The following is a 71,276-nucleotide window of genomic DNA, read 5'->3' on the forward strand; positions in this document are numbered from 1 at the left end:
CAGGAGATGGCAGTATTTGGGCACATACAGCCGACATGGGGGGGCTTAGTATAAAGGCCAGGAGATGGCAGTATTTGGGCACATACAGCCGACATGGGGGGGGCTTAGTATAAAGGCCAGGAGATGGCAGTATTTGGGCACATACAGCCGACATGGGGGGGCTTAGTATAAAAGCCAGGAGATGGCAGTATTTGGGCACGTACAGCCGACATGGGGGGGCTTAGTATAAAGGCCAGGAGATGGCAGTATTTGGGCACATACAGCCGACATGGGGGGGCTTAGTATAAAGGCCAGGAGATGGCAGTATTTGGGCACATACAGCCGACATGGGGGGCTTAGTATAAAGGCCAGGAGATGGCAGTATTTGGGCACATACAGCCGACATGGGGGGGCTTAGTATAAAGGCCAGGAGATGGCAGTATTTGGGCACATACAGCCGACATGGGGGGGGCTTAGTATAAAGGCCAGGAGATGGCAGTATTTGGGCACATACAGCCGACATGGGGGGGCTTAGTATAAAAGCCAGGAGATGGCAGTATTTGGGCACGTACAGCCGACATGGGGGGGCTTAGTATAAAGGCCAGGAGATGGCAGTATTTGGGCACATACAGCCGACATGGGGGGGCTTAGTATAAAGGCCAGGAGATGGCAGTATTTGGGCACGTACAGCCAACATGGGGGGCTTAGTATAAAGGCCAGGAGATGGCAGTATTTGGGCACATACAGCCGACATGGGGGGGCTTAGTATAAAGGCCAGGAGATGGCAGTATTTGGGCACATACAGCCGACATGGGGGGGCTTAGTATAAAGGCCAGGAGATGGCAGTATTTGGGCACATACAGCCGACATGGGGGGGCTTAGTATAAAGGCCAGGAGATGGCAGTATTTGGGTACATACAGCCGACATGGGGGGGCTTAGTATAAAGGCCAGGAGATGGCAGTATTTGGGCACATACAGCCGACATGGGGGGGCTTAGTATAAAGGCCAGGAGATGGCAGTATTGTGGTGCCACACAGCTCGGTATGGTGCCAAACAGCTTGGTATGGTGCCACACAGCTCGGTATGGTGCCAAACAGCTTGGTATGGTGCCACACAGCTTGGTATGGTGCCACACAGCTGGGTATGGTGCCGCACAGCTCGGTATGGTGCCACACAGCTGGGTATGGTGCCACACAGCTGGGTATGGTGCCAAACAGCTTGGTATGGTGCCGCACAGCTTGGTATGGTGCCGCACAGCTCGGTATGGTGCCGCACAGCTGGGTATGGTGCCACACAGGTTGGTATGGTGCCACACAGCTGGGTATGGTGCCACACAGCTGGGTATGGTGCCACACAGCTGGGTACGGTGCCACACAGCTGGGTATGGTGCCACACAGCTGGGTACGGTGCCACACAGCTCGGTATGGTGCCACACAGCTGGGTACGGTGCCACACAGCTGGGTATGGTGCCACACAGCTCGGTATGGTGCCACACAGCTCGGTATGGTGCCACACAGCTCGGTATGGTGCCACACAGCTGGGTATGGTGCCACACAGCTGGGTATGGTGCCACACAGCTCGGTATGGTGCCACACAGCTTGGTATGGTGCCAGTAGCTTACGGGCCAGTAACTGATCCCCGAGGGCTGTGCCCCAGCTCTGTGCCAGGGAGTCGGATGCGGAGAGGCCAGCAGCTGCCTCTGGGCTTACTGGGCGCATAGTTTGGCCGGAATTCCCCCAAGTCCTGCGGTTCCTCGGATTTCTCCAGGCCGAGTTCCCTTTAGCTCTGCCCGCGGTTCTGCCCGACTGAGACCTAATCCCGGGCCCGTTTGGGTTTCTATTTCACACAGAAGGAGCCCGACAGCTGCCAGTGCGGATGGATTCCTATAGATGCGCATGGAGGTGTCTATAAAATGCAGTGTAATGTACCCCCCCAAAGTGCCCCCCCCCAAGCTGCACACCAACTCAAGCCTTGTGTTAGGGAACCGGCGGGTACAAAGGGAGGCAGGAAATCTGACCCGGCATTATGGGTGGGATTCTACAGACATACTCAAAGTGTCATTTGGTTGCTAGAGTGGCTCACCATAGCAACCAGTCGGTGGTTAGATGAACGTATCAGTGCATTCAGCCCCAGAGAGGCACCGGCAGTAGCTGTAGGTACGTTTGTTGGCACCGCTGGGTTTGTTTGCCTTTAATCACCCTGCCTGCCATGTGCAGACCCTGGGGCAATACTGGCGCGGGGTGGAGACGTCTGTTCATCAATGCCAGGGCAGGAGACTGGCAGCCCCAATGGTATGTAACATTCTCCTGCATCTGACAGAGGATCACCAGCGGCCCCCCAGCCCTTCCACTAACGGGTCCCCTGGGTTCTAAGCACCTGAGTAGCAGAAACTGTACCACCTGAAGCATTGGCACACTGGCATGCTGGCATGCTGGCACGCGGGCACACCTTGCCATACACAGCACGTACCTCCTCCATCGAACAGAGGGGCCCCAATGGTTTATACACATGAGCCACATTCAAAAGGAAAAGGTGTTGGGGAGCAACACAGGCATGGAAAAAGTTCTGGGGGTGCCAAATAAGGGCTGTGATTGGCTATTGGTAGCCCCTATGGGGACTGGCAGCCTACAGGGGGCTCTGTTTGGCTTTACACTGGGTTTTTATTCAACCAAAACTTGCCCCCAAGTCAGGAATTCAAAAATAACTCCCTGGTTTGGGGGCACTGAGAGCAACATCCAAGGGGTTGGGGAGCAACATGTTGCCCCCGAGCTACTGGTTGGGGGGGGGGTCACTGCACTAACATAAACGGTTGGTCCAACTCCGACAACTGGGTTTTAGGCCTTGTACCCATGTGGGACTTAACCCACGGCTGGAGGGTAACTCCTTATATATAGAGTCACTGATTGGCTAGAGGCGCCACAGGTTGGGGACCCGTGGGTGGTGGTGCAGGGGGGGCGGTGAGATTAGATTGGTCATTGCCTCCACCGCTAATGACAAGCAGCAGGGACAGTGACAAAGTAGCACTAGGGGTAGGCAGGAGAGCCCCTCAATCGTTGTGCCCTAGGCAGCTGCCTCTTCTGCCCACCCCTAGTTCCGGCCCTGCACACACAGATACAACGTGCCCAAGTTATTATGCTTGGGGCACATTCAAGCGCCCCCCCCCCCCGTGGCACAACCGGCACAGAGGCTTTCCCTGCAAACAGACCATCATTCTAGGTGTCTTGTGGCCCCAGGGAACCAACACCATAAGGAGGGCGTCACCTCTGTTTTCCTACTGAGTGCCAGCTCTTACTGAGTGCCAGCTCTTCCACTCCCTCCAACTGGCAGGGGCGCCAGACGCATGAGTAACTGGTGTGTTCCGCAACCGAGAAACCCAGAGATCAACAATGAGACAATGAAGTGCCCCCGGCGTGATCAGCGAGGGGTGAGAATAGGACTCAGGTGTCACGTTTAGCAGCACCTTTACTGACTGGGCTGATAATGGTTTATTAATGGGATAGAGACTTTAGACTGTAAGCTCACTGGGGCAGGGGCTGATGGGAATGGGATAGGGACCTTAGATTGTAAGCTCACTGGGGCAGGGGCTGATGGGAATGTGATAGGGACCTTAGATTGTAAGCTCACTGGGGCAGGGGCTGATGGGAATGTGATAGGGACCTTAGATTGTAAGCTCACTGGGGCAGGGACTGATGGGAATGGGATAGGGACCTTAGATTGTAAGCTCACTGGGGCAGGGGCTGATGGGAATGTGATAGGGACCTTAGATTGTAAGCTCACTGGGGCAGGGGCTGATGGGAATGGGATAGGGACCTTAGATTGTAAGCTCACTGGGGCAGGGGCTGATGGGAATGTGATAGGGACCTTAGATTGTAAGCTCACTGGGGCAGGGACTGATGGGAATGGGATAGGGACCTTAGATTGTAAACTCCCTGGGGCATGGGCTGATGGGAATGTGATAGGGACCTTAGATTGTAAGCTCACTGGGGCAGGGACTGATGGGAATGGGATAGGGAGCTTAGATTGTAAACTCCCTGGGGCAGGGACTGATGGGAATGGGATAGGGACCTTAGATTGTAAGCTCCACTGGGGCAGGGGCTGATGGGAATGTGATAGGCACCTTAGATTGTAAGCTCACTGGGGCAGGGACTGATGGGAATGTGATAGGGACCTTAGATTGTAAGCTCACTGGGGCAGGGGCTGATGGGAATGGGATAGGGACCTTAGATTGTAAGCTCACTGGGGCAGGGACTGATGGGAATGTGATAGGGACCTTAGAGTGTAAGCTCACTGGGGCAGGGACTGATGGGAATGTGATAGGGACCTTAGATTGTAAGCTCACTGGGGCAGGGACTGATGGGAATGTGATAGGGACCTTAGATTGTAAGCTCCCTGGGGCAGGGGCTGATGGGAATGTGATAGGGACATTAGATTGTAAGCTCACTGGGGCAGGGACTGATGGGAATGGGATAGGGACCTTAGATTGTAAGCTCACTGGGGCAGGGGCTGATGGGAATGTGATAGGGACATTAGATTGTAAGCTCCCTGGGGCAGGGGCTGATGGGAATGTGATAGGGACATTAGATTGTAAGCTCACTGGGGCAGGGACTGATGGGAATGGGATAGGGACCTTAGACTGTAAGCTCACTGGGGCAGGGGCTGATGGGAATGTGATAGGGACCTTAGATTGTAAGCTCACTGGGGCAGGGGCTGATGGGAATGGGATAGGGACCTTAGATTGTAAGCTCACTGGGGCAGGGACTGATGGGAATGTGATAGGGACCTTAGATTGTAAGCTCACTGGGGCAGGGACTGATGGGAATGTGATAGGGACCTTAGATTGTAAGCTCAGTGGGGCAGGGGCTGATGGAAATGGTGAGTGTTATTTGTGCCCTGGGTACCCCTGGAACTATAGCGGGGTGACTGTTACCCCAATGTTTCTATATATCTGTAACCTTGTTATGGGCTAAGGGGGCCCAGCCTGAAGGCCAGTTAGGGGGGGATTTGGGGGCTTATTTGTGCCCTGGGTACCCCTGGAACTATAGCGGGGTGACTGTTACCCCAATGTTTCTATATATCTGTAACCTTGTTATGGGCTAAGGGGGCCCAGCCTGAAGGCCAGTTAGGGGGGGATTTGGGGTGAGTGCTTATTTGTGCCCTGGGTACCCCTGGAACTATAGCGGGGTGACTGTTACCCCAATGTTTCTATATATCTGTAACCTTGTTATGGGCTAAGGGGGCCCAGCCTGAAGGCCAGTTAGGGGGGGATTCGGGGTGAGTGCTTATTTCCATAAAAGATTAGTAACTGTAACTGATACTGACACAGTTTAGGAATAACTGTTACTGTTACTTTAAGTAATAACTACAACTAAATAAAAACAGACCAACTGCAAATTGTCTCAGAATATCACTCTCTACATCATACTAAAAGTTAACTCAAAGGTGACCAACCCTTTAACCCCTGGCTGACCAGACTAGAATACAACAACTCTATGAATGATATTAACCTCACACAAACCAATGTCTAAAGGGGTAGTTCTTTATGTCACCCTCACTAACTTGTACCCAGCAGCACCCAGGCACCTTGGGGTTTAGCAGCGCTAGAGTGCAAGCTCTTGAGCACAGATATCTGTTACACTTGTTGCAAGGGGCTTCAGGATTTGTGCAACTGCAGAAACTTTTTCCCGACCCCTAACCCCCAAATTTTCCTAATGAAGATATTCCAGCCCCCACCCCAACATAAACAGGTCACTGAGGCCCAGCAGGGGGCGCCTCCCAGAGCCATTACTGTATCAGACTGGAATAAGGATTGTGGCACCAAATCAGTCCGTACTTGGCTGCCCGAATCTTCTGGGCTCCATTTTCCCTGCTAGGCCGGGCTGCCAGATTTATTTTCCCAAACCAGCCAAAGTCAGTGCTAAAATCAGCCCAAAACCAGCCAAAAGCCACTTTGAAAGTAGCCCAAATATAGCCCAATATGTGCAATGAAAAAGAATTCTAGAAAATAAAAGTATATATGGGAAAAGCTGCCTTTATAAAGCGTATAATCACTGCCCAGTTACTGGCATGGCTGTTTCCCTGCTCTCTGGGCCCAGTTACTGGGATGGCTGTTTCCCTGCTCTCTGGGCCCAGTTACTGGGATGGCTGTTTCCCTGCTCTCTGGGCCCAGTTACTGGGATGGCTGTTTCCCTGCTCTCTGGGCCCAGTTACTGGGATGGCTGTTTCCCTGCTCTCTGGGCCCAGTTACTGGGATGGCTGTTTCCCTGCTCTCTGGGCCCAGTTACTGGGATGGCTGTTTCCCTGCTCTCTGGGCCCAGTTACTGGCATGGCTGTTTCCCTGCTCTCTGGGCCCAGTTACTGGGATGGCTGTTTCCCTGCTCTCTGGGCCCAGTTACTGGGATGGCTGTTTCCCTGCTCTCTGGGCCCAGTCCCTGCAGGTTATTGTAGTTTTGATGCCTCAGATTCAGCAGAGGAATAGAAAAGGGAGCTGCTGTCTATAATTGCATGCTGGGTATTGTAGTTTTATAGTCAGCCTAGCTGTAGGCCAATAGTAAAGATACAAACTACATTACCCAGCATGCACTGGGACAGACATGTCAGAGGGAAAACACTTTAGCTAGTTTCCAAACTACAAACCCGCCAAGGCGCCAAAAACGAACCCAAATTTGTACCTTGGCGGGTTTGTACTTTGGAAACCCTTCTGGGCTTTAAATTAGTAGTAATTTGGCGGAAAACCCGCCAACCCGGCAAACCCTGCTGCTAGGTCTCCCCTACCCCGACACTTTAATCACCCCACCCTTCCCCACTTCCCAGATGTTTTGCCCTTATCTTGGCCCCGCCTCCCTACTTTCCAGCGCTACTGAGCAAGCGCACTGCCCATCTCCAGCTTAGGGACCGTGTGCAAAGCGCTGTGCCCGTAAGAAGGCTGCGCCCAGTGCTTGTCAGATTGCTCCCTCCCTATCCGCCCCCGCTATTGCCAGACGTTCCCTGCGCACAGCCTGCAGTGGGGAATGCGGAGTCCGGGCTGGAGAGGGGGGATCGGTGCCAGGCTGAGCTGTGCCCGGGCACCATGGCACTGAACGCGGCGGAGGAGGAGGAGTACGAGCGGCTGGTGCTCGACTCCGGTCCCGAATGGCTACGAGCGGAGGTGCGGCGGCTGGTACGGGAGCTGGCGGAGACCTCTCGGGAGAAGATCCAGGCGGCCGAGTACGGGCTGGCGGTGCTGGAGGAGAAGCAGCAGCTGAAGCAGCAATACGAGGAGCTGGAGGGGGAGTGTGAGACCGCCCGGCAGGAACTGGAGCAGCTCAAGGAGGTACCGCCTGGGGCAATAACCGGCTTGGGGGGTATCCTGCTGGGGTAATAACCACTGGCAGGGGCACAATGTACCCCCCCCCAGGGAGAAGGGTATCCTGGGGCAGTTACTGGGAAAGGGAGAAGGGTATCCTGGGGCAGTTACTGGGAAAGAGAGAAGGGTATCCTGGGGCAGTTACTGGGAAAGGGAGAAGGGTATCCTGGGGCAGTTACTGGGAAAGGGAGAAGGGTATCCTGGGGCAGTTACTGGGAAAGGGAGAAGGGTATCCTGGGGCAGTTACTGGGAAAGAGAGAAGGGTATCCTGGGGCAGTTACTGGGAAAGGGAGAAGGGTATCCTGGGGCAGTTACTGGGAAAGGGAGAAGGGTATCCTGGGGCAGTTACTGGGAAAGGGAGAAGGGTATCCTGGGGCAGTTATTGGGAAAGGGAGAAGGGTATCCTGGGGCAGTTACTGGGAAAGGGAGAAGGGTATCCTGGGGCAGTTACTGGGAAAGGGAGAAGGGTATCCTGGGGCAGTTACTGGGAAAGGGAGAAGGGTATCCTGGGGCAGTTATTGGGAAAGGGAGAAGGGTATCCTGGGGCAGTTACTGGGAAAGGGAGAAGGGTATCCTGGGGCAGTTACTGGGAAAGGGAGAAGGGTATCCTGGGGCAGTTATTGGGAAAGGGAGAAGGGTATCCTGGGGCAGTTACTGGGAAAGGGAGAAGGGTATCCTGGGGCAGTTACTGGGAAAGGGAGAAGGGTATCCTGGGGCAGTTACTGGGAAAGGGAGAAGGGTATCCTGGGGCAGTTATTGGGAAAGGGAGAAGGGTATCCTGGGGCAGTTACTGGGAAAGGGAGAAGGGTATCCTGGGGCAGTTACTGGGAAAGGGAGAAGGGTATCCTGGGGCAGTTATTGGGAAAGGGAGAAGGGTATCCTGGGGCAGTTATTGGGAAAGGGAGAAGGGTATCCTGGGGCAGTTACTGGGAAAGGGAGAAGGGTATCCTGGGGCAGTTACTGGGAAAGGGAGAAGGGTATCCTGGGGCAGTTATTGGGAAAGGGAGAAGGGTATCCTGGGGCAGTTACTGGGAAAGGGAGAAGGGTATCCTGGGGCAGTTATTGGGAAAGGGAGAAGGGTATCCTGGGGCAGTTATTGGGAAAGGGAGAAGGGTATCCTGGGGCAGTTATTGGGAAAGGGAGAAGGGTATCCTGGGGCAGTTATTGGGAAAGGGAGAAGGGTATCCTGGGGCAGTTATTGGGAAAGGGAGAAGGGTATCCTGGGGCAGTTACTGGGAAAGGGAGAAGGGTATCCTGGGGCAGTTATTGGGAAAGGGAGAAGGGTATCCTGGGGCAGTTATTGGGAAAGGGAGAAGGGTATCCTGGGGCAGTTACTGGGAAAGGGAGAAGGGTATCCTGGGGCAGTTATTGGGAAAGGGAGAAGGGTATCCTGGGGCAGTTATTGGGAAAGGGAAATGCACCGCTGGGGCAGTTATTGGGAAAGGGAGATGGACCGCTGGGGCAGTTATTGGGAAAGGGAGATGGACCGCTGGGGCAGTTATTGGGAAAGGGAGATGGACCGCTGGGGCAGTTATTGGGAAAGGGAGATGGACCGCTGGGGCAGTTATTGGGAAAGGGAAATGCACCGCTGGGGCAGTTATTGGGAAAGGGAGATGGACCGCTGGGGCAGTTATTGGGAAAGGGAAATGCACCGCTGGGGCAGTTATTGGGAAAGGGAGATGGACCGCTGGGGCAGTTATTGGGAAAGGGAGATGGACCGCTGGGGCAGTTATTGGGAAAGGGAGATGGACCGCTGGGGCAGTTATTGGGAAAGGGAGATGGACCGCTGGGGCAGTTATTGGGAAAGGGAGATGGACCGCTGGGGCAGTTATTGGGAAAGGGAGATGGACCGCTGGGGCAGTTATTGGGAAAGGGAGATGGACCGCTGGGGCAGTTATTGGGAAAGGGAGATGGACCGCTGGGGCAGTTATTGGGAAAGGGAGATGGACCGCTGGGGCAGTTATTGGGAAAGGGAGATGCACCGCTGGGGCCGTTATTGGGAAAGGGAGATGCACCGCTGGGGGGGGGGGTAATTTGGATGCCCAGTGGCTTCAGGTGACAGGTCCCTGTCTGCCTCTCCAGTTACTGCTAAACGGGGTACATTGTGTCAGCTATTGCCAGTCAGGGGGGGCTGTGCCAGCTGTGGGGGCTAATTATGGCTAACTGGGGGTTCAGACTGTTGGGGGTACCAAATCCTGCCAAACGGTAGGTGCCAATATTGTGCCCAGGCTCTGCCAGTTACTCTGCAAGGATTGTTCTCAGATACTGCCCCTGCCTGTGGCCCAAACACTGCCCCCTGCCTGTGGCCCAAACACTGCCCCCTGGTATTGTGGGCATAACCCTCCTGTCAACTCAGCGGGCACGGAGCTTCTAAAGAATGGATTATCTCTGCCGCTTCTGGTACCAACAGGCCGGCCCATTTAACTGGCGCTGTAAAGACTTTCTCCTACCAACTGGCCAACTTTCCTGCCAATGACTGACCCTCCTGCACCCATTCTGGTCTCGTTACCTGCCTGATGCCCAGTGTGCCCGGGGGTATCCAACACTGCCCAGCTGCCCCCTTGCCCCACCCCCATTAGCCTGTTATTCTTGTACCCACCTACTGGGCTCTGCCCCTGCTGCCCTGTTCCCTCTACAACAGTCAAGGGCAACCTTGCAGAACTGTATTTCCCAGCATCACATTTGGCTCTGGTTGGGGTAGTTGAGAGTTATAGTTCTGCAGTAGCTTCAGTACCAATTGGGGTTCTGTCCTCAATGAAGTTGTTACTCATGTTCCAGAACTTCCTTAGGTTTTACTGGGCAGTTTCCATGGGGCCCTTTATTACCATTACTTGGCCCCACGACGGCTCATCTCTAGGACCCCCCTCCCCAATAGCCCTTAAAATGGGTATTGGGGCTAATAAATCAGATTTAAGCCTCAGCATGGCCCTCTCGCTGGCGGTTAGGCGGCTGGCAGTTAGGCGGCTGCACGGGGAGCGTTGCTGCCGGTGGGTTCTGAGTGGGGCCAGGGATCGGATGCAGAGAATTCCCTTTTCCTTCCGGCCGGCGCTGTTGGGCCCTTCCTTGCCCCGGGAGGCACGTGCCGGCCCCCACACTGAGTGCCCTTCTCAGTCGATGTGGCATCTCCCCCCGTGCCGCGCGCTCAGCCCCCTCTGTGGCTTTCCCAGAGACATCTGCTCGTCTGCCTCCAGCCTCCCATCCTCCACCAACTCGAGCCCAGGCCTATGGATTATCCTGAGGAACGGCCTCTCCTTACCCCTCCTGCCCCGGGGCAATTGTTAGAGCCAGATGGGGCACTCAGTTGCCCATAATGAATAAATGTAGCTGCTACTTTGTCTCCCCTTGGCCACAATGTGTCATTGATTTCCCCTTGATGCTGATTTGTTTGGATTTACAAACAATTTGGGTTACATTCTGCCTGTAGAAGAGTGGACATTGAGGGGTAACTTATTTGCCCCCCCTGCTTGGCATGGCGAGGGCTCCGTATATGCCCACATCCAACCCTGGCAGTATTGTTTATTTTGGCAGAACCAGGAGACTGTGTGGGTGCTGGGCCCCCCCTCTCCCATGTGTTTATTTGTATTTATCCACATGGCTGGGAGCTGCCATATTGTTTGCAACAGATCCATGTATATCCCAGAATGCAGTCTGTGTGCCCTTCTGCTGTCTGTGTGCAAAATGCCGCTTATTATTCTGGGCCCCCCTCCCTGCATGTTGCTCCCCAGGCTGTTTAGCCGCCCCGGCTGCTTTGCTGTAACCTTGTGGCATTTGAGGAATGCTGAGTAATTTGCCCCGACAGGAGTCAGATGATTGCAGGAGTCACACCGGGGAGGGGGGGGTATTTGCACTCTAATATCGCTCAGTCGCGTTCTTTACACTCAGTGTTTGGAGCCGGCAGGCACTTTATTTGGGGCTGCAACTCCCCGCATCCTCCACCAAGAAGGGAGCGATATAATGAAATGATTGGCTCGCAGGAGGCTTTATATTCTGCACTTGCCCCAACCCCCTGTTGCCTTTGGGTATTTGTGGAACAGAGATACTATCAGCTGCCTGTGTGGGAGGGGGGGACCCAGTTGTTCACTGGGGGTGCAAATGTTTATAGGGACAGACACTTGGCTCCGAGTGACAGCTGAACCCAAGAGCCTCGGGGAGAGGGGCAAGTTGGGCCCGGGGCATAGAGCTCAATGATTGGCTCCCACAGCTGTGCCCCAAGTGTCTGTACTTGCCCAGTAGCCACGTAGCTGGCCCTTGGTTGGTTGGGCGGCCAGTCATTCCTATTGGGCACGTGTGGGAAGCTCAGCAGGGCAGGGGAACTATCCAGTGTGTCCGTTAGTGAGCAGTGGGGTTTCTACAGTGCCAATTAGACATGGAAATGCGATTGGTGATTGTGGCCCTTTAGTGCTTTATCAGCTCAATGCGCCGCGGCCTCGTGTGTGGCCCTGGGGCCGATAGGAAACTAATGTTACAGTATCAGGAATGTGCAACTTGTGGGCTCAATAAAAGCCCCAATGGGAAGGGGCGGGGGGGGGGACAAGTTCATAAAGCAGCGGCGTTACTTTCCCTTTATTTTACCAGCAGTAGAGGGGATTACTGGGGATTTGGGGTGGGGGGTCCTGGCAGCCCCCCAATGGGAAAGCGCCTTCAGTCGTGTTGCAATTCAGCTTATGACTCATGGGGGGGAGTCCGGGGCCAGAGACCCCCGTGAAGTGTGAATCATTCTGTGAGTGTTTCCCGGCCCCTATCCAGCGCTTGGGGGGGGGGGGTTATCGGGCGCTGGGGGGCACTCATTACAAGGGGTTTCTCTCCCTCTCCCGGGTGTTAGTGAGTCAGTATGGCAGCGCTCACACTCGTGTTACACAGATATTTACCCCACGTCGGGGATTTGCACCTCCTGGGAATAAACCAGTCAGCAAAGGCCATACAGACAGATTAAAGGGGAAATAAAGGGTCGATTTACAGGGTTAATACAGGGTATATAACTGCTGCCCCCTGCTCTAACACCCCCCCAATCTGGGTTTCCCAGGATGCAGTGCAACAGCCTTGAGGTGCATCCTGGGAACCTCCAGGTGCGTACCATAGCACCAAATGACATTAGATTGTCAGCCTTTGTGGGCAGGACCTTCTTTACTTTCTGATCTTGTGAAATGATGGTACGTACTGCGCTCTGGGATATGTCGGCGCTCTATAAATAAATATAATAACAGATGTATTTTGGTTCTTAGTTGCCCTTTAATCGCCGCAGAGCAAGTTCCAGATGTGAGAATGGGGCCCTATTGCCAGGGGGCCACGCCCACACAGTTAATACAGACGCCAGTTGTGGTTGGCACACAAACCGCTCCGCGCCGCCGGGGAGAACCATCTGTACGGGATTTATATGGAACCGGACTCAGTGATTGGTCTGTGTGGCGCCCCCTCTGCCCAGGATTGGACCCCCCCGGGGGTACGTTTGTGCCTCTGATGCTACAAAGCTGAGCTGGGAACTGCCGTTTCCTCCATCTGCTGAGCATCTGTGTACTGGGGGGCATAGGGGGGCCCCATTTGGCTCTGTGTACTGGGGTACATGGGGGGGCCATTTGGCTCTGTGTACTGGGGTGCATAGGGGGGCCCCATTTGGCTCTGTGTACTGGGGTGCATAGGGGGGCCCCATTTGGCTCTGTGTACTGGGGTGCATAGGGGGGCCCCATTTGGCTCTGTGTACTGGGGTGCATAGGGGGGGCCATTTGGCTCTGTGTACTGGGGTGCATTGGGGGGGCCCCATTTGGCTCTGTGTACTGGGGTGCATAGGGGGGCCCCATTTGGCTCTGTGTACTGGGGTGCATAGGGGGGGCCATTTGGCTCTGTGTACTGGGGGGCATAGGGGGGCCCCATTTGGCTCTGTGTACTGGGGTGCATAGGGGGGCCCCATTTGGCTCTGTGTACTGGGGTGCATAGGGGGGCCCCATTTGGCTCTGTGTACTGGGGTGCATAGGGGGGGCCATTTGGCTCTGTGTACTGGGGTGCATTGGGGGGGCCCCATTTGGCTCTGTGTACTGGGGTGCATAGGGGGGGCCCCATTTGGCTCTGTGTACTGGGGTGCATAGGGGGGCCCCATTTGGCTCTGTGTACTGGGGTGCATAGGGGGGGCCCCATTTGGCTCTGTGTACTGGGGTGTACCTGTAGGGTTATATAATAGGAGCCTGTGCAGGTCCTCGGGGGTGGAGCCTATCAGCAAGCAATGCGCCCCATAGAGCTCAATAGATATTGCCTGGGATATAGATATATATATAATAGGTTATATTTCCCCTTTAAGCAAAGCTGGCTAATTATAAGCCTTGTAACATAGCAGCTCCCGTGGTTCCCCTTGGCAGTGGGTGGGGCGCGGCGTTTGGGCTGGAAATGCGAGTTCCGTGACTGTGGGTAATAAAGCGCAGGGAGCCCTACGGTAGGAATGGGAAATACCCGCCCAGCCTGTTCTGCACGTGGCCCATTAGTGCCCCATAAAACACAAGCGCTTGGCTTGGTCTGGGGACTTATTAAGCAGAGAATTGGGGGGGGGCATGAGCGCTCAGCCCCCCGCTCTGTGTAACTGTATTTGCATCAGGGTGGGAGCTGCCATATCGCTTCCTACACACTAACACTTATTGTACCTACACAGTATCCCAGCCGGAACCAGTTGTGTGTACTGTAGGGTCCGACTGTGTAGCCATCCCTACCCCGGGCTCAGGAGTCTGATAAGATAAACGACTAAAGTTCAAACTCAATTGTTTTATTGCTTTTATGTTACTAGAGAATGTTTTTGTCTGTGTTGTGACTCCCCACACCAAAATCCTGATGGATTGGTTGTGAAACACTTGTTTTTTTAATTAATGCAGCAGAATCCAGCGGAGCTGTAGGAGTCAGAACCAGCAGTGCAGGGAAGGGAAAGGGACAGACACAGTAACAGTTACACATAACTATAAACCCAGTGAGAATGAGGAATGAATGGATATTGGGGAGTTGTATCAGGAGTCAGAACCAGCAGTGCAGGGAAGGGAAAGGGACAGACACAGTGACAGTTACACATAACTATAAACCCAGTGAGAATGAGGGATGAATGGGTATTGGGGAGTTGTATCAGGAGTCAGAACCAGCAGTGCAGGGAAGGGAAAGGGACAGACACAGTGACAGTTACACATAACTATAAACCCAGTGAGAATGAGGGATGAATGGATATTGGGGAGTTGTATCAGGAGTCAGAACCAGCAGTGCAGAGAAGGGAAAGGGACAGACACAGTGACAGTTACACATAACTATAAACCCAGTGAGAATGAGGGATGAATGGATATTGGGGAGTTGTATCAGGAGTCAGAACCAGCAGTGCAGAGAAGGGAAAGGGACAGACACAGTGACAGTTACACATAACTATAAACCCAGTGAGAATGAGGGATGAATGGATATTGGGGAGTTGTATCAGGAGTCAGAACCAGCAGTGCAGGGAAGGGAAAGGGACAGACACAGTGACAGTTACACATAACTATAAACCCAGTGAGAATGAGGAATGAATGGATATTGGGGAGTTGTATCAGGAGTCAGAACCAGCAGTGCAGGGAAGGGAAAGGGACAGACACAGTGACAGTTACACATAACTATAAACCCAGTGAGAATGAGGAATGAATGGATATTGGGGAGTTGTATCAGGAGTCAGAACCAGCAGTGCAGGGAAGGGAAAGGGACAGACACAGTGACAGTTACACATAACTATAAACCCAGTGAGAATGAGGAATGAATGGATATTGGGGAGTTGTATCAGGAGTCAGAACCAGCAGTGCAGGGAAGGGAAAGGGACAGACACAGTGACAGTTACACATAACTATAAACCCAGTGAGAATGAGGAATGAATGGGTATTGGGGAGTTGTATCAGGAGTCAGAACCAGCAGTGCAGAGAAGGGAAAGGGACAGACACAGTGACAGTTACACATAACTATAAACCCAGTGAGAATGAGGAATGAATGGGTATTGGGGAGTTGTATCAGGAGTCAGAACCAGCAGTGCAGAGAAGGGAAAGGGACAGACACAGTGACAGTTACACATAACTATAAACCCAGTGAGAATGAGGAATGAATGGATATTGGGGAGTTGTATCAGGAGTCAGAACCAGCAGTGCAGGGAAGGGAAAGGGACAGACACAGTGACAGTTACACATAACTATAAACCCAGTGAGAATGAGGGATGAATGGATATTGGGGAGTTGTATCAGGAGTCAGAACCAGCAGTGCAGAGAAGGGAAAGGGACAGACACAGTGACAGTTACACATAACTATAAACCCAGTGAGAATGAGGGATGAATGGATATTGGGGAGTTGTATCAGGAGTCAGAACCAGCAGCAGGATGATACCCAGATAATTGCCCGTTGGTGGGCATCTTGTGTTTGTTTGGGTAATGCCCCCCCATCAGTTCTGGCCCATTGACTCCCATTTTAAAGTTAATGGTGCATCACAAGTACCTAAAATCCTGCAGGCGTCAGGGGGGGGGGGGACAAATGTGTCCTGTGAGGGGGGGGGACTCATGAATATGCATGGCAGCCCCCCCTCGCTCCCCGCTCAGCACAAACAAGCAGAGAGAATTACTCTGACCCCCCCCCCCCTGCAGATTTCCCTTTATTTCTCCCCTGGAAGGAATGTCCCTGTGAGAGCAAAGTGTGGGAACCTGGGGGCCACAGGGGCGACGTTACTTTGTGCCCAATTTACTGGGAATGTGAAGGACCCGGCTGGGGAGGGGGGGGGGGAATGGTTGCAGTTTGGCAGTCTGAATATGAAGTTTCCTATAGGGGAGAGTCCTATGAAATGTTCTGGAGATGCAACAAATGGGTGTCTATGCAGCAGGACACACGTGCAGGGAAGTTTAATGTTTATGAACACACTATGTAAGTTTAAAGGGCAACTACAACCATAGAGATACTGCCAATGTTTTGCCTTGGTGCTGCGCCGGCCGCGGCACATGTTCCCTCATGTGTTTGTGTTGGTCGCTCCCCTTTGTTTGGACGGAAGGACGTGGGAATGTCTGCGGGACAGACAGCTGTTTTGTGTTTGGGAGCCGGGAGTTGCCAGAACCAATCAGTGACTTGTTCCTTTATTATTTGCCCCTCTCTGTAGGCTCAGCTGTGGGGGCGCCGCTCCCCTAACTGCAGCGAGTCGTTATCATTGGGAAGCCCTGCGATTGGCTGCCGATCCCCCTGAATGTATGGTATCTCCCAAGGTTGCTGTAATGGTTTCACCCAACTGCTGTGCTGCCTGTGCTCTCATAAGCCCAACAATATGGGAAACCCTTCCTTTCCCTGGAGGAGGGCAAACTAGGCCGGAGGGGCAGAATAACATCCTGCCCAATCTGATTGGAAGGATATCTCTTGCACAGCTTCTGCACTCCCTGTAACCAGGGGCAGGTGTGGGATGGGGGCAGGTGTGGGATGGGGGCAGGTGTGGGATGGGGGCAGGTATAGGATGGGGTAGGTGTGGGAGCGGATGGGGGCAGGTGTGTGCGAGTGGGTAGGTATAGAGGGGCAGGGATAGGATGGGGCAGGTGTGGGATGGGGCAGGGATAGGATGGGGCAGGTGTGGGATGGGGCAGGTATAGGAGGGCAGGTGTGGGATGGGGTAGGTATAGAGGGGCAGGGGTAGGTATAGAGGGGCAGGTGTGGGATGGGGCAGGGATAGGATGGGGCAGGGATGGGATGGGGTAGGTATAGAGGGGCAGGGATGGGATGGGGTAGGTATAGGAGGGCAGGTGTGGGATGGGGCAGGGATAGGATGGGGCAGGTGTGGGATGGGGCAGGGATAGGATGGGGCAGGTGTGGGATGGGGCAGGGATGGGATGGGGTAGGTATAGGAGGGCAGGTGTGGGATGGGGTAGGTATAGGAGGGCAGGTGTGGGATGGGGTAGGTATAGGAGGGCAGTTGTGGGATGGGGTAGGTATAGGAGGGCAGTTGTGGGATGGGGTAGGTATAGGAGGGCAGTTGTGGGATGGGGGTAGGTATAGAGGGGCAGGGATAGGATGGGGTAGGTGTGGGATGGGGTAGGTATAGAGGGGCAGGGATAGGATGGGGCAGGTGTGGGATGGGGTAGGTATAGAGGGGCAGGGATAGGATGGGGCAGGGATAGGATGGGGCAGGTGTGGGATGGGGCAGGTGTGGGATGGGGTAGGTGTGGGATGGGGTAGGTATAGAGGGGCAGGGATAGGATGGGGCAGGTGTGGGATGGGGTAGGTATAGGAGGGCAGGTGTGGGATGGGGTAGGTATAGGAGGGCAGTTGTGGGATGGGGTAGGTATAGAGGGGCAGGGATAGGATGGGGCAGGTGTGGGATGGGGTAGGTATAGGAGGGCAGGTGTGGGATGGGGTAGGTATAGGAGGGCAGTTGTGGGATGGGGTAGGTATAGAGGGGCAGGGATAGGATGGGGCAGGTGTGGGATGGGGTAGGTATAGGAGGGCAGGTGTGGGATGGGGTAGGTATAGGAGGGCAGTTGTGGGATGGGGTAGGTATAGAGGGGCAGGGATAGGATGGGGCAGGTGTGGGATGGGGCAGGTGTGGGATGGGGCAGGTGTGGGATGGGGTAGGTATAGAGGGGCAGGGATAGGATGGGGCAGGTGTGGGATGGGGTAGGTGTGGGATCCTCCGCAGATTTAGCTCGGGGCACAGACACTCCCTTACTTGCCCCACACAGGGGGAATCGCTGCCAATATTTCACTTAAAGCCGATTGTTTAAAGAAAGGCTCTGGCCCTATGGGTGGGAGCAGCCACTTGTGTGGAAGGTGAGGCTGCGCAATGGGAGGGGCTGGGCCTTATTTATAATTATCTGCAGGAATGTCTGGGAAACACTTCAAAGAGCGGAATCTCACCCCTGTGTCTCCGGTTATTCAGCCCCTTCTGCTTTTTAAAGGGGAACTTTGCCTAAAAATAGAAAATCTAATTCTACAGCTTCCCTGTATCCATTCATTCCTCATTCTCCCTTCCCTGCACTGCTGGTTCTGACTCCTGATACAACTCCCCAATACCCATTCATTCCTCATTCTCACTGGGTTTATAGTTATGTGTAACTGTCACTGTGTCTGTCCCTTTCCCTTCCCTGCACTGCTGGTTCTGACTCCTGATACAACTCCCCAATACCCATTCATTCCTCATTCTCACTGGGTTTATAGTTATGTGTAACTGTCACTGTGTCTGTCCCTTTCCCTTCCCTGCACTGCTGGTTCTGACTCCTGATACAACTCCCCAATATCCATTCATTCCTCATTCTCACTGGGTTTATAGTTATGTGTAACTGTCACTGTGTCTGTCCCTTTCCCTTCCCTGCACTGCTGGTTCTGACTCCTGATACAACTCCCCAATATCCATTCATTCCTCATTCTCACTGGGTTTATAGTTATGTGTAACTGTCACTGTGTCTGTCCCTTCCCTTCCCTGCACTGCTGGTTCTGACTCCTGATACAACTCCCCAATACCCATTCATTCCTCATTCTCACTGGGTTTATAGTTATGTGTAACTGTCACTGTGTCTGTCCCTTTCCCTTCCCTGCACTGCTGGTTCTGACTCCTGATACAACTCCCCAATATCCATTTATTCCTCATTCTCACTGGGTTTAATGTAATTGCTGTTGAAATCAGGGTGTGTTTATACACTCTGCACTGCTGGTTCTGACTCCTGAAACCATGTAGTAGAAGCCGGCTGATTGACGGACCTGGGGGAGAACTGATTGAGTTGTGTTGGCAGTTGCTGTTGCAGGATTTGGGGGAAATTGAATAAACACTGTCAATGAATCTCAAATCTGCCCCTTTAACAAATACCCCAGCTGTTTAATTGCACCATAAGCCCCTGAGTCTCCTAATTAACAGTGACCTTGCTGGACTGGCCAATGTGGCAGAAGGGGGGGGGGGGGTCATTGTGTCTAATTTATACCCCCCCCACCCAGTGTCCCTTTATTCACTTTAATTACCCGCCTGTTGCACAGTGTGTGGGTAATTGGCTGCTGCTGGGGCTCATTACATGGGGGGGGGGGGGGATTTGTGGCCCAACAAGAGTAAATCCCATTAACTGAACAGGGACTTCTGACCCCTCCATTGTTAGTGGGGCACTTGGCTCTGTAGCTGAACCGCAGGGGGGGGGGTCACAAAAATTGATTGGCTTATCTGCCCTTATTGTCACTCTGGGGGCCATAGTGGGTCAGTGTGTGAGTCCCAGGCTGCATGGGCCCAGTTAGTGCATGGGGGGGGCACAGTTAGTGCATATGGGGGGGGGGGCTAAAGTGGGTCAGTGTGTGAGTCCCAGGCTGTATGGGCCCAGTTAATGCATGGGGGAGGGCACAGTTAGTGCATATTGGGGGGGGGGGGGGGGGGGGGGGGGGGCTATAGTGGGTCAGTGTGTGAGTCTCAGGCTGTATGGGCACAGTTAGTGCATGGGGGGGGGGCACAGTTAGTGCATATGGGGGGGGGGCTAAAGTGGGTCAGTGTGTGAGTCCCAGGCTGTATGGGCCCAGTTAATGCATGGGGGGGGGCACAGTTAGTGCATATTGGGGGGGGGGCTATAGTGGGTCAGTGTGTGAGTCCCAGGCTGTATGGGCACAGTTAGTGCATGGGGGGGGAGGGGCACAGTTAGTGCATGGGGGGGGCTATAGTGGGTCAGTGTGCGAGTCTCAGGCTGTATGGGCACAGTTAGTGCATGGGGGGGGCACAGTTAGTGCATGGGGGGGGGCTATAGTGGGTGAGTGTGTGAGTCCCAGGCTGTATGGGCACAGTTAGTGCATGGGGGGGGCACAGTTAGTGCATGGGGGGGGCACAGTTAGTGCATGGGGGGGGGGCTATAATGGGTCAGTGTGCGAGTCTCAGGCTGTATGGGCACAGTTAGTGCATGGGGGGGGCACAGTTAGTGCATGGGGGGGGCACAGTTAGTGCATGGGGGGGGCACAGTTAGTGCATGGGGGGGGCACAGTTAGTGCATGGGGGGGGCACAGTTAGTGCATGGGGGGGGCTATAGTGGGTGAGTGTGTGAGTCCCAGGCCTCCCTGTAGGCTGAGTGAATGGGGGGCTTGTGTATGTGAAGGAGGGGCTGGAACTCCAGTAACTGAGCAGCTGCTTGAGACCCGCCCCTCCCCCATCACAGGCCTCTGTGTGTGTGTGTAGCCCCCCCACCCAGTCTGGCTACTCCCCCCCCCCCCCCCCCCCCCCCAGTCTGGCTACTCCCCCCCCCGGGATTCCTTCCCCTCCTGTCAGTCCCTGCAGCCTACAGAGTCTCAGTGTATAAGGGAATCCTGTAGCCTGGGAGCTCTCGTGCAATCGGAGTGTAAGCTCCTGTGAATGGCGCTAACGCCGGCCCTAACCCCCCCCCTTGTGCCCCCCCCGGGGATGAATGGCCGGTTCTGTATAAACAGATTATAGCTTTGGGCCGCTGCCCGGCTCACTGTCAGACCCACTCCGGCCTCTCCTATTGGCTCCTGCCTGAGCCTCATTTCCCAGGGGTTTCCCTGCCAGAATGTCGGTTGCGATTAAGTATAAATTTCAATTCCGAAACAGGAAGTGATGAGTGCAATGGAAACTGCATCCCCCGCCTGGCAAAACATTGACTTCCTGATATTGTGTGAGAGTCAGAATATGCACTGTGCGTGTTGTGCGACTCATGAACAGTAATAGTCAGGCCTTTCCCTATGGAGCAGCATTGAGTACATACGGCATGTTTCACACTTGGGGCTGTGAATTCTAACAGAAAGGTGTGAACTTTACTGCCCTCGGTCTCTTGTGGGTCCCACCCTGGTGTCAGTATCTCATGTCTCATATGGGCAGGTACCCGTCTCTGTACTGAGGGGCCAGTTCAGCAGGAACAGCCCCCTAAGTTTCCTCATAGCCTGTACAGAGAGATACCATAAAACTATGGCACATAGGGATTCCCCTGTACTAAGCACAATTCAGCAGGAACAGCCCCCTAAGTTTGCCCATAGCCTGTACAGAGAGATACCATAAAACTATGGCACATAGGGATTCCCCTGTACTACGCACAATTCAGCAGGAACAGCCCCCTAAGTTTGCTCATAGCCTTTATAGAGAGATACCATAAAACTATGGCACATAGGGATTCCCCTGTACTAAGCACAATTCAGCAGGAACAGCCCCCTAAGTTTGCTCATAGCCTGTACAGAGAGATACCATAAAACTATGGCACATAGGGATTCCCCTGTACTAAGCACAATTCAGCAGGAACAGCCCCCTAAGTTTCCTCATAGCCTGTACAGAGAGATACCATAAAACTATGGCACATAGGGATTCCCCTGTACTAAGCACAATTCAGCAGGAACAGCCTCTTACTCAGGCCTGACTCACATGGTATCTGACCCCAAACTTGCTTTTTGAGATTGTAGCAATTTGTTGAGATTTGTGCAAAGAGAAAGGTCTTGTCCTCTTGGAGGACACGGTGAGATGGTTACTTGGTTATTGCCAAATGGCCCTGATGTTTATAGAAAACACAGTGTTGATTTAATCTGGGGCCCCCAGTCCTGTCATACAGAGCAGAAAGCAAACATTGTAAAGGATTAACCCTTTCAGGCCCTGCACTTATTTAGCTGGGGATAATGAAGGTATAATGTCACTGCAGACACATAACTATAAACCCAGTGAGAATGAGGGATGAATGGATATTGGGGAGTTGTATCAGGAGTCAGAACCAGCAGTGCAGGGAAGGGAAAGGGACAGACACAGTGACAGTTACACATAACTATAAACCCAGTGAGAATGAGGAATGAATGGGTATTGGGGAGTTGTATCAGGAGTCAGAACCAGCAGTGCAGGGAAGGGAAAGGGACAGACACAGTGACAGTTACACATAACTATAAACCCAGTGAGAATGAGGAATGAATGGATATTGGGGAGTTGTATCAGGAGTCAGAACCAGCAGTGCAGGGAAGGGAAAGGGACAGACACAGTGACAGTTACACATAACTATAAACCCAGTGAGAATGAGGGATGAATGGATATTGGGGAGTTGTATCAGGAGTCAGAACCAGCAGTGCAGGGAAGGGAAAGGGACAGACACAGTGACAGTTACACATAACTATAAACCCAGTGAGAATGAGGGATGAATGGGTATTGGGGAGTTGTATCAGGAGTCAGAACCAGCAGTGCAGGAAGGGAAAGGGACAGACACAGTGACAGTTACACATAACTATAAACCCAGTGAGAATGAGGAATGAATGGGTATTGGGGAGTTGTATCAGGAGTCAGAACCAGCAGTGCAGGGAAGGGAAAGGGACAGACACAGTGACAGTTACACATAACTATAAACCCAGTGAGAATGAGGAATGAATGGATATTGGGGAGTTGTATCAGGAGTCAGAACCAGCAGTGCAGGGAAGGGAAAGGGACAGACACAGTGACAGTTACACATAACTATAAACCCAGTGAGAATGAGGAATGAATGGATATTGGGGAGTTGTATCAGGAGTCAGAACCAGCAGTGCAGGGAAGGGAAAGGGACAGACACAGTGACAGTTACACATAACTATAAACCCAGTGAGAATGAGGAATGAATGGATATTGGGGAGTTGTATCAGGAGTCAGAACCAGCAGTGCAGGGAAGGGAAAGGGACAGACACAGTGACAGTTACACATAACTATAAACCCAGTGAGAATGAGGGATGAATGGATATTGAGGAGTTGTATCAGGAGTCAGAACCAGCAGTGCAGGGAAGGGATAGGGACAGACACAGTGACAGTTACACATAACTATAAACCCAGTGAGAATGAGGAATGAATGGATATTGGGGAGTTGTATCAGGAGTCAGAACCAGCAGTGCAGGGAAGGGAAAGGGACAGACACAGTGACAGTTACACATAACTATAAACCCAGTTGGGTAGAGTTCCCCTTTAAGTTTTGCCCCGGTATCTGCGCTGACCTCTGACCTGTAAGGGGATTACCAGGCTCCCAGGCAGGGCTCAGTAATCAGACTATAAATAGGCCGGAGCCAGGCTGCTGGGTCACATGACTTGGGCTCCTTCCCTTTCGCAGAGTTAAATCTGAGCGCGGCGCGAGGAAACGCTCTCTTCCTGTTGTACTGCCCTATGGGGCCCTGTTAGTCCTACGGGCTGCGGGGGCCACAGTGTAGTTGCTTTACGTCTGCCCGGAACATTCCTCCCAGGAGTGGGAGCTGCCATGTTGGATTAGTATGAAGGTTTAGCTTCTTTGGTGCCCAGAATATTTCTTTAGCTGTTGTTATTTATATAGCACCAACATATTCCACAGCTCAGTACAGAGATTTTACATAATTCCCATCAGTCCCTGCCCCAGTGAGCTTACAATCTAAGGTCCCTATCCCATTCCCATCAGTCCCTGCCCCAGTGAGCTTACAATCTAAGGTCCCTATCCCATTCCCATCAGTCCCTGCCCCAGTGAGTTTACAATCTAAGGTCCCTATCCCATTCCCATCAGTCCCTGCCCCAGTGAGCTTACAATCTAAGGTCCCTATCCCATTCCCATCAGTCCCTGCCCCAGTGAGTTTACAATCTAAGGTCCCTATCCCATTCCCATCAGTCCCTGCCCCAGTGAGCTTACAATCTAAGGTCCCTATCCCATTCCCATCAGTCCCTGCCCCAGTGAGTTTACAATCTAAGGTCCCTATCCCATTCCCATCAGCCCTTGCCCCAGTGAGCTTACAATCTAAGGTCCCTATCCCATTCCCATCAGCCCCTGCCCCAGTGAGCTTACAATCTAAGGTCCCTATCCCATTCCCATCAGCCCCTGCCCCAGTGAGCTTACAATCTAAGGTCCCTATCACATTCCCATCAGCCCCTGCCCCAGTGAGCTTACAATCTAAGGTCCCTATCCCATTCCCATCAGTCCCTGCCCCAGTGAGCTTACAATCTAAGGTCCCTATCACATTCCCATCAGTCCCTGCCCCAGTGAGCTTACAATCTAAGGTCCCTATCACATTCCCATCAGTCCCTGCCCCAGTGAGCTTACAATCTAAGGTCCCTATCACATTCCCATCAGCCCCTGCCCCAGTGAGCTTACAATCTAAGGTCCCTATCACATTCCCATCAGCCCCTGCCCCAGTGAGCTTACAATCTAGTCAGCTGACATTCACACACACACACACACACATACACTAGGGTAGGAGGACATGGGAAGGACCAACATATTGTATACAGATGTAGACTGTTCCATTACAGGGGATGGGGGGGGGTAATGGCTGGAAATGAGTATAAACGCAGAGGTAATTGCTTTAACCCTCTCAGTGCTGCGTTAGTGCAGGACCTGTAGGTATTTTATATATAAAAGATGTGTGTGGGGGCCAGTGGGCTGCACTTTGCTGTAGGCTGGGGTGTCGCTGGCCCTTTAAAGATGTTTGGGGGGTGGATTTCAGCTCTGTGCCAGGATGCCAAGGAGGGGCATTATGGGTAGCGGTACCCTGTGAGTGTGCCCATCTGTGCCTTTGGGGTAAGGGCAACCGGCATGAATTTTCAAGTATCTGTTACTGGTACTTGTTTGTCTGCCTCCTGATTGGCTGATTGGTCGGTTCCCACTGTGTTTCTTTGTGCCATTCCGTGTTTGTGTGCAAGCTGAAGGCTGATTGGTCGGTTCCGGCAGTGCCAGTTATTGGGGGGTAATTGGTTCAAGATGCTCCGAGTAACGACAGTAACTTTCCCTTTGTATAAAACTTGTGTTTGTTTGGGGCAGTGAGCCACTCGTATGGGATTTATTAACACTTGTTTTCCTCTGTATCCGCCCCCCCCCCCCCCCCCCAAAGGCTCCATATTAACTGGGTCCTGTGTGGGGGCTCAGATGGCTCTGTTCCGCCCCCCCCCCCAAAGGCTCCATATTAACTGGGTCCTGTGTGGGGGCTCAGATGGTTCTGTCCCACCCCCCCCCCCCCCAAAGGCTCCATATTAACTGGGTCCTGTGTGGGGGCTCAGATGGTTCTGTCCCACCCCCCTAAAGGCTCCATATTAACTGGGTCCTGTGTGGGGGCTCAGATGGCTCTGTTCCGCCCCCCCCCCAAAGGCTTCATATTAACTGGGTCCTGTGTGGGGGCTCAGATGGTTCTGTCCCACCCCCCCCCCCCCCAAAGGCTCCATATTAACTGGGTCCTGTGTGGGGGCTCAGATGGTTCTGTCCCACCCCCCAAAGGCTCCATATTAACTGGGTCCTGTGTGGGGGCTCAGATGGTTCCGCCCCCCCCCAAAGGCTCCATATTAACTGGGTCCTGTGTGGGGGCTCAGATGGTTCCGCCCCCCCCCCAAAGGCTCCATATTAACTGGGTCCTGTGTGGGGGCTCAGATGGTTCTGTATCCGCCCCCCCCCCTAAAGGCTCCATATTAACTGGGTCCTGTGTGGGGGCTCAGATGGTTCTGTTCCACCCCCCAAAGGCTCCATATTAACTGGGTCCTGTGTGGGGGCTCAGATGGTTCTGTTCCGCCCCCCCCCCCAAAGGCTCCATATTAACTGGGTCCTGTGTGGGGGCTCAGATGGTTCTGTTCCACCCCCCAAAGGCTCGATATTAACTGGGTCCTGTGTGGGGGCTCGGATGGTTCTGTTCCACCCCCCAAAGGCTCGATATTAACTGGGTCCTGTGTGGGGGCTCAGATGGTTCTGTATCCGCCCCCCCCCCCAAAGGCTCGATATTAACTGGGTCCTGTGTGGGGGCTCGGATGGTTCTGTTCCACCCCCCAAAGGCTCGATATTAACTGGGTCCTGTGTGGGGGCTCAGATGGTTCTGTTCCGCCCCCCCCCCCCCAAAGGCTCGATATTAACTGGGTCCTGTGTGGGGGCTCAGATGGTTCTGTTCCGCCATGCTCTGATTCAGTTTTCCACAATGATCTTTATGGAATGTCTGGGATTAATGCCATGCTCTGAATCCATTTTCTACAGTGATCTTTATGGCATGTCTGGGGTTAATGCCATGCTCTGAATCAGTTTTCCACAGTGATCTTTATGGCATGTCTGGGGTTAATGCCATGCTCTGAATCCATTTTCTGCAGTTATCTTTATGGCATGTGTGGGGTTAATGCCATGCTCTGAATCAGTTTTCCACAGTGATCTTTATGGCATGTCTGGGGTTAATGCCATGCTCTGAATCCATTTTCTACAGTGATCTTTATGGCATGTCTGGGGTTAATGCCATGCTCTGAATCCATTTTCTACAGTGATCTTTATGGCATGTCTGGGGTTAATGCCATGCTCTGAATCCATTTTCTACAGTGATCTTTATGGCATGTCTGGGGTTAATGCCATGCTTTGAACTCATTTTTTGCTGTGATCTGTATATAGCCCTTATATACTTTTGAGGCAGTGTTTATGTTGCCCTGAATATTTCCCCCCCCCAGTCCCTAGTATGACAGTAGTGTAAGGGTGCTTGGGCAGGTGGGGGGTGGCTGGGGGCACCTTCCACTTATTGGTCGATCTCGGGGCGCATAATCACAAACAAGATAGTCCGTGTATTTCACTTCCTGGGCTGCAGTTCTCCACCCTCCCTTAATGCCCGTCTCCATGGTAACGGCAGCATCTCCACGTGCCAATCTGGGCGCTGCTTTTGTTTCAGCTTTGGAGGAATTTATAGAAAAATTAAGTTTATTTTCTGCTGTCGGAGTTCCTATGCCCCCCCCCCCCCATTAATGTGACTGACTGGGGCGAGTGGAGGTGTCGGCCTGGAGGAGGGGTGATAATTATTTCCCGCTACAGTCTCCACCTCATTGGCTGCCATGGGAGAAGCCCAGGGGTTTGTGGGTATTTTTAGCCCCCGCTGACTCCCACCTCTGCCCGGCGGCGCCTCCACCCTCACTGAATTTCCTCACGTTAAGTAAATAATATTTGTGTATTTGTAATATTATTGTGTGAGAGATGCAGGTGGTGTTGCTTCAGCTTCATTATAAATCTCCATTGTTCTCCCTGTGATTGGCTACAGCCCCCTGCCGCCTCTCCATAGCCATCTGCTCAGTGTCACCTCTCTAACTGCCATCAGGGCTCCTAACCTTCTGCATGGGAAGCCTGGTCTGGGCCCGTTCTACATGCCCAAATATGGAGATAACTGTGCTGGAAATCCACAATATAACTCCATGTGTCAGGGATTCCCCTGTACTAAGCACAATTCAGCAGGAACAGCCCCCTAAGTTTGCTCATAGCCTGTACAGAGAGATACCATAAAACTATGGCACATAGGGATCCCCCTGTACTAAGCACAATTCAGCAGGAACAGCCCCCTAAGTTTGCCCATAGCCTGTACAGAGAGATACCATAAAACTAAGGCCCATAGGGATTCCCTGTACTAAGCACAATTCAGCAGGAACAGCCCCCTAAGTTTGCTCATAGCCTGTACAGAGAGATACCATAAAACTATGGCACATAGGGATTCCCCTGTACTAAGCACAATTCAGCAGGAACAGCCCCCTAAGTTTGCCCATAGCCTGTACAGAGAGAGAGTGTTACCATTAGACAATATGGGGGGGTGACCCTACTCAGTGGGTGAATGTTGGGCAGTTACAGTGGGTCGGGCTGGGAGAGGCAGTTGCAGGGCAGTGTGTGCCAGGGAGCTGGCAGTAACCGGAGATGCCAGTGGGTACAAAGCGTCGCTATCTCAGTTCCAAGCTGCCCGGTGCCACCGTTGGGATGAGGGAGTAGCAGACAATGGGCCCCTGTTCCCGGCGGCGCTGCAGAGAAAGGGCAGTGTGGCGCTTATTAAAGGAATCCCCTTGTCCTGTGTGTCTGGCCGAGTCGCTCGGAGCTGCGGGGAGTCTGCGGGGAGTTACAGACAATAGATTTGCTGCTACAATGTGTAGAAGTCAGGGTTTCAGTAACACTGAGTGGCAGTTTGTATGTAACGAGTGCAAGGTGTGTGGGGCATGCAGCCTATGGGAATGGAAAACTGGCTGCAGAGCTTGCAATCTAATACTCTGATTTCAGGGATATATCCGCAGCAAGGAGTGTCAGTGTGCAGCAGCCTGAACCGCCAGTGCAGAACAATGATTTGCACTTTTGGTTTATTGGGACCAGCAGGAACTTAACCCAGATTTGTGCAAATAAATGGAGACCGGTGGCACGGCAGCTCCAAGTGGCACATTCAATCTCTTTTAGGGTGGCAGACTAACTCCCAAATAGGGTGGCACGGCAGCTTTCTGTCAGGGTGGCACAGTAGCTATGTGTGGATTCCACACTAAGTCTCCTCCCGGGTGGCACGGCCGCTCCCACTCCCGGGTGGCACGGCCGCTCCCACTCCCGGGTGGCACGGCCGCTCTCCTCCCGGGTGGCACGGCCGCTCTCCTCCCGGGTGGCACGGCCGCTCTCCTCCCGGGTGGCACGGCCGCTCCCACTCCCGGGTGGCACGGCCGCTCCCACTCCCGGGTGGCACGGCCGCTCTCCTCCCGGGTGGCACGGCCGCTCTCCTCCCGGGTGGCACGGCCGCTCTCCTCCCGGGTGGCACGGCCGCTCTCCTCCCGGGTGGCACGGCCGCTCTCCTCCCGGGTGGCACGGCCGCTCCCCTTACCAAGACTATTCTGCCCGTAACTATCAATGAACCCCCCAAATCCCCGAACCCTCAGGCCTGTGCCCTGTAGTTTCCAGTATTTATTTTCGGGCCGGTCGGTTGGAGCCGAAGTCCTGTTCTGTTCCTGTTGGGGGGCAGATAGTAGCGCAAATGACGTCCGACCTGTTTGTTTATACAAAGCTCCCGAGTCAGATCCGTTCGGCTTTGTTTGCCCTCAGAACTCTGCAAGGAAACGAACTGATCAAACAGAACCGCGTGATTTGTCAAAACAATTTCCATCTTCCCATGAAATTCTAAATTTAAGTGGAAACAACATGGAAAAAGGTCTCCCGTGTGTGAGTTCCGCAGGTGTTTGTTGGTCGGACATAATCTGCTGTTGCACCTGATGGTGTTGGGCACCAGTGTGAACAGCTCCATAGACTCCCAGTCTGTCAGTTTGTGTCGGTGCAACTGCAGTTGTCTTGTCCTTTAATGTCAGAGCAGAATCCCAGTCTCTGTGCCTGTAAGTGGCTCATTCCTGGGGGGACAGGTGGGGGGGGGGGTAAGGGCCCTACTAATTGCTTTACTGTGGCTGCAGCCAGTCTGTTCCCTGCACTCTCCTTTCCTCTCCCCCAGCCTTTCCCCCATGCATTATGTATCCGCAGCCGACCCCATTATCTGCCCATTATCTGCCCGAGCCGCTCCTCAGTCCCACGCAGGTCATTTCAGTGCCCCCGGCTATATGTGCTACTGTGTCCCCAGCGCGGCCCATTACTGCTCCCCGGCACCCCAGGGAGAGGCACAGTGAGTGGTGCCAAACTGGGAAACTAGGGCACTGCCAGAACCAGCAGTGCAGGGAAGGGAAAGGGACAGACACAGTGACAGTTACACATAACTATAAACCCAGTGAGAATGAGGGATGAATGGATATTGGGGAGTTGTATCAGGAGTCAGAACCAGCAGTGCAGGGAAGGGAAAGGGACAGACACAGTGACAGTTACACATAACTATAAACCCAGTGAGAATGAGGAATGAATGGATATTGGGGAGTTGTATCAGGAGTCAGAACCAGCAGTGCAGAGAAGGGAAAGGGACAGACACAGTGACAGTTACACATAACTATAAACCCAGTGAGAATGAGGAATGAATGGATATTGGGGAGTTGTATCAGGAGTCAGAACCAGCAGTGCAGGGAAGGGAAAGGGACAGACACAGTGACAGTTACACATAACTATAAACCCAGTGAGAATGAGGAATGAATGGGTATTGGGGAGTTGTATCAGGAGTCAGAACCAGCAGTGCAGGGAAGGGAAAGGGACAGACACAGTGACAGTTACACATAACTATAAACCCAGTGAGAATGAGGGATGAATGGGTATTGGGGAGTTGTATCAGGAGTCAGAACCAGCAGTGCAGGGAAGGGAAAGGGACAGACACAGTGACAGTTACACATAACTATAAACCCAGTGAGAATGAGGAATGAATGGATATTGGGGAGTTGTATCAGGAGTCAGAACCAGCAGTGCAGGGAAGGGAAAGGGACAGACACAGTGACAGTTACACATAACTATAAACCCAGTGAGAATGAGGAATGAATGGATATTGGGGAGTTGTATCAGGAGTCAGAACCAGCAGGGAAGAGATATTGGGTCGCTGGTTACAGTGACCATTTTCTATGGCATTAGGCAAAAAAAAGTTTTGGGGTGCAGTTCCCCATTAGAGGAAGGGCCGGGCACCTTAGAGCCTCGTTACTCATGTCCCAGATGCAGGTTATTAATGGTCCATTCAAAAAAACCCAGTGATGTGATTGGCCCTCGCTAATAACCAATTGCAGAGCTTTACGACAGGATTAGTGGGTGCGGCTTTGCCATCAGGATCAGTTTGTTTGGCCAAACCAATAAGATCAAAACTGAAACCTTCAATTGGGGACTGAGAATGTTAATTGTAGTCGCGTGGAGCTGCCATAGCGCTAATAAAACTAATCTGCACCAATCGCTCTGCTAAATATAAATGTATGTGTGTAATTATGGGATAGATTTCCTGCGTCTGTGCTGCATGTGTAGTTATTATATTATCCACTGATATTTATATCCGTCTATATATTATATATATATTTGTGCCATTAATCCGTGCCTGTGCCCTGCCAATAATTACCCCTGTACTCTCTGTAATTATCATTATTATTGTGTATTTATAAAGTGCCAAAAGAGCTTACAGTCTAAAAATAATAACTAAATAAAGCCACATTCCTTCTCTGTATATTTGTATTTATACATATGGGTAGGAGGTGCCATAGTGTTTCCCTTAGACAGTACAGTATGGGGGTACAGCTTATTGTGTGCCCAGAACATTCCTTCTCTGTATATTTGTATTTATACATATGGTTAGGGGGTGCCATAGTGTTTCCCTTAGACAGTACAGTATGGGGGTACAGCTTATTGTGTGCCCAGAACATTCCTTCTCTGTATATTTGTATTTATACATATGGGTAGGAGGTGCCATAGTGTTTCCCTTAGACAGTACAGTATGGGGGTACAGCTTATTGTGTGCCCAGAACATTCCTTCTCTGTATATTTGTATTTATACATATGGGTAGGGGGTGCCATAGTGTTTCCCTTAGACAGTACAGTATGGGGGTACAGCTTATTGTGTGCCCAGAACATTCCTTCTCTGTATATTTGTATTTATACATATGGGTAGGGGGTGCCATAGTGTTTCCCTTAGACAGCACAGTATGGGGGTACAGCTTATTGTGTGCCCAGAACATTCCTTCTCTGTATATTTGTATTTATACATATGGTAGGAGGTGCCATAGTGTTTCCCTTAGACAGTACAGTATGGGGTACAGCTTATTGTGTGCCCAGAACATTCCTTCTCTGTATATTTGTATTTATACATATGGGTAGGGGTGCCATAGTGTTTCCCTTAGACAGTACAGTATGGGGGGTTACAGCTTATTGTGTGCCCAGAACATTCCTTCTCTGTATATTTGTATTTATACATATGGGTAGGGGGTGCCATAGTGTTTCCCTTAGACAGTACAGTAATGGGGGGTACAGCTTATTGTGTGCCCAGAACATTCCTTCTCTGTATATTTGTATTTATACATATGGGTAGGGGGTGCCATAGTGTTTCCCTTAGACAGTACAGTATGGGGTACAGCTTATTGTGTGCCCAGAACATTCCTTCTCTGTATATTTGTATTTATACATATGGGTAGGGGTGCCATTAGTGTTCCCTTAGACAGTACAGTATGGGGGTACAGCTTATTGTGTGCCCAGAACATTCCTTCTCTGTATATTTGTATTTATACATATGGGTAGGGGGTGCCATAGTGTTTCCCTTAGACAGTACAGTATGGGGGTACAGCTTATTGTGTGCCCAGAACATTCCTTCTCTGTATATTTGTATTTATACATATGGGTAGGGGGTGCCATAATGTTGCCGTGTCCTCAGATGCCCTGTTACCCCCCCAGCTGAACACATGGGTGGTTTATAACTAAAGATGCAGTTTGTCAGATCCAATCAGGATCATTAGTGCTGCTCAGTGGTGCGTGGCCCTGGGTGACTAATAGGGCCACTTGCCTGTAAGGTATCTTCATTCCATTAGTTCTGCTGTGGTGCGACATCAGGAATTCAGTGACGGCTGGCACACAGAGGGTTTGTGCTCTATTGTGAGCTATGGCAGCTCCCACCCTGAGGAAATATATATATATATATATATATATATATATATAATATACAGTTTGCTCATTTCCCTATAGGACCAAACTGTAAACTATATCCTTATAAACGGTGCTTAGTGATGTCATCGATTGATGTCATTTCTGTCACATGACTCACTAAAACTTGTATATTATAATAAATAAATTACCCCCTGTTGTAAAATGTAAGGATATTACAAGCCACCGAAGGCCTTGTGCTTTTATATGGTCATGGAACTCCTCTGTGAGTTATAATATCCTTACATTGTACAACAGGGGTTACTTTATTCACGATTACCCAGCGCTGGGCTATTAATATTCTGAGATTTGGTGTCGCATTGGTTCCTGGGGGGGTTGGAATTCGGCTGCAGGGGCCCCTCCTTGAAGGCACCTCAGTGCTGGATAAAATATATTTATTGGGCGTCAGGAAGAGCGGTTTCCCCCCTGGGGCCACTGTTTGTTCAGATCCAATAACAACTCGGCTGGTCGGCGGTTCCTGGTAATAAAGCAGTGATTGTAGTTCTGTTGCCGGGGGAGTTGGGGCAGAGAAGATGCAGAGATCTGGGTAAATATAGAGATAATTGTCACTTCCTGATTGGTCCATCCATGAGTGGCTGCGTACATATGGGCATCCTCGCTCCATTTCCCTTCCTATAATCCCCTGGAGCCGACGCCCACACAGGGTTCTGGTTGGACAAACTGAAGGGACAGGAAACGGTTCTATATCTATATATATCTGCCCCCCATTTCTGTACATTTGTTCTGCCCCCAATGCTGCCCCGAGCCAGGTGGCTTCCTGCCCTGTCCAGAGGGTCCCCCTAAATGATTTAGTGGTGGATACAGGGTAGGGCTGCACAGTTAGTTCCACTGGGCCCCCATGGTATAGGGCCCGAAGGGACCATCCCTCACCTAATATGCAGCACTGGCCTCACACAAATAACAAGGTTATCCTGCACATTTATTGCGGTGCATGTGGCCCCTGAAGGCGGCGGTGCATGTGGCCCCTGAAGGCGGCTGTGCATGTGGCCCCTGAAGGCGGCGGTGCATGTGGCCCCTGAAGGCGGCGGTGCATGTGGCCCCTGAAGGCGGCGGTGCATGGGGCCCCTGAAGGCGGCGGTGCATGTGGCCCCTGAAGGCGGCGGTGCATGTGGCCCCTGAAGGCGGCGGTGCATGTGGCCCCTAGAGGCGGCGGTGCATCTGGCCGCTGAGGGCGGCGGTGCATCTGGCCCCTGAGGGCGGCGGTGCATCTGGCCCCTAGAGGAAGAGGTGCATCTGGCCCCTAGAGGAAGAGGTGCATCTGGCCCCTGAGGGCGGCGGTGCATCTGGCCCCTAGAGGAAGAGGTGCATCTGGCCCCTGAGGGCGGCGGTGCATCTGGCCCCTAGAGGAAGAGGTGCATCTGGCCCCTGAGGGCGGCGGTGCATCTGGCCCCTAGAGGAAGAGGTGCATCTGGCCCCTGAGGGCGGCGGTGCATCTGGCCCCTAGAGGAAGAGGTGCATCTGACCCCTGAAGGCGGCGTTGCATGTGGCCCCTGAGGGCGGCAGTGCATGTGGCCCCTAGAGGTGGCGGTGCATCTGGCCCCTGAAGGCGGCGGTGCATGTGGCCCCTGAAGGCGGCGGTGCATCTGGCACATTATACTGTCCTGTTCTTTACCATGAGCTGAGTTTCGGTTGCAGCCAATCACGATGCCCGGCTGAGCAGTTAGCCGCATTTAGACAAAGCCGCACAGTTGGACGCGCACAGATTCATTTCTCACTGAAACGCGATGCATCTTTGATTTCCCAGGGGCCCATCTCTGAGTGCCGCTGAGTGTGAAGGGCACCGTGCCCCCCCTTATCTGAATGCCATCTGATGGGCACCGGTATCTGTTAGAGGGCAGACTGTGATGGTTTTGCTGTTGCGCTTAGGGAGCCATACGCCAGCCCTGTGCCTGTAACGAGACCAACCCAATATTTTTCTTGGCTTTTCTTTCCCTTTAAAGATAACATTACTCCTGGGAGCCATAGACATTCTTGGAAAGTTGGCAGAAAAGCCACATGAATAATCTCACCCCCTGGCACCTACCCAGGCATTGCCCTTATTTGCCGCCCTTTAGTCAAGTTGGCACAGCCGTACCCATCGTGCTGCTGGCAGCCAGGGAAACCACTAGCGTCTTGGAGCCAAACTTGCCCAGTGTGTGGCCCTTTAGATCGTTTGTTCCTTAGCTATGGGGGAGTTATAGTTCAGCAACATCTGTAAGGGGCCAAGTTACGTGTATGAGATGTTAAGGTTTGGCAATTGCTTTTCTAATTGGCCAATGTGCCTCCCTCCCTACAGGCCTTTGGTCAAGCGCATAGCAACCACAAGAAAGTAGCGGCCGACGGCGAGAGCCGCGAGGAGACCCTGATCCAGGAATCGGCCACCAAGGAGGAGTATTACATGAAGAAGGTTCTAGAGCTGCAAACAGAGCTCAAACTGTCCAAGAACGTAGTGGCCAACACCCTGTCTGAGAATGAGCGGCTCAACTCCGTGGCACAGGAACTGAGAGAGGTAGGTACCCACCTTATATTGTGTGTGGGGGGGGGTCTGTTATATTGGGGGACACAGAGGCGCTACAGGCACCCCCCCTTCATGAGCCCTTGGTCAGCTTTGGCCTATAGAGATGGGGCAAGATGGTGGCACCTAATAGTCTGTACCCACAGTGCGCTGGGAGTATGTCCTGAGCCAATGAGCTGCAGCATTAATAGCCCCTCCCAGGGACAGAGCATGTGCTGGGAATCCACAGAAAAACAAATGGGGGGCTTCAGGAGCATCTCTTGGGGCACATTTCCCTGCTAAAGGGGGGCCAATCAATAATCAATAATTCCCAAACTTTGGGGTTGGCTTTGCTCTATAGCGGGGTGACTGTTACCCCAATGTTTCTATATATCTGTAACCTTGTTATGGGCTAAGGGGGCCCAGCCTGAAGGCCAGTTAGGGGGGGATTTGGGGTGAGTGCTTATTTGTGCCCTGGGTACCCCTGGAACTATAGCGGGGTGACTGTTACCCCAATGCTATGAGCTGGGTGGGTGTGGGGGGGCTGTGCCCGTATATAATATAATTACACATATGTGTGGGGCAGAGGAATATAACAGTGGTGCCCGACTCCCTATATTCATGGCACAAAGTGGCACAGATGGGACTGTATAAGACTCAGACCCCCGCCCCCCCCCGCGTTACTCTTTGTATTCAGATAATGAAACAGTTTATTCTCCAGTTTCTGACTGTGGCCCCCCCCATTTGCCCCCCGGCGCAGCTAATAGCCGCTCTTGTTGCAGGTTTCCCTGATAATTGTGCTAATTAGCCGGGAGCTGATTGTTATGCTAATTCATTCTACATTAATTTGCACATATTGAAGCGTAATGTCAGGGCTGCGCCGGCGCCGGGCGTCTGATACTCATGCAAATGGGACGATGCGCTGGGGGCAGGACCGGCGCCCCCTCCCCATTGGTTATTATTGGTATCAGTCCCAGCCAAACATGGAGGGAAGGGGTCAGGGAGTTACCAGTACCATAACCCTGGCCCAATAGCTGATTGGGTGACTAGGGAACCTTGATACAATGTAGCAGAAGCCGGATAATTAACAGAATTGTGAAGGCGGATGCTTGCAGGGTATTGTGGGAAACGGAGTAGATAAACAGACCAGCTACATTGTTTCAAGAGTCAGAAGCAGCAGTGACGGAAACAGGAAGGGACAGGCAGACGGGGCAGACGGGGCTTTCAGTAGTGAGAATATGGAATACATTGATGTTTAGGTTTATGTCCCCTTTAAAATAATTACACATATGTTTTTCTCTGTGCAGAAAGTATTTCTGATATCCCCCCCCCCCCCCAAATCCTGGCAGTGTAAATCTGTAGCCAATAGGGGGGGGGGGGTGATGATGGGGGTTGTTCCTGTGGTGGGTGCTGTTCCTGTGGTGGGTGCTGGGGGTTGTTCCTGTGTAGGGTCTTGGGGGTCGTTCCTGTGCAGGGTGCTGGGGGTCGTTCCTGTGCAGGGTGCTGGGGGTCGTTCCTGTGCTGGGTTCCGAGGGGTTGTTCCTGTGCAGGGTGCTGGGGGTCGTTCCTGTGCAGGGTGCTGGGGGTCGTTCCTGTGCAGGGTGCTGGGGGTCGTTCCTGTGCAGGGTGCTGGGGGTTGTTCCTGTGCAGGGTTCCGAGGGGTTGTTCCTGTGCAGGGTTCCGAGGGGTTGTTCCTGTGCTGGGTTCCGAGGGGTTGTTCCTGTGCTGGGTTCCGAGGGGTTGTTCCTGTGCAGGGTGCTGGGGGTCGTTCCTGTGCTGGGTTCCGAGGGGTTGTTCCTGTGCAGGGTTCCGAGGGGTGGTTCCTGTGCAGGGTTCCGAGGGGTCGTTCCTGTGCTGGGTTCCGAGGGGTTGTTCCTGTGCTGGGTTCCGAGGGGTTGTTCCTGTGCTGGGTTCCGAGGGGTTGTTCCTGTGCTGGGTTCCGAGGGGTTGTTCCTGTGCTGGGTTCCGAGGGGTTGTTCCTGTGCTGGGTTCCGAGGGGTTGTTCCTGTGCAGGGTTCCGAGGGGTGGTTCCTGTGCAGGGTTCCGAGGGTCGTTCCTGTGCAGGGTTCCGAGGGGTCGTTCCTGTGCAGGGTTCCGAGGGGTCGTTCCTGTGCTGGGTTCCGAGGGTCGTTCCTGTGCTGGGTTCCGAGGGGTCGTTCCTGTGCTGGGTTCCGAGGGTCGTTCCTGTGCTGGGTTCCGAGGGTCGTTCCTGTGCTGGGTTCCGAGGGGTCGTTCCTGTGCTGGGTTCCGAGGGGTCGTTCCTGTGCTGGGTTCCGAGGGGTCGTTCCTGTGCTGGGTTCCGAGGGGTCGTTCCTGTGCTGGGTTCCGAGGGGTCGTTCCTGTGCTGGGTTCCGAGGGGTCGTTCCTGTGCTGGGTTCCGAGGGGTCGTTCCTGTGCTGGGTTCCGAGGGGTCGTTCCTGTGCTGGGTTCCGAGGGGTCGTTCCTGTGCTGGGTTCCGAGGGGTCGTTCCTGTGCTGGGTTCCGAGGGGTCGTTCCTGTGCAGGGTGCTGGGGGTCGTTCCTGTGCTGAGTTAGTTAGGATAATACAAAGCACAGCCCCCCAAGCCCCCCAGCAGAAGCTAAGCTGGCCGGGAGTTTATTCGGCTCTGACATGGGGGGGGGGGGATCGGATATTTCCGCGCGGCACTAATCCTTTAGCCGGATGAGCAGCGACGTCCTGACTGCGAGTTAATTACCAACGATCAGTCCCTTTCCTTAACGAGCGAACTGTTAAACGATTTAAGCACCTCGCTATGGAACATGTAATTAAGCCCAGTAACTAATTCTCTCCTATTGGGGTTTCTCCCTGAGGATGATGGGAGTTGTAGTTGTAGCAACAGGGCCCACTTGGTACAGTTCTCATTGGTTGGTGGGATTAAACCATTAAATTGAAATGAATGGCTAAAGGTGTGGCGGAGAGAATCCTGGTTGGTGAGTGATTGCCTGGCACAGCAGGGCAGGGATTGTGCTGCGGGCGTGAGGAAATCCCCACCAGAGGGTGCTGTTCTGTTACAGTCTAGGGAAGGGCTCACACTACTCCTTGTTTTATATTAAGTTCCCATTAATATAATAAGTGGGAGAGACTCCCCGACACCCTTCTGTTGGTGAATTTTTCACATACTTTTTGCCACTGGACCTGCAGGTTGATGGGATGGGGCCCCCGGGGGAATTCCTGAGGGCGATTGGCATCTTTATTGGGGGGCTCAGTGAAGTGACTTGGGATACAAAGGAGGGACACGGCTGGGATCCTAATGAGCCGAATCTGGCGGCTGCACCGGCTGGGGCTGTTTGGTGACTGATGCACTAAGGTATGCCAAGGGCTGCGGGGAGTTGTAGGGAGGGGGCTCACAGGGTAACTGCCTGCATGTGCTGCTTGTGAACAGAGATGGATTATTTGTAGCAAAAGGGACTTTCTGGGGCCCCAACTGCCCAAGTAGGAACTGTGGCCTCTCCAGCCAGAAACTCCCAGCACATATATATATATGTGTGTTACTGTGCCAGCTTCCCTGCTGCCAGCTTCTTTCACAGCAATAGATTGCCCCGCTGTAACCAGCCTGCCCTGTCTGACCCCCATACCCAGCCACCTGCCCCCCCCCATACCCAGCCTGCCCTGCCTGACCCCCGTACCCAGCCACCTGCCCCCCCCATACCCAGCCTGCCCTGTCTGACCCCCGTACCCAGCCTGCCCTGTCTGACCCCCGTACCCAGCCTGCCCTGTCTGACCCCCGTACCCAGCCTGCCCTGTCTGACCCCCGTACCCAGCCTGCCCTGCCTGACCCCCGTACCCAGCCTGCCCTGCCTGACCCCCGTACCCAGCCTGCCCTGTCTGACCCCCGTACCCAGCCTGCCCTGTCTGACCCCCGTACCCAGCCTGCCCTGTCTGACCCCCATAACCAGCCTGCCCTGCCTGACCCCATACCCCAGCCTGCCCTGCCTGACCCCCATACCCAGCCTGCCCTGCCTGACCCCCATACCCAGCCTGCCCTGTCTGACCCCCATACCCAGCCTGCCCTGTCTGACCCCCATAACCAGCCTGCCCTGCCTGACCCCCATACCCAGCCTGCCCTGCCTGACCCCCGTACCCAGCCTGCCCTGCCTGACCCCCGTACCCAGCCTGCCCTGCCTGACCCCCATACCCAGCCTGACCATAAGAAAGAGTGGTAGTGAAGTTATGTGATTTGGCTGCACCCCAGCACTAGAATGGGGGTGATGGGACACTGGCTCTGTTCCAGAGGGGGAAATGGGGGGTCGGACAAACAAGGAGCCGGGCAGGATGAGAGAATGAAGTCACGGAGTAAAGACAAAACATGTGAGAGATTTCAGGGAGTTGAGTCATCGCGTCCGACTTCCCTCTCCCTCCTCCCCCCTCAGTGGGTGCTGCAGCCCTGCCTGCCCCCCAGTAGGGAGACTCTATGACAGGAACAGGAAGTGGTGTGTGTGGGGCCGAGGGTTCAGGGAGTGCGACTCTGGGATTTTACATCCCACCATCTTGGTGTTTCAGGGGAGACAGTAGATTCCAGACTGGAACTCCCAGCATTCTTAGCCAGACGGTAACTAAAAGGGCCACGTTTTAGCCCCCCCGAATTAACCTTTTTTGTATCACAGGTTGTGCAGGGGGGGGGACATAGGGGTACATGCCTGCACCTTAAAGGGGCATCACCCTGATAATTATTATCCATTTGGGGAAACGGAACATGAAGCTAAGGCCCTTAAATCCAAACTATTTTCAAGTCAGCAAGGCAGAGCTTGCAGGGAGTTTGGGGGTGGAGTTTCAGCATAATGGGGTGTGGCTTGTTTCTCATTGTTGCCCCATTCTTTTCATTGTTGCCTTTTGCCTTGGGGCCAAGGTGACTAATGAGTTAATAATTGGTGGGGCCCCTTCCTTTCTGGTGGCAGCCAAGGTCCTTGGATCAGTAACAGGATAGACATGGCTTGGCTGGGGGGCCCCGTAAGTGAGTCTATTACCGGTTGCTGCTGGGGTACAGGGTCGGATATGATGGGGCACTATATGGGGGGCCCTTGAACAGTGGCATCTTAAAAGCGTGTTTCATAAATATATATGGAAACTGCCCCCCCCCCCCCCCGGGCTGGTTGGTTACCCTGAATATATGTATCTATAGGGCAGGTCACTGTACGAGGAATCTATTGCCCCACTGAGGTAATAATAACAATCCTGGTGCCCTATTCCAGCACGGAACAGGTTAACAGGACTGAGGCTTTGGGGCATCCCACCTGTTATTTCCTTTTTTCCAAGCACAATGACACGTCGGCCGTAAATCCACTGTCCCCGCCCTCCCCCTAGGCGGCCATTTTGTTCATTTCTGGGCAGAGAGCGCTGATTTGTGAGGCTTTGTCTCCGCCTGACACAGTAACAGCCAGTGATTAAGGGCTCCCAGCCGGGGCCCCCCTGCCTTTATTGTGTTTGCCATGAACTCTTGGCTTCTCCCTGGGTGCATTGTGATTTGCTTAATTACCCTTTGTGGGGCCCTTATATATCTTCCCTGGAACTGTCGGGCATCAGCAACGGGCACGGGGCCCTCCTCTGTCTGGCACCTGTGATCCCTTTATAGTGGGGAGGCAATACGTTCTCTGTAACCAGATTGTAAGCTCACTGGGGCAGGGACTGATGGGAATGTGATAGGGACCTTAGATTGTAAGCACACTGGGGCAGGGACTGATGGGAATGTGATAGGGGCCTTAGATTGTAAGCTCACTGGGGCAGGGGCTGATGGGAATGGGATAGGGGCCTTAGATTGTAAGCTCACTGGGGCAGGGACTGATGGGAATGGGATAGGGGCCTTAGATTGTAAGCTCACTGGGGCAGGGGCTGATGGGAATGGGATAGGGGCCTTAGATTGTAAGCTCACTGGGGCAGGGACTGATGGGAATGGGATAGGGGCCTTAGACTGTAAGCTCACTGGGGCAGGGGCTGATGGGAATGGGATAGGGACCTTAGATTGTAAGCTCACTGGGGCAGGGGCTGATGGGAATGGGGCCTTAGATTGTAAGCTCACTGGGGCAGGGGCTGATGGGAATGATGTATAATCTCTGTACATTGCTGCAGAATATGTCTGCACTTTATGACTGCAGTAAAGTAACAATGCAACTAACCCATATGAGCTCACCCAGCTGTGCTGCACCTTGTCCTGTGTGAGAGTGACCCCTAGAGGGGAGTTTGGGTAGTGAGGTGGTAAATAAGTTCTAATACCGTTTGTACCTGGGGTGCTTCTCTTGCCCCACTTTAACCCTTTGTACACATACTAGCAGCTGAATAAAGCTTTGCCTTGGTACTGTGAGCCCAGGAGCAGGGCGGCTGAGCCCATACATACAGTTGGTCACATCAGTTCAATATAAAACTCTTTTTTTTTTTTTTTTTTTCTGCCGCAGCTCAACCAGAACATTGAAGTCCAACGAGGGCGTCTGCGCGATGACATCAAGGAGTGCAAGTTCCGGGAGGCCCGACTGCTGCAGGACTATACGGAGCTGGAGGAGGAGAACATCTCCCTGCAGAAACAAGTGTCCGTCCTGAAACAGAACCAGGCAAGTACCGGAACCACTGTTACCCATAAACCTTCAGAATTCCAGCTGTATTTCCCATAAGTCCACACACACACATGTAACTATATTACCCATAAGCCCACACCTTGGGTGCCATGGGCCCTCATAAGCCCACACTCTGTGGGGCCCTTAAGTAACCTTAGGGCCATTAACATCCCTTGGAGGTTCCACACCCAACATACAGACCTCCATTGGTGCAGCTCTGGCCTAGAGGAAGTGATAGGAGGCGGCCATTACTTATACTGATCATTTTCCTGTCCATAAATGTCTCTTCCAGGTGGAGTTCGAGGGTCTGAAGCATGAGATCAAGCGGCTGGAGGAGGAGACCGAGTTCCTCAACAGCCAATTGGAAGATGCCATTCGGCTGAAGGAGATCTCGGAGCGGCAGATGGAGGAGGCGCTGGAGACCCTGAAGAGCGAACGCGAGCAGAAGAACAACTTGCGCAAGGAGCTCTCCAACTACATGAACATCAATGACTCCATGTACAGCAACCACCTCAACCTGTCCCTGGACGGCCTGAAATTCAGCGACGAGACCTCAGAGCCCAACAACGACGACGTCATGAATGGCTATGAGCACAACGGCGTCATCAGGCTGAACGGTGACAACAAAATGTCCACCCCCAAGAAGTTGGAAACAGGCAACCCGGCCCCCAGCCTTGTGTCTGATCTCCTCAGCGAGCTGAACATCTCTGAGATACAGAAACTGAAACAGCAGCTGATGCAGGTACTGTAACAAACGCTAACCCCTCCCTCCCAGTCTCTGCTAGATTGCTAGCTCTTCAGCCCAGTCCCACAAGGCTTTAGGCTGCTGCTGAAGCCAGTCCACCTAGAAGTTTATATATCTGTTTAACAGAAACCATATATTGATCCCATGTTAATCAGTAATGACCCATCATGTGATGATAATTGTTTTCTTGTTGGTCATTGAAGGTGGAAAGAGAGAAAGTCGGCCTATTGTCCACCCTTCAGGAGTCGCAGAAGCAGTTGGAGAACACTAGAGGGGCGCTCTCGGAACAACACGACAAAGTCTGCCGGCTGACGGAAAACTTAAACGCCATGAAAAAACTCCAGGCCACCAAGGAACGCCAGTCTGCTCTGGACAACGAGAAAGAGCGCGACAGCAACGAGGACGGAGATTATTACGAAGTCGACATCAACGGGCCCGAGATCCTCGAGTGCAAGTACAAAGTCGCCGTGTCGGAAATCCGAGACCTGAAGGAGGAACTGAAGAGCGTGAAGGCCAAGTATGAAGAGTGCGAAAGCAAGTACAGCGAGGACAAGAACAGGTATGAGAGCGACACCCAGGCCATGACGGAAAAGATCTCCATCATGGAGAAGACCACACGGCTAGACCGAGACCAGGTAATGAGACTGGAGAAGGAGCTGAAGAAAGTGAGTGATGTTGCCGGCGAGACCCAGGGCAGTCTAACGGTAGCCCAGGATGAGCTGGTCACGTTCAGTGAAGAACTGGCCAACTTGTACCATCATGTCTGTATGTGCAACAACGAGACGCCCAACCGGGTCATGCTCGACTACTACAAAGAGGGCAAAGGTGGGCGCAGCAGCCCCGAAGGCAGAGGCCGTCGATCGCCCATACTGCTCTCCAAAGGGCTTTTAAATTCCGAGAACGGCCACAACGATCCCGGCTCCCCTGCCTCGCCCCTTCCTTCTCCCGTGTCCGACCTGAGGAGAGAACCCATGAACATCTACAATCTCGTCGCTATCATTCGCGATCAGATCAAGCACCTCCAGGCCGCCGTGGACAGGACGACGGAACTGTCTCGGCAACAGGTGGCAAGCCAGGAACTCGGGCCGGCGGTCGACAGGGACAGGGAGGCGCTCATGGAAGACATCTTGAAGCTGAAATCTCTCCTGAGCACCAAGAGGGAACAGATCGCCACCCTACGGACTGTGCTTAAAGCCAACAAACAGGTAAGGAACGTTTCCTTGGAAAAAATACTGGGAATGAATTAGGGATGCAGCGAATGCAGGATTTGGTTCAGAATTCGGCCTTTTTCAGCAGGATTCGGTTTTGGCCAACTCCATGCCTCTGGCCAACCAAATCCGAATCCTTAGTTGAAATGCTGATGGATTATATAAAAGAGGCTACAGGGCTGAGCTACGGTAAGTCTTTAAAGGGCTGCTGATGCGCCTAGAAAATTCCATGACTGAATTCCATGGGTGAAAGGACATGTCCACAAAAATTAGTTTAATAAAAGAAAACATAATTCCAAGCAACTTTCCAATATAAATGCCTTGTGTTAGTGCAGTGATCCCCAACCAGTGGCTCGGGGGCAACCTGTTGCTCCCCAACCCCTTGGATGTTGCTCTCAGTGCCCCCAAACCAGAGAGTTATTTTTGAATTCCTGACTTGGGGGCAAGTTTTGGTTGCTTGTGTTGCTCCCCAAGAAAGGTTGGGGAGCCCTGTGTTAGTGTGTCAGGGTCAGTCTCCCCCAGCGAGTCAGGTCTGTCAGGCTGCTGCCCTGTGTTAGTGTTTCAGGGGTCAGTCTCCCCCAGCGAGTCAGGTCTGTCAGGCTGCTGCCTTGTGTTACAGTGTTTCAGGGGTCAGTCTCCCCCAGCGAGTCAGGTCTGTCAGGCTGCTGCCTTGTGTTACATTGTTTCAGGGGTCAGTCGCCCCCAGCGAGTCAGGTCTGTCAGGCTGCTGCCTTGTGTTACAGTGTTTCAGGGGTCAGTCTCCCCCAGCGAGTCAGGTCTGTCAGGCTGCTGCCTTGTGTTTCAGGGGTCAGTCTCCCCCAGCGAGTCAGGTCTGTCAGGCTGCTGCCTTGTGTTACACTGTTTCAGGGGTCATTCTCCCCCAGCGGGTCAGGTCTGTCAGGCTGCTGCCTTGTGTTACACTGTTTCAGGGGTCATTCTCCCCCAGCGAGTCAGGTCTGTCAGGCTGCTGCCTTGTGTTACACTGTTTCAGGGGTCATTCTCCCCCAGCGGGTCAGGTCTGTCAGGCTGCTGCCTTGTGTTTCAGGGGTCAGTCTTCCCCAGCGAGTCAGGTCTGTCAGGCTGCTGCCTTGTGTTACACTGTTTCAGGAGTCAGTCTCCCCCAGCGAGTCAGGTCTGTCAGGCTGCTGCCTTGTGTTACACTGTTTCAGGGGTCAGTCTTCCCCAGCGAGTCAGGTCTGTCAGGCTGCTGCCTTGTGTTACACTGTTTCAGGGGTCAGTCTCCCCCAGCGAGTCAGGTCTGTCAGGCTGCTGCCTTGTGTTACACTGTTTCAGGGGTCAGTCTCCCCCAGCGAGTCAGGTCTGTCAGGCCCCCAGGGCAGAGAATAGAAAGGGACAAACACTGCTTCTAATAGCAGTTATAAATACAAATAATATATATATATAAGTTGTATTAGGCAAACAAATATATTCTGGGTTGACTTGTCCTTTATCCATGGCCAAAGTAGGTTCCCTTTGCCAAGTCTGCATGGCGGAAGCTCCGCACTTAATCCCTGGATTATCTGAACGTGCCCGAGCCTCTCGGCCGGTGAAACCGAACCCCGGGCCCTACAGCTGCTCCCCAACTGGCGGTATCTCATGTTCCGTACATGCCAGTCACGCCTCAGGCTTCATACATATCTCACAGCTAAAGATTCTGGGTTATTTCACCTCCAGTTGAATAAATTGCTCATGGTTTGTGGGTTCTTTGCCCCCTTTTTTTTATGTTTTCAGCATTTCAGACGCAACACTGCCGCTGTTGATCTCCTGCTGCTGATTGGACTCGCGGCGGAACTCGGCGCCGACAGACCTGAGCCCTTTGGAGTAAATGTCTCTGTGCTTCTGTTACAGACGGCAGAGGTGGCCTTGGCCAATCTGAAGAGCAAGTACGAGAACGAGAAAGCGATGGTCACGGAGACGATGATGAAGCTGCGCAATGAGCTGAAGGCACTAAAGGAAGACGCTGCCACCTTCTCCTCCCTGAGGGCCATGTTTGCCACCAGGTACAAAGCCCATACATTCCATTGCCCCATTATTCTGCCCCAGTCTGGCTCCTGTGTCCACTTGGCCACCTTCTCCTCCCTGAGGGCCGTGTTTGCCACCAGGTACAAAGCCCATACATTCCATTGCCCCATTATTCTGCCCCAGTCTGGCTCCTGTGTCCACTTGGCCACCTTCTCCTCCCTGAGGGCCGTGTTTGCCACCAGGTACAAAGCCCATACATTCCATTGCCCCATTATTCTGCCCCAGTCTGGCTCCTGTGTCCACTTGGCCACCTTCTCCTTCAGTCTTAGCCCAATGCAACTTGTACTGAAATCCCATAGGCAGAAGTACTCTGTAGATGCGTCCAATGGGGCACAACTTAGGGCTCTGGCAATTGTACCCCCAGAGTTAGTAAATAGGCAATGCCCCCCAGGACTACACAGCCTTACAGATAAGACCGCCCTGTTTGCAGCCAAGGGATCAGTAACATAATATTCTGCCTCGCAAGGACCAAACATGGAGCAGCTTCAGTTTGGACAGGGGGGTGTACTGCCCCTTTAAGTAGATAATGTTACACTTGGACCAGGCTGTGCCTCCTGTCATTGACTTTAATGGTATCTGGCTAATTAGCAATTAACTTACATGCATGGCTGCACATAAATCAGTTTAGTCTGCAGCACACATCTAAATCAATTGCTAAATGGAAGGCATAGAGTTGGGGTTTCAGGTTTTTATCATTTTATATAATATATGAAATTACTTGCTGCTTTTAAAGGGGATGTTCACCTTTGAGTTAACTTTTAGTATGATGTAGAGAGTGATATTCTGAGGCAATTTGCAATTGGTCTTTATTTTTTTCAATGATTTCAGCAACTCCAGTTTTGAATTTCAGAAGCTCTTAAGTTGCTAGGGTCTCGATTACCTTAGCAACCAGGGAGTGGTTTGAATAGGAGACTGGTATATGAATAGGGGAGGGGCTGAATAGAAAGATAAGGAATAAAAAGTACCAATAACAATAAAACTGGAGCCTCACAGAGCAATAGGGTTTGGCTGCCGGGGTCAGTGACCCCCATTTGAAAGCTGCAAAGAGGCAGAAGAAGAAGGGAAATAATTCAAAAACTATAACAAATAAAGTCAGAAGAAGAAGGCGAATATTTCCCTATATAACCCACTTTTTTGGGTTTGGCTGAACCCCCGAACCCACCCTGACAGATTCTGCCCAATCCTAATTAGCATATGGTAATTAGGATCGGAAGGGGTTAAAAATTGCTGCGCTGCGCACGCTACAAATTTTTTCCCCCCTGACCATTTACCGTGGGACCGTGGATACGGGCGAAACCGAATCCTTCAACAGAAGCCTGGATTCGGCCCGAATCCCAAACCGAGACTGGGATTCAGTGCATCCCTAATAAAGTGAATAATGAAGACCAATTGAAAAGTTGCTTTAAATTGGCCATTCTATAACATATTAAGTTATTCTAAAGGTGAACCCACCCCTTTAACCCTTTAGTTGCCAAGTGGCAGGCAACGTTGATTCTGTTACGGGTTATTGCCGTAGGGGCACGCAGTTTAAGGGTTAAAGCTTTGGGATATAACGCCTGTGTGTAATAACCGGCTCATTGTCCGTTGGGTTTCAGGTGCGACGAGTACGTCACTCAGCTGGACGAGATGCAGCGGCAGCTGGCGGCGGCGGAAGACGAGAAGAAGACGCTGAACTCCCTGCTCCGTATGGCCATTCAGCAGAAGCTGGCCCTCACCCAGCGCCTGGAGCACTTGGAACTTGATCACGAGCAGACGAGGCGCACCCGCACCAAGTCAGCGCCCAAACCCAAAAGCAGTAACCCCAGCGTAAGTCACGTGCACTCCTGCGCGGACAGGTCCGAGGCGGCGCTGCTTAATAACCAGGTGTTCTGCAGCGAGAAGTATAAGATCTGTTGTGACTAGCCGGGGCGCGCCGGGGACTCTATTCCCGCTTGTGTAGTCGGCGCTCGTGTAGCAACGTGGGTTCTTGTTCTGCTGCGTGACCCGAAGGGGATTTGTAACTGTAGCTTCGGTGTAACTAATGGAAGGGTAGTAATTAAGCCGCTGATAAGTAGATATTGGAAGGTGAATCACTGGGGTGCGGCACCCACTTTTGTTACTTATCCACTGTGCGGTGTAAGCGTATGGTGGTGGCGTTATATAGCGTGCGAGAACCGGCGCCGCCGCTGCTCTTTTGCTTGGATGCTCACAGTAACCATATAGTTGGCTCAGAACCAGCCCTTTTGCCTGTTTCTTGAAGCCTCGTTTGTATTAATCCCTTTGGGTGCATTTGTTGTACGATATTGGGGCGCAGGGTCCCACCAGGGGCAGCATGGAAATCCGACGGAACCTTGTTATCTCTGTTGTATGGTTCAGATGGATCAGCACCTAGAACGTCTATAGTTCCACTCCATAAGTGCTGTTTGGCTATTACAGTATATTAGGCCTCCACTAACTCACAGGGTTGCCAACGGCCCAACCCCTGGATACATTGCGCATATAGTCCATCAGATCAGACTGAAAATGGACCCAGAATTCTGATTCTGCAGTCTGGGAGCAGCGTTTTGGCTGTTGTTGCCCAGCCCAAAAGCTCTGTTCTGTTACAGGGCATGGTACTACCCCTGTTTATAAGTCGGGTTGCACGGCGGAACCTTCCTTATTTGCTTGCTGCCAGTGGGAGCGGCCATCTTGCTGCCAGTGGGAGCGGCCATCTTGCTGCCAGTGGGAGCGGCCATCTTGCTGGCGTTGCCTTGCAAGCTCTCCGCGGACTACAGAAGCATGATCTCTCTATGACCACTAAGGGTGCTCTTGCTTTTTAGTCTAGGAGATCTTACCTGCGCCGTACCGTCAGAGTGTCGGAATAGTCCCGGCTTATAAACAGGGCGTAGCCTCCCATTAAAAGGGTTGAACCTAAAGTGAACGTTTCAGTTCCATTAATGACCAAAAAAGATGCCCGTTCCCTCTGACTGGGCGACTAGTTGTGCCCGTATGGCATTTCTGTAGGTGTCACCGAGGGCCAGTAGTTTAAGTGACTTCAAAGCCAGAAAGTGGTTTCCTTGGTGTTAATGAGAGCACAGTCAGGGTGCGGGACCCAAGGTGGGGGTTTAACACCCAGGAACCATGTTATATATAAATATATGCAAGCACAGACCTAACAGGGCTCTACATTATGGGAATGGGGGGGGGTTAAACCTCTTTGGGGAAAAAAATGAGAATTTCACTTGGGGTTCACTAGTAAGAATAGTGTCCTGACTGTGCAAAGGCACAAGTCTACTGCAAGGTATCTGATTCGCCGATATCTCTGCTTTTGTTTTGGGGGGGGGGGGGGGGGGGGGATAATTCAAGTGCCTGATTAGCCAGTGATTAGCAATTCTCTAATAATGTAAAGCCCTGTTGGTTTTTTTGTAGTTTTTTTCCCAGAGAAATTTTGTACATAAAGCTTAAAATGCATATTGCAAGACTTAACTCTTTACTGCCTGCCGGAGTGTTTGAACCCGCCATCACCCCTTTTTCTCGTAGGTTGCCAACCCCTTGCCATCGTCACGTCCCTCTGCCTTTAAATAGTCACGGGAAATTTGCCCGCCCCGTGCTAACGGAAGGTAACAGAACCCCCCCCCCCCGCAATCATATGTCATTCCGTGTGGCGCTGCAGTTAATGGGAATAATAATCCCCCGGATTTGTGCATGGGGGGCATCCCCGGGCTTAACGCTGTGTGTTGATTGCTAGCTTCGCTTCCAAGGATTAATCCAAAATGACAATTTAGGACTTTGTACTTAACGTTCCGCCGTATCTCGGTTCTAAGAGCGACGGCGCTGGGAGCATTAGTAGCCGGAACCCCCACTCACACTCCACGAAGCGATAGAGACTTACAGAGCTGAGCCGCCTTTATATAAAGATGCTGACGAGAAATTGTCATTAAATGAAAGAGAGAGATGATTTGGCTCCTCGCGAGCAAAGGATTAAATATCAGTCAGGATTTCCCCATAATCCTCTTTGATTATTGGGTGTCACTGTGTTAAAAAGGATAAAATATCCCAATTATAATTCGGCCTCATTTCCCTCAGACAGCTGCCATAGTGTTTGTATGATCTCCTCGGACAGTGATTCGTGCAGCGCCCCTAGTGGTCATAAGCAGATGGTGCTGCTTCGCCTACTGTCTTCCTAAAATGGCTTTTAGTATGTTATAGAATGGTCATTTCTAAGCAACTTTTCAATTGGTCTTCATTATTTATTTGTTATAGTTTTTGGATTATTTGCCTTCTTCTTCCAAATCTTTGCAGTTTTCAAATAGGGGTCACTGACCCCGGCAGCCAAACCCTATTGCTCTGTGAGGCTCCAGCTTTATTGTTATTGTTACTTTTTGTAACTTTCTTTTCTATTCAGTCCCTCTCCTATTTATATACCAAACCACTCCCTGGTTGCTAAGGTAACTTGGACCCTAGCAACCAGATAGCTGCTGAACTGATAATAAGAGAACTAAAAAAATCTCTAAGTAATAAAAAAATGAAGACCAATTGCAATTATCTCAGAATATCACTCTCTACATCATACTTAAAGTTTACACAAAGGTGAACAACCCCTTTACCCCTTGGCATACAGTATGGCCGCTCATGCATAAAAGCAAACCTATGGAGGAAGTTTTCTGTGCATAATATTGCAGCTCCCACCCTTCTCTTATACAGAGACGGAATATTGTGCACAATAAATACCCCCCTACTGCACTGTCTGAGGGAAACATGGCGGCCAGAACCCAATTAGGTATCAGGCTGAATGTAAAGCAGTGATCCCTCTTTATTCATCACCTTTGAACTGGTATGGGGCCAAGGGCTTGCTGGGGATGCTGGGAGTTGGAATGGGTGCAGGTATTGCTGTTGTGCAGATATTCACTTATTGCTAGAGGCTTATAAATCAGGAATAGGGGGAAATCTTACTTCAGTGTCGGCTCCTTGTGAGATCTATAAACCCGCAGCCAAGGGAACCGTCCCTTATGGGGATAACATGCCGGGAGTTGCAGGTTGAGGAATTGGCGCCGAGAGTAAATGAGCCCATGGAACGAGGCTCGGTTCCGGCACAGCACTGCCCTCGTCATCTGTTAATTAACTCGCCCGTCATTTTGCTTTTTGTGATTGATTTCGGGCCCGGTCTAGCCAATGTTGGTTCCACTCTCTGATTATCTTGACTAAAGCATGAACACTTCTCTCCGAATGACCTACCTCGTCTGAATGGACACAATGCTTAGAGTTTCCCACTGGCCGCGGCTGCATGGCTCTGCATGTCTCTGAGGACCTTATGCTTCACACACACATACATGTATATGTCAACCTTCCTCTGTGCTTGCTGCCGCCTCTCGGAGCTTCAGCAACTCTGCTCAACACTTGTAAGAACTCCACTTCCAGCCACTATTGGACCCGCGGACCTTCTATGGGTTCCTCAGGCCTTGCCTGTCCCTCTGGGAACTAACCAGTACCAGCTTTTGTTTCCAAACTAACCCGCTCCGCTCAATTTTCAATTCACTTCCCCAATGTCAACTCTCTAATATCTTATTTTGTTTTGTCCCCATTTTATTTTTTAGCTGTAGAAGACGTATCCGTCCAGTGCGTTTGGGTCACTCTTAGCGGTGACCCAAAACGGAAAAACCACTACACGTCCCGTTAATCTGTTTCTGGGGCTTTTATCCTTTGTAGGCTCTAAATTAAAGCTTTAACCATAAAGTGCTGCTGATTTTGGAAGATCCCTTACAAGTGCTGAACAAATAATAAACTCTCGACGTCCGAGCTCCGGGTGTACTCAGCGCCGGCAAACCGGGGGAGTCCATACACTTTACATCCTATATTAAACTTGTTTCTGGTTTGTTTTCTGTTATTATTTTTTTATTTGTTTTTAAAAAACCTGTGCACTTTTTAATATTTTTTTTAATATTCTACTTTATATTTTATGTAGAATGGTGTTAGGTAATCCAAATTACCCACGGCCGTTCCAAACACGGGGGTGTTCTACATTGACGGCTGATCTCCGTGTTAGTATTATGCTTTGTACTTGTTGATTTTGGCATCAGCATGTTGCAGGGATTTGTTTTGTTTTTTTTATTAATGATTTAACACATGCTTTGGCGTTCAGTAAAAAATATATATTATATATAATTATATATGTTCTGTGCAGCTTTTGTTTGTCAGTATAATACGTTTAGGTTTGTGGTTTTTTTTAACTGCCATATTCATGAAAAAAACAAAAATCCAGGGTCTCCAAATTCTGGGGGTTTCATTATGCTGTTATTATTCTTAGGAATAGTTTAACGTAACAAGAAGAAAACTTGACTTTGCTTCGGTTAAAAACAGTAATAGGCACTTGAAACGATATATATGTAATAAGTAGTATTACCTAAAAGTCAAGGATTGCTGACGAACAGAATTTTCTACAACTGTAGCAGTGAAATTCCAAATTGGAATTGTTTTATTTCATTTTTTACTTTGTACGGTGCCAAATTCCGGCACATCTAGCGAGAGAGACAAATTCTTTCTACACTTTTGTTACAAACAAAAAAACCGACGGTGCCTTTTTTTTTTTTTTTTTAATTTCTTTTTAATCACGGAGGGAATTGTAGTTAAGGTGAAAACTAGAAAACACTTTGAGAATTTTGAAAAGGTTCAAAGCAAATTGCCGAGCAATAAATGCAAACAGGGAACTCACCGTAGATATTTTTAACCTTCGTCTATATTTGCAAAAAAGAAAGAAAATTGTAAAAAATTCAGTTGGTCAGTGATTCTTGGAAACGCCGATCTTCAGGGATCGAAAAAACGGTTTGTCAACCAAAGCCAATAGCTTTTGAACTTTCGCAGATACATTTGTAGAAGCGGAAACCGCAGATATATGCGGGGAAAATCCGGTGGTATAATAGCTTCTTTCTAAAGGTGGTGGACTGTGTCTAACCATAATAATGTTGGCAAATGTGGAAAAAATGTTAAAAAATGCAAAAAAAAAAAAAAAAAAAACAAGTATTAATATTCAATCTTGCATGTTGTATTCAATCACTGTTGTTTTCAGGAAACAGAAAGTGAGAGGCATCAACAAGCGCAGCCATGTTTGTTGAGGCCGAGGCGAATGTTTTAATTGGTACTCAGTCGCCGTCATTTCTGTCTAAGGGACGGGGAAAAAAAAAAGCTTTGAAAATTTAAGTATTGTCAACCGTCAAATTTTGAAAAAAAAAAACGAAGATTTCTGTTTGCTGGAAAAACTGAAGACTTTTTTTTTAATGTTATCGCCTTTTTACAGTATTGATTCTTAAACTGTTGTTACTGCAGATTTGTTTCCTTTATGTGGGTATTTATTTGAAATGATTTCATAAAGTACTGTATTATGTTAATGTGCATTACCTTGGGTGGCAAAGTCGTTGCTATGTCGTATGCACGGAGATTTGGCCACGTGAGCTGACACAAAGCTGCTCGTGTAACGGTTTGTTTAGCGAGCGAGGCGCGTTAATGAGCTATTAATACAAGGCTGTGCGTAGAGGCTGTGTAAGGTAGTCACATGTATCAATAAAGGTGATAAAAGGCCCCGGGCTCTGTGTCTTTATTCATTATATGTGGTGAAAGAAAGGTACAAACTCAGTATCTTTATCAAAAAGGTCTATTCAAATACAGCCATAAGCACTTACAGAAACGCTGCACTCTGTCAAAAGATTTGTTGTGTCTTTTTTCCTGTGCCACAGACACACAGCTCTCTCCCCTCTCCTGCTCCCCCTCCCTCAAGAATACTAAGAACTCCTCCCCCCTTAGGAATGTGGATCTGAGCCAATCAGCTGGAAGCTTCCTTATAGTCTTACGAACTGAGCATGTACACTGGTCTTGGTCTTGGTGCAGGAGTGAGGCATTGTGGGAACACAGCTCAGTGTTTTTTTTTTTTTCCCTATGAGGCTTCTGATCATCTGAATGGGAGAAATATGGGGAGACTTAAGGGCACTATTGCGAGAACTGAAGGTATGCCTGAGTGTTATTCTGAGACAATTTGCAATTGGTCTTTATATTTTATTTGCAGTTTTTTAATTATTTAAGGTTTTGTTCAGCAGCTCTTAAGTTTGCATTTTTGCATAATTGCATCATTTCAGCAGCTATCTGGTTGCTAGGGTGCAATTTAACTTAGCAACAAGGCAGTGGCTTGGATAAATTTATTGCTAAAGGCCTCTGTGTTCTCTATTGGAAAGTGCAGCCGGGCCCTGGGTGGTACCGTGTGTCTGAGCGCTAAGGGGTACACACTTCTTCTCTTTAAATTTGCCTGGGGTATACATACATCACCCCTTTATCTCATATAATGGATTTTATCTGACTGATTGTAATCATTTCCAAACCCTTAGATACATAAGCAAATTCCTAGAAACCGAATAACCTGAAAGAAAAAATGTCACCTACCTTTGTTTGGTGCTGTGTCGCCATTCAGGTTGTTGGATTTAGTGAGGCTGAACCCTATAATTAATCCAGACTATAAAAAAATGCACTAGGCCCAATTCTGTATCCATGGTTTCCTAATAAATAAAAATCTACACTTTTCAGAGTATTTATACAGTCAGTTCCCTGTAGGGATGCATCCAATCCAGGATTTGTTCCGGCATTTTTCAGCAGGATCTGAATCCTACAAATCACATGACTTTTTTTGTCACATAAACACGGAAGGAGGGGGGGGGCGGGGATGAAAGGGGGTGGCCTCGGGGCGCCCTATTCTGAAATCCGGCCCTGGGTATTTGGCCAAATCTTTAAAAGAATTTGGCGTTCTGCCGGATTCCAAAATGGTGGATTCGGTGCCTCCCTAATACCATGTGTTAATTACTCACAGGGGCTGCCATTTCTGGTTGAGGCCCTTGTAGATATGAGCTTGAACCAGTGAATGGAACATACTGAGCAGTAACATTAATGTTCCCTCCCTGATAACTAGCAATGTGCAGGTAACCTACAGCTCCCTCAGGAAATTCTGTTTTTTGTCTTTTGTATAAGAGCAATTACTGTCTGGGACTTCAGTGCTCCATGTACTTCCTGGTTACCTCACAGACACACCCCCTCTCTTTGTCTTTTGTTGTAAGTACTTCCTGGTTACCTCACAGGCACACCCCCTCCCTCTGTCTTTTGTTGTAAGTACTTCCTGGTTACCTCACAGGCACACCCCCTCCCTCTGTCTTTTGTTGTAAGTACTTCCTGGTTACCTCACAGGCACACCCCCTCCCTCTGTCTTTTGTTGTAAGTACTTCCTGGTTACCATACAGACACACCCCCTCCCTCTGTCTTTTGTTGTAAGTACTTCCTGGTTACCTCACAGGCACACCCCCTCCCTCTGTCTTTTGTTGTAAGTACTTCCTGGTTACCATACAGACACACCCCCTCTCTTTGTCTTTTGTTGTAAGTACTTCCTGGTTACCTCACAGGCACACCCCCTCTCTTTGTCTTTTGTTGTAAGTACTTCCTGGTTACCATACAGACACACCCCCTCTCTTTGTCTTTTGTTGTAAGTACTTCCTGGTTACCTCACAGGCACACCCCCTCCCTCTGTCTTTTGTTGTAAGTACTTCCTGGTTACCTCACAGGCACACCCCCTCCCTCTGTCTTTTGTTTAAGTACTTCCTGGTTACCATACAGACACACCCCCTCTCTTTGTCTTGTTGTAAGTACTTCCTGGTTACCATACAGACACACCCCCTCTTGTCTTTTGTTGTAAGTACTTCCTGGTTACCATACAGACACACCCCCTCCTCTGTCTTTTGTTGTAAGTACTTCCTGGTTACACAGCACACCCTCCTTCTGTCTTTTGTTGTAAGTACTTCCTGGTTACCTCACAGGCACCCCTCTCTTTGTCTTTTGTTGTAAGTACTTCCTGGTTACCATACAGACACACCCTCCTCTGTCTTTTGTTGTAAGTACTTCCTGGTTACCTCACAGGCACACCCCCTCTCTTTGTCTTTTGTTGTAAGTACTTCCTGGTTACCTACACCCCTCCCTCTGTCTTTTGTTGTAAGTACTTCCTGGTTGCCTCACAGGCACACCCCCTCTCTTGTCTTTTGTTGTAAGTACTTCCTGGTTACCATACAGACACACCCCCTCCCTCTGTCTTTTGTTGTAAGTATTCCTGGTTACCATACAGACACACCCCTCTCTTTGTCTTTTGTTGTAAGTACTTCCTGGTTACCTCACAGGCACACACCCTCCCTCTGTCTTTTGTTGTAAGTACTTCCTGGTTACCTCACAGGACACCTCCCTCTGTCTTTTGTTGTAAGTACTTCCTGGTTACCATACAGACACACCCCCTCCCTCTGTCTTTTGTTGTAAGTACTTCCTGGTTACCTCACAGGGCCCCCTCCCCTCTGTTTTGTTGTAAGTACTTCCTGGTTACCATACAGACACACCCTTCTCTGTCTTTTGTTGTAAGTACTTCCTGGTTACCATACAGACACACCCCCTCCCTCTGTCTTTTGTTGTAAGTACTTCCTGGTTACCTCACAGGCACACCCCCTCTCTTTGTCTTTTGTTGTAAGTACTTCCTGGTTACCATACAGACACACCCCTCCTCTGTCTTTTGTTGTAAGTACTTCCTGGTTACCTCACAGGCACACCCCTCCTCTCTGGTTACCTACTGGTTTACAGACACACACCCTCCTCTTTTTTGTTGTAAGTACTTCCTGGTTACCTCACAGGCACACCCCCTCCCTCTGTCTTTTGTTGTAAGTACTTCCTGGTTACCATACAGACACACCCCCTCCTCTGTCTTTTGTTGTAAGTACTTCCTGGTTACCATACAGACACCCCCTCTCTTTGTCTTTTGTTGTAAGTACTTCCTGGTTACCATACAGACACCCCTCCTCTGTCTTTTGTTGTAAGTACTTCCTGGTTACCTCACAGGCACACCCCCTCTTTTGTCTTTTGTTGTAAGTACTTCCTGGTTACTCACAGGCACACCCCTCTGTCTTTTGTTGTAAGTACTTCCTGGTTACCTCACAGGCACACCCCTCCCTCTGTCTTTTGTTGTAAGTACTTCCTGGTTACCATACAGCACACCCCCTCCTTCTGTCTTTTGTTGTAAGTACTTCCTGGTTACCTCACAGGCACACACCCTCCCTCTGTCTTTTGTTGTAAAGTCACCATACACCCCCTCTGTCTTTTGTTGTTAAGTACTTCCTGGTTACCATACAGCACACCCCCTCCCTCTGTCTTTTGTTGTAAGTACTTCCTGGTTACCTCACAGGCACACCCCCTCCCTCTGTCTTTTGTTGTAAGTACTTCCTGGTTACCATACAGACACACCCCCTCCCTCTGTCTTTTGTTGTAAGTACTTCCTGGTTACCATACAGACACACCCCCTCCCTCTGTCTTTTGTTGTAAGTACTTCCTGGTTACCTCACAGGCACACCCCCCTCTGTCTTTTTGTTGTAAGTACTTCCTGGTTACCATACAGACACACCCCTCCCTCTGTCTTTTGTTGTAAGTACTTCCTGGTTACCTCACAGGCACACCCCCTCCCTCTGTCTTTTGTTGTAAGTACTTCCTGGTTACCATAACAGACACACCCCCTCCCTCTGTCTTTTGTTGTAAGTAACTTCCTGGTTACCATACAGACACACACCCCCCTCTGTCTTTGTTGTAAGTACTTCTGTTCTCACAGGCACACCCCTCCTCTGTCTTTTGTTGTAAGTACTTCCTGGTTACCATACAGACACACCCCTCCCTCTGTCTTTTGTTGTAAGTACTTCCTGGTTACCTCACAGGCACACCCCCTCCCTTGTCTTTTGTTGTAAGTACTTCCTGGTTACCTCACAGGCACACCCCCTCCCTCTGTCTTTTGTTTGTAAGTACTTCCTGTTACCATACAGACACAACCCCTCCTCTGTCTTTTGTTGTAAGTACTTCCTGGTTACCATACAGACACACCCCCTCCCTCTGTCTTTTGTTGTAAGTACTTCCTGGTTACCTCCACAGGCACACCCCCTCCCTCTGTCTTTTGTTGTAAGTACTTTCCTGGTTACCTCACAGGCACACCCCCTCCTCTGTCTTTTGTTGTAAGTTACTTCCTGGTTACCTCACAGGCACACCCCCTCCCTCTGTCTTTTTGTTGTAAGTACTTCCTGGTTACCATACAGACACACCCCCTCCCTCTGTCTTTTGTTGTAAGTACTTCCTGGTTACCCTCACAGGCACACCCCCTCCCTCTGTCTTTTGTTGTAAGTACTTCCTGGTTACCTCACAGGCACACCCCCTTCCTCTGTCTTTTGTTGTAAGTACTTCCTGGTTACCATACAGGACACACCCCCTCCCTCTGTCTTTTGTTGTAAGTACTTCCTGGTTACCCAACAGCACACCCCCCTCCCTCTGTCTTTTGTTTGTAAAGTACTTCCTGGTTACCATCACAGGCACACCCCTCCCTCTGTCTTTTGTTGTAAGTACTTCCTGGTTACCATACAGACACACCCCCTCCCTCTGTCTTTTGTTGTAAGTACTTCCTGGTTACCTCACAGGCACACCCCCTCCCTCGTCTTTTGTTGTAAGTACTTCCTGGTTACCATACAGACACAGCCCCCTCCCTCTGTCTTTTGTTGTAAGTACTTCCTGGTTACCTCACAGGCACACCCCTCCCTCTGTCTTTTGTTGTAAGTACTTCCTGGTTACCCTCACAGGCACACCCCCTCCCTCTGTCTTTTGTTGTAAGTACTTCCTGGTTTACCATACAGACACACCCCCCTCTCTTTGTCTTTTGTTGTAAGTACTTCCTGTTACCATACAGACACACCCCCTCCCTCTGTCTTTTGTTGTAAGTACTTCCTGGTTACCTCACAGGCACACCCCCTCTCTTTGTCTTTTGTTGTAAGTACTTCCTGGTTACCTCACAGGCACACACCCTCCCTCTGTCTTTTGTTGTAAGTACTTCCTGGTTACCATACAGACACACCCCCTCCCTCTGTCTTTTGTTGTAAGTACTTCCTGGTTAACCAGACTTAGACAGCACCCCCTCCCTCTGTCTTTTGTTGTAAGTACTTCCTGGTTACCTCACAGGCACACCCTCCCTCTGTCTTTTGTTGTAAGTACTTCCTGGTTACCATACAGACACACCCCTCCCTCTGTCTTTTGTTGTAAGTACTTCCTGGTTACCTCACAGGCACACCCCCTCCTCTGTCTTTTGTTGTAAGTACTTCCTGGTTACCATACAGACACACCCCCTCCCTCTGTCTTTTGTTGTAAGTACTTCCTGGTTACCTCACAGGCACACCCCCTCCCTCTGTTTTGTTGTAAGTACTTCCTGGTTACCATTCTGTCTTTTGTTGTAAGTACTTCCTGGTTACCTCACAGACACACCCCTCCCTCTGTCTTTTGTTGTAAGTACTTCCTGGTTACCTCACAGGCACACCCCCTCCCTCTGTCTTTTGTTGTAAGTACTTCCTGGTTACCATACAGACACACCCCCTCCCTCTGTCTTTTGTTGTAAGTACTTCCTGGTTACCTCACAGGCACACCCCCTCCCTCTGTCTTTTGTTGTAAGTACTTCCTGGTTACCATACAGACACACCCCCTCCTCTGTCTTTTGTTGTAAGTACTTCCTGGTTACCATACAGACACACCCCTCCCTCTGTCTTTTGTTGTAAGTACTTCCTGGTTACCTCACAGGCACACCCCCTCCCTCTGTCTTTTGTTGTAAGTACTTCCTGGTTACCTCACAGGCACACCCCCTCCCTCTGTCTTTTGTTGTAAGTACTTCCTGGTTACCTCACAGGCACACCCCCTCCCTCTGTCTTTGGTTGTACGCACTTCCTGGTTACCTCACAGGCACACCCCCTCCCTCTGTCTTTTGTTGTACGTACTTCCTGGTTACCTCACAGGGCACTTTCCCTCACTCTCTCACTTGCTGTAAGTACTTCCTGGTTGCATAGGGTTGAAAAAAGACCAGAGTCCATCAAGTTCAACCCTTCCAAGTAAACCCAGCACCCACAACCTATACTTACCAATCTATACACTCACATACATAAACTATAAATACAACCAGTAATACTAACTGTAGATATTAGTATCACAATAGCCTTGGGTATTCTGATTGATCAAGAACTCATTCAGGCCCCTCTTATAGGCATTAACAGAATCTGCCATTACCCCATCACTAGGAAGGGCATTCCCCAGCCTCACTGCCCTCACCGTGAGGAACCCCCTACCCAACATCCCCCGGCAGGGCATTCCCCAACCCCCTCACTGCCCTCACCGTGAGGAACCCCCTACCCAACACCCCCCGGCAGGGCATTCCCCAACCCCCTCACTGCCCTCACCGTGAGGAACCCCCTACCCAACATCCCCCGGCAGGGCATTCCCCAACCCCCTCACTGCCCTCACCGTGAGGAACCCCCTACCCAACATCCCCCGGCAGGGCATTCCCCAACCCCCTCACTGTCCTCACCGTGAGGAACCCCCTACCCAACATCCCCCGGCAGGGCATTCCCCAACCCCCTCACTGCCCTCACCATGAGGAACCCCCTACCCAACATCCCCCGGCAGGGCATTCCCCAACCCCCTCACTGCCCTCACCATGAGGAACCCCCTACCCAACATCCCCCGGCAGGGCATTCCCCAACCCCCTCACTACCCTCACCGTGAGGAACCCCCTACCCAACATCCCCCGGCAGGGCATTCCCCAACCCCCTCACTGCCCTCACCGTGAGGAACCCCCTACCCAACATCCCCCGGCAGGGCATTCCCCAACCCCCTCACTGCCCTCACTGTGAGGAACCCCCTACCCAACATCCCCCGGCAGGGCATTCCCCAACCCCCTCACTGCCCTCACCGTGAAAAACCCCCTACGCTGCTTCAAATGGAAGCTCCGTTCCTCTAATCTAAAGGGGTGACCTCTGGTGCGTTGATCGTTTTTATGGGGAAAAAAGAACCCCCCCAACTGCCTATAATCCCCTCTAATGTACTTGTACAGAGTAATCATGTCCCCTCGCAAGCGCCTCTTTTCCAGAGAAAACAACCCCAACCTCGACAGTCTCACCTCATAGTTTAACCCTTCCATCCCCTTTACCAGTTTAGTTGCAGTCTCTGCACTCTCTCCAGCTCATTAATATCCCTCTTAAGGACTGGAGCCCAAAACTGCCCCCCATACTCACTGTCACTGCCCCCCATACTCACTGTAACTGCCCCCATACTCACTGTTACTGCCCCCCATACTCACTGTAACTGCCCCCATACTCACTGTTACTGCCCCCCATACTCACTGTTACTGCCCCCCATACTCACTGTTACTGCCCCCAAACTCACTGTTACTGCCCCCCATACTCACTGTCACTGCCCCCCATACTCACTGTTACTGCCCCCCATACTCACTGTCACTGCCCCCCCATACTCACTGTCACTGCCCCCCCATACTCACTGTTACTGCCCCCCATACTCACTGTTACTGCCCCCCATACTCACTGTTACTGCCCCCCCATACTCACTGTTACTGCCCCCCCATACTCACTGTCACTGCCCCCCCATACTCACTGTCACTGCCCCCCCATACTCACTGTCACTGCCCTCCCATACTCACTGTCACTGCCCCCCCATACTCACTGTCACTGCCCCCCCATACTCACTGTCACTGCCCCCCATACTCGCTGTCACTGCCCCCCCATACTCACTGTCACTGCCCTCCCATACTCACTGTCACTGCCCCCCCATACTCACTGTCACTGCCCCCCCATACTCACTGTTACTGCCCCCATACTCACTGTTACTGCCCCCCCCATACTCACTGTTACTGCCCCCCCATACTCACTGTCACTGCCCCCCATACTCACTGTCACTGCCCCCCCATACTCACTGTCACTGCCCTCCCATACTCACTGTCACTGCCCCCCCATACTCACTGTCACTGCCCCCCCATACTCACTGTCACTGCCCCCCATACTCAGGGTGAGGCCTTACCAGGGACCTATAAAGGGGCAAAATTATGTTTCATCCCTTGAGTCAATGCCCTTTTTATACAAGACAGCACTTTATTTGCTTTAGTAGCCACTGAAGGACTTGTGAGTGGCAATTCTGTGAGTGGCAATTCTGTGCATGAATGGAGCAGGTAAGTTAGGTTTCGGGTGGCAGTTACTGACTGTGTAAGGGGTGGGGCTTACATCAGGGTGACTACTAAAAAATATAGATGAGTTGATATGTCTGCACCATACACCAGCTGACATGAACTCCCTTTCTGATAGGACAGTGTGTAGGCCTACCCAGCTCCACCTTTCCCTGAGGGGCCAATCGCTCTCTAAGCCTGCTTGCTGGTGTCACAAATGAGGTCATTGAGCAGCCATGTTGATCCAGCGTTGCTTTTTGGCTTGTGTGCTATGCCTTAATCACTTATGCTCACCCTGTGGCCCCAATCTTCATGTTTGTGGCCCCTAGCCTTATTGTGCTGCCTGCATTCATTTTATTGATAAATTATGACATATCTGTATGCACGCTACCGCATTTAGTTATATTAGTCCAGTTTGATTGGTTTCAGTGCTTTGAGTCCTTCCTCGGACCCCCTCCTTTTCTCCCATGCAGCCCATACTGTTCCTATAATATATACAATAAGAATCGGCTCAGCCGGGACCATGGATTCAGCTTAATCCGAAAACTGCTGAAAAAGCCAGAATCTTGGCCAGTGTCAGACTGAGATGCCAGGGGCCCACCACAAAACCTTGGCCCATAGGCCCACTTTCTAAACTTATTCCTCCTCTCCTTCCTCAACTTCTTTGTTATCCAAGTCTCTTTTCTCTATCCTTCCATCTCTTTTTCCCATACAGAAATAGGGAATGACCATGCAATTAGCCAAATAGTCAGAAGCATCAGGTCCCACTGACGCCTGGGCCCACCGGGAGTTTCCCCGGTATCCTGATGGGCCAAATGCTGAACCGAATCCTGGATTCAGTACATCCCTAAAAAATATATCAAATCTCACCCTCTAATGCAGGGGGCCCAACCTTTCTTACTCGTGAGCCCTATTCAGATGTAAAAAGACTTGGGGAGCAACACAAGCACCATAAAAGTTCATGGAGGAGCCAAATAAGGGCTGTGATTGGCTATTAGGGGCCTCTATGCACCCTATCAGTTTACAGGGGGCTTTATTTGGTAGTAAAGCTTGTTCTTATTCAACCAAAACTTGCCCCCAAGTCAGTAATTCAAAAATAACTCCCTGGTTTGGGGGCACTGAGAGCAACATCCAAGGGGTTGGGGAGCAACATATTGCCCCTGCGCCACTGGTTGGGGATCACTGTTTCAATATATACAATAAGGAGTTTTTTTTCCGGCTCGGCCAGGACCTTAATCTGAATCCTGCTGAAAAAGCCAGAATCTCGGCCAAATCCCCAACCGAATCCTGAATTCGGTGCACCCCTAAAAAAATATATCAAATCTCACCCTCTAATGTGGCATAAATTAACCTTTAGGTGTTACTGTTCCTTTAATGCCCCTAAATGTGTTGGTTTGTTTCCCTTTTGCCTCGTGGTTTTATGAAGTCATTTGATAATAAATCAAATCCCTATTTAACTGGAGGCAATCGATTTGCCGAGTTAATTGAGGCTGGAACTGCGAGACGCTCACAAAAGAGACTGTGTTTCCCGATTCAATAGCAAAACAGCACATGAGGGTCACTCCGGCCCGTCAGTGACGTAGCCCCCCAGCAGCACCATTATGTTCTGAAATTCTCCGTAACTGGGGCTTGTGCGTAGTCTTCTTACATACACCCTGTTATCCCGTCTCACTTGGATGAACAGCCGCCACGTTAAAGGATCAACAATTAATTAGGATGGAAATGTAATTTTTGGACCTCTATACCGCACCAATGTTACCACAGCCCTTTAGCAGGGAAGATAGGTACTGCCATATCTAAGGGCACCCATGCCCACAGTAATTAGTAAGAGTCACATTACAGGGCAGCATAGAAAGCAGTGCAGCCAGCAGCAGAATTGATTCATAATCAGCCCTGTAGCATCAGCTTCAATGACAGATGTGACCTCACTTCCTGCTGCAGGAAAGAATAGCTCTTCCTAGTTTATATGGTACTTTTATCATTTATCCTAATGTTTAAATCCAATTTATAGATAAAGGTATAGGACACCTTATCCAGAATGCTCGGAACCAAGGCTATTCCGGATAAGGGGTCTTTCCGTAATTTGGATCTCCGTACCCTAAGTCTACTAAAAGATCAATAACACATTAATTAAACCCAATAGGATTGTTTTACGTCCAATAAGAATTAATTTTATCTTAGTTGGGATCAAGTACAGGTACTGTTTTATTATTACAGAGAAAAGGGAATCATTTAACCATGAAATAAACCCAATAGGGCTGTTCTGCCCCAATAAGGGGTAATTATATCTTAGTTGGGATCAAGTACAGGTACTGTTTTATTATTACAGAGAAAAGGGAATCATTTAACCATTAAATAAACCCAATAGGGCTGTTCTGCCCCAATAAGGGGTAATTATATCTTAGTTGGGATCAAGTACAGGTACTGTTTTATTATTACAGAGAAAAGGGAATCATTTAACCATGAAATAAACCCAATAGGGCTGTTCTGCCCCAATAAGGGGTAATTATATCTTAGTTGGGATCAAGTACAGGTACTGTTTTATTATTACAGAGAAAAGGGAATCATTTAACCATTAAATAAACCCAATAGGGCTGTTCTGCCCCAATAAGGGGTAATTATATCTTAGTTGGGATCAAGTACAGGTACTGTTTTATTATTACAGAGAAAAGGGAATCATTTAACCATTAAATAAACCCAATAGGACTGTTCTGCCCCCAATAAGGGGTAATTATATCTTAGTTGGGATCAAGTACAGGTACTGTTTTATTATTACAGAGAAAAGGGAATCATTTAACCATTAAATAAACCCAATAGGGCTGTTCTGCCCCCAATAAGGGGTAATTATATCTTAGTTGGGATCAAGTACAGGTACTGTTTTATTATTACAGAGAAAAAGGAAATCAGTTTTTTTTTTAAGTTTCTGTCAGTCTGTGGCATCTCTAGGGGCAGATAGGGAATTGCTCCAGTTACGAGTACCTACCCCACCGGCAGGTTTACTCCATTGAAATGACTAAAACTTGCAGATTAATAGGACAGACAATATTGTAGAAGCCGCCAAGCTGCTGAGTGGCCCCTTGAAGCCCTGACGCCATATTGTCTGAAGCATAATTTCTGATTTTCTGACATTAGAGAGGCGCCTGCCCTGGATATACTGCCGGGTAGAATTACTAATTATTGGCACCACTCAGGGAATAACAGTAGTTTTATTGTCAGGGGCCTTGATTTTTACTGACCATTTCCCTGCCATTAGAGCTGTGAATTATCTTCCTTATAATAGACTGACGACAGTGATTTATATACTGACACTGGCACTACTCCCAGTATAGCCCATTATATACTGGCCAGACCATTCCTTCTCTGTATATTTGTATTTATACATATGGGTAGGGGGTGCCATAGTGTTTCCCTTAGACAGTACAGTATGGGGGTACAGCTTATTGTGTGCCCAGAACATTCCTTCTCTGTATATTTGTATTTATACATATGGGTAGGAGGTGCCATAGTGTTTCCCTTAGACAGTACAGTATGGGGGTACAGCTTATTGTGTGCCCAGAACATTCCTTTTCTGTATATTTGTATTTATACATATGGGTAGGAGGTGCCATAGTGTTTCCCTTAGACAGTACAGTATGGGGGTACAGCTTATTGTGTGCCCAGAACATTCCTTTTCTGTATATTTGTATTTATACATATGGGTAGGAGGTGCCATAGTGCTTCCCTTAGACAGTACAGTATGGGGGTACAGATTATTGTGTGCCCAGAACATTCCTTCTCTGTATATTTGTATTTATACATATGGGTAGGGGGTGCCATAGTGTTTCCCTTAGACAGTACAGTATGGGGGTACAGCTTATTGTGTGCCCAGAACATTCCTTCTCTGTATATTTGTATTTTTACATATGGGTAGGAGGTGCCATAGTGTTTCCCTTAGACAGTACAGTATGGGGGTACAGCTTATTGTGTGCCCAGAACATTCCCTCTCTGTATATTTGTATTTATACATATGGGTAGGGGGTGCCATAGTGTTTCCCTTAGACAGTACAGTATGGGGGTACAGCTTATTGTGTGCCCAGAACATTCCTTCTCTGTATATTTGTATTTTTACATATGGGGGGGAGATGATGAGTTAGTATGATGTAGAGACAATTTGCAATTGGTCTTCATTTTTTATTATTTGTAGTTTTTTTAGTTATTTAATTTTCAGTTCAGGAGCTCTCCAATCTGGAATTCAACAGCTATTTGGTTGCTAGGGCCCGTTACCTTAGCAACCAGGGAGTGGTTTGGATGAGAGACTGAAAAGAAAAGAAAGTTACAAAAAGTAACAATAACAATAAAACTGGAGCCTCACAGAGCAATAGGGTTTGGCTGCCGGGGTCAGTGACCCCCATTTGAAAGCTGCATAAAGTTGAAATTAGAAGGCAATTAATTAAAGAACTACTTACATAAATAATGAAGACCAATTGAAAAGTTGCTTAGAATTGGCTAATCTTAAAGTAAATTAAGGTGAACCCCCCCCCCCCCCCTCTTTAAAACTCAAATTAGCCCCTGTTATGTAAGTGGGGCACTTCGGCTAAAGAGATGGCAGAAAAACAATTAACTGCAGTAATGATAATAACAGATACAAATGGATAATAAAGTGAGTGACTGTGACCATGAAGGCATGGGGGGGGGGGTAGAATTAAATTACCCCCCCCCCTCTCCTCCCTCATAGGGACACGCCCTGCAGAGAAATCACATAAACAGTGAAAGTTACAATAAAACAGAGATTCCCTATAATACTGCTCCACTCTTGTGATTGGCTGGCTGGCAGCCTGCTGCGGGAGCTGATTGGCTCCTCAAGAGAGAGTTCCCTGCGAGCTGATTGGCTTCTGAGGAGAGTGCTTTGGGCGGGGCTTGTGCCAAACTTGGGGGCTGCAGGCTGAGCAGTTGCTGGTGCTGCTCTGGGAATGAACCAAAAAGTTATTTTGTGAGGAAGTTTTTGTTTCTCAACTGACATCCCAGATCCCAGGGTGGAAGGGAAGGAATCCACCCCCCTTGGAGGCAGAAGAGCATGAACAGAATGACTGGCCCCAGGGCAGAGGGTGAGTCTAGGGGACTGTGGGGAAGGGGATGGGGGGCTGTTAGCATTGCACCCACCAGGGATCTGTGTAGCCCCAGCTTCTCAGAGGATGCTGGGAGTTGTAGTTCAGCAATAGCTGGGTATGTTGCACTGGGCACCCCCGCTACATACACTCCTTGCATCTGACTCGGAAGCCTCTGGGAACAGCCCCATTCTCATTACTGGTCATAAGATGTTTAACTATGAGTTAATTAGTTAATTCAGCTGTATATGGCTGCACACAGCCGGTGTAGGCTTCAGCTTCCATCTCAGTTAATTGCTAATTAGCCCCGCAGTGTGTAGGTTTAACGGTTCATATTTATCATATTCGTTTTTTCTTTTGTTTCTCTCTGTGATAAATGTGCCCAGTATGTGCCCAAGTGTAACAGGGGGTGTGATGGCAAAGCTTGGGGTGAAGTTGTCCTTTAATAGCCCCAGTATGATTGTCAGCTTCATTGGTGCTGGGACTGGTGTGCAAAAGAAATATACAAATGCTGAAAAGGATAGTTAATCTTTAAAGGGACACTGCCATGATGTTTATGGGGCTGTTTATCTCTAAATGACACTGTTACACAGCAAATAATTCCCTCTGCCATTTAATCTTTTATTCTTCAACCAACAAATGTATTTGTAGCTGTAATATTGGTGTGTAGGCGCCATCTCAGTGCCTTTTGCCTGAGTCTGAGCTTTCAGCCAGCGCTACACATTAGAACTGCTTTCAGCTAACCTATTGTTTCTCCTACTCCCATGTAACTGGAGGAGTCCCAAGCCGGACTTGGATTTCTTACTATTGAGTGCTATTCTGATACCTACTGGGAGCTGCTATCTTGCTCCCTTCCAATTGTTCTGCTGATCGGCTGCTGGGGGTGAAGGGGGGGGGGGATGATATCACTCCAACTTGCAGCGCAGCAGTAAAGTGTGAGTGAAGTCAGAGCACAGGTCACATGGCTGTGGCACCCTGGGAAATGAAGAATCTGGGTAGCCAGATTGAATTCATTCATAATCAACCCTGCAGCATCAGCTTCTATGACAGATGTGACCTCACTTCCTACTTGATGATTTCCCACGCCCCCTAAGCCTACCTCCTCCCCAACTCTAAAGGCCTGGATCATTACTGTTATAGGGCTGCTGCCCCTTCTGGGCAGGTACAGTAAGTACAGTATATAAAATATAACTGATGTATAGTCTGTAACGCATAAGAGATATCAGTGCAGCTTTTCTAGGGATATTCATTCGTAGGCTTCAGTTCCCCTTTAATCACACCTCTGGCCACGTGAGCGGAGCCTTTGTGCTGTGCGTATGACTGTGGGTCCCAGCCCTGCCCTAAGAGCATTTGGCCGCCCCGTTCCCTGTATTATCTGTGTCACGTTGTGCTGCTTATGTAACGTCCCTGTTTTCCTCTCTGATTCTCCCCGAGCGACACGTGAGATGCAATCGGATATTTTCTATTACGGTCCATTCGGGACAATCAGTAGGTTTCTCTGTGGGGTCCTGTTTATTGGTGCTACACTGTATCTAGCGCTGTGGCCCTTTAGGTATATTCCAGGTCATTAAAGGGTATGTCAAGCCCCACCCCCCCCCAGAAAAAGTTTGATTTTAACCTTTTATTTTCCTTTGTGTCACTGGTTCACCTTTGCATTAGCTTTTAATATGTTCTAACATGTCCTATTCCCAGCAACTTTGCAATTGGTCTTCATTATTTATTATTTCTATAGTTTTTCTACATCTTTCCAGCTTTCAAAAGCGCCAACAGTTGCTCTGAGACTAAAGCTTTTTTTTATTCCGTATCTTTTTTTACTCAGGCCCCCTCTTATTCATATTCCAGTCTCTCATCCAAGCCACTGCCTGGTTGCTAAGGTAAACAAGACCCTAGCAACCAGATAGCTGCTGAAATTCCAAACAGAGGAGCTGCCGAACAAGAAGGCAAATAACTGAAAAACCGCAAATGATAAATAAAGACCAATTGCAAGTTTGAATAGCTACATCATACTAAAAGTTAATTTGAAGGTGAACCACCCCTTTAACTTTCAGCACCTTACAATTTACAGTTAAAAGTGCAGTTATCCCTGTCAGTTCCTGCAGTGTTCAATGACTGTTGAAGAACCAGTACCTCAGGGGTTAATTCCCTATGCTGGAGGCCTGCCCAATCAGAAGGCTCCCTGTTTAAGGTTTCTTCTTCTCTTTTGCTGTTATTTGACTGCGCTGGGCACTATAGGGTCTAAACTCATATATATAGTTCATATATATATATATATATATATATATATATATATATATATATTAGTTTTTACTTTTAATATGTTATAGAATTGGTCAATTCTAAGCAACTTGGTCTTTATTATTTATTTGTTCAAGTTTTTGAATTATTTGCCTTCTTCTTCCAACTCTTTGCAGCTTTCAAATGGGGGTCACTGACCCCGGCAGCCAAACCCTATTGCTCTGTGAGGCTCCAGTTTTATTGTTATTGTTACTTTTTTCGGTTCAAGCCCTCTCCTATTCATATATCAGTCTCTCATTCAAACCACACCCTGGTTGCTAAGGTAGTTTGGATCCTAGCAACCAAATAGATGCTGAAACTCCAAATGGGAGATCTGCTGAACAAAAACAGAAATAATTATAAAACTACAAATAGTAAAAAAAATAAATAAAAATTAAGACCAATTGTAAACTGAACCAAAAACAAGTAAACAACCCCTTTAACGTAATGGCTTTCTGTGAGTATTTCCCATTTTGGGCTGGTCGTCCCTCTTCCATGACAAGTTGGGCGGCCATGTTCATTATTAAGAGCATCTCACTGAATGATCTCTCCCTGCCGCATAGGAACCAGATTGTACGTGGGATATTGGGAAGATCAGTATCTGGCGCAGCGCCGTAACATTTCCCTCTAAATAGCCCCCCCCCCCCCCAACTAAGCTTCTGGGTCCTAATTTCAGCATTTCATCATAATTTGTTGAATTCGGAACAGGAGAAGTAAAATCAGAATAACAGTGGGACAGATATATTGGGGCAAAGGTCGGTCTTCTGCAGCTCAGCGCCAGATTTAAACTGTAAGCTCTGTGGGCAAAGACACAGGGGGGGTTTAACAATAAATTGTTAGCTCTGCTGGGGGGCGGAGTAAGGAAATTACTTTCTGTAAGTAAGAATATTATCAAAATGAGGCTCCTCTCTGGCCCCTAGGAGGCGTGTCCCTGCGTAGGTGGGAGGAGCATTCCTAGTTCATGCTGCACGTGGGCGGTACTAAACGGCTGAATCCCAAAATAGTGGATTTGGTGCTTCACTAATAAATATATTTTATTGCCATCTTGGAGTCAGGAAGGAATTTTTTCCCCTCTGTGGCAAATTAGAGAGGCTTCAGATGGGGGTTTTTTGCCTTCCTCTGGATCAACTAGTAGTTAGGCAGGTTATATATAGGCATTATGGTTGAACTTGATGGACGTATGTCTTTTTTCAACCCAACTTACTATGTTACTATGTTACTATGTTGCTATGTTACTATGTTACTATGTTACTATGTTACTGTGTGTGTGTGTGTATATATATATATATATATACTCTCCCCCCACAGACCAGCCTGCGTCTCTGCGCTATGACATCACCTTATACCTGTGGGATATTCCGTTTATTCCACTATGACATCATCCTTTACCGGTGGAATATTCTATTTATTCCTTTTCTAACATCTGTCCCCGTGGAATATTCCAATTGTTACATCATGACACTCGTTTTCCCCCATGGAATATTCTATTTACTCTCCTTTCCCTACAGTCTATTTATTGCTCTCTATTCTCCTTATACTGATTGTAGGGGCCCAGTAACGTGCCGTGTAACTCCCAGACCAATAACTGGCAGCTCTTTCCTTGTTCTATACTTTTTTTTTTTCTAATTAAAGGGGAAGAAATGCTAAGAATAAGATGCAACAGAAAAAAATCCAGGTGGGTACTGGGCTGTATAAGGAGAGAATGCTACCTTAAAGGAGAACTAAAGCCCCACTAAAGAAGTCGGGCAGAAATGTTGTACATTATGTTTTGGGGTTCTGTACCAGCCTTAGGCCACTCCCCAAAGATGCCCCCAGTAGCCCCCCATCTCCTTTTCTGCTGATTCCCTGCACATACTCTGGGCTGCTGTCTGGCCCCTATATAGATAATATCTGCTTGAAAACCAGCCATATATTGATTGGACGGGTTTAAGTTCCATTGGAGGAGACCCATAAAGACTCATTGATACAATCCTCTTTCTATGGGTCTTAGGGCATTCTGTTAGATCCGGATTGGAATTAACAGTGAAATAAAATCCTATGATTATTTATAATGGGTAAAATCTTCCCCTTAGTGTCAGTAAATAGGCCCAATAGAGTGTAAGAGTAACTTTGAGTGGATGGGGTTTGGGGTGCAATACCATAGTTTGGCCAGTAGGCGTCCCTACTTGTTTGATGGAATCAGATTGGAAGGATTAAGCTGATTTTGCTGTACATAGACATTGGCACAATAACAGCAGTTACAGTTCCTTCTGTTTTGGGCTTGAATGAGTTAATATGTGACCAGTGTTCAAGGGGTTGTACACCTATAACCCATATCCCAGGTCTCTAGTTTGGCCCCTGATAATGGCCAGCCTGGTTACACGTCTCCTACACTCTGCCAGTT

At 50.2% G+C, this 71,276-nt stretch overlaps 2 protein-coding genes across 4 annotated transcripts in view; both read left to right on the forward strand.

Annotated features, from left to right (window-relative positions):
* Nucleotides 1-6,829: 6,829 nt before the first annotated feature.
* bicd2 (bicaudal D homolog 2) lies at nucleotides 6,830-53,032 on the forward strand. 3 transcript variants are annotated; one of them, XM_012961793.3, is made up of 9 exons: nucleotides 6,830-7,289; nucleotides 34,788-35,000; nucleotides 41,372-41,524; nucleotides 41,820-42,269; nucleotides 42,476-43,477; nucleotides 45,329-45,480; nucleotides 47,098-47,308; nucleotides 49,001-49,080; nucleotides 51,055-53,032. In XM_012961793.3, exons 1-8 carry the CDS (start codon nucleotides 7,047-7,049, stop codon nucleotides 49,043-49,045), a joined length of 2,469 nt encoding a protein of 822 aa, XP_012817247.1. In that variant the 5' UTR covers nucleotides 6,830-7,046; the 3' UTR covers nucleotides 49,046-49,080; nucleotides 51,055-53,032. The 3 variants fall into 3 exon arrangements, with proteins under 3 accessions (XP_012817247.1, XP_004914244.1, XP_002941784.2); XM_002941738.5 differs by lacking the exon at nucleotides 49,001-49,080 and having other exon boundaries at nucleotides 6,831-7,289; XM_004914187.4 differs by lacking the exons at nucleotides 49,001-49,080; nucleotides 51,055-53,032 and having other exon boundaries at nucleotides 47,098-48,690.
* Nucleotides 53,033-66,406: 13,374 nt separating this feature from the next.
* The window catches only part of fgd3 (FYVE, RhoGEF and PH domain containing 3), a 78,859-nt gene continuing 73,989 nt past the window's right edge, over nucleotides 66,407-71,276 (forward strand). Inside the window, exon 1 of the mRNA XM_004914180.4 lies at nucleotides 66,407-66,619. Within this exon, the coding sequence (XP_004914237.2) occupies nucleotides 66,589-66,619 (31 nt within the window). The 5' untranslated portion in view covers nucleotides 66,407-66,588. The remainder of the gene's footprint in view (nucleotides 66,620-71,276) is intronic.

The sequence above is a fragment of the Xenopus tropicalis genome, chromosome 4 (assembly GCF_000004195.4).
Source record: "Xenopus tropicalis strain Nigerian chromosome 4, UCB_Xtro_10.0, whole genome shotgun sequence".
NCBI lineage: Eukaryota > Metazoa > Chordata > Amphibia > Anura > Pipidae > Xenopus > Xenopus tropicalis.

Coding starts and splice junctions, on each gene's coding strand:
- bicd2 (XM_004914187.4), top strand. CDS start 7,047: ATGGCACTGAACGCGGCGGAGGAGGAGGAGTACGAGCGGCTGGTGCTC. Junction 7,290..34,787: donor AACTGGAGCAGCTCAAGGAG/GTACCGCCTGGG, acceptor CCCTCCCTACAG/GCCTTTGGTCAAGCGCATAG. Junction 42,270..42,475: donor TGAAACAGCAGCTGATGCAG/GTACTGTAACAA, acceptor TGGTCATTGAAG/GTGGAAAGAGAGAAAGTCGG.